Here is a 60,999-nt window from a genome sequence, read left to right as displayed (position 1 = left end):
GAAGTGGGGATATTAAAATTGATAAGAAATGCCTCGTGTCATTGGACCTAACTTGAGCATAGCCAATCGAATTCTAGCAGAGTAGGCAATTTGGATTAGAGATAGTATCAGTACTTACGGTCATATGTCAATTTTCAATTTATATATATAAAGAAGCCAAGCTTTGATGAATTATTTCATCTTTACATGAGCTGCTTTACTGCTTTTGAGTTTTGGCTTCTCAATGGATGGTGGAGCAGCCGTCATTTTAGCCCCTTGAATTTCATCGTTCGGCCACTTCAAACATTAACCAAGCCCCAGATGAGAAAAACATGAAAGCCTCGCCATAACAAACTAAAATGCTGTAGGCAATGAAAGGCAGCAACACTCTACAAAATGTTAAAGCTTATGAAAGGATTACAACGTCACTCCAAATCCAAGACCCAACAATTTCCCCTAATACATTATTACAATGGCCAATGACCCACAAATTTGCAGGGTAATTTCGTTTGGAAGCTCCTTCAGTGTCCATTTGAAGGCCTAAATACTGCGTAGCCATTGCTACCGCAAGCCAAATTTGGATACTCTGGACTGAAATATGGAGAACCATCACCCTCTGTATTCCGCATGCCTACTAGAGAAAGATCAGTGCCAGACACCTGCCATTGGTTCGTAATCAATCCATCAACGTGCCCATTTGCATATGGTAATGGATTAGCTTGTGGAATAAATTCCCTTATTGTTTCGAAATGGGTGCCAAAAGAGCTGTAACTCCGCTGAAACCCACCATCACGATGACTCCTAGCACGCTCAAATCTGCAAGAGCTGCTGGCTGAAGAAGCCAATTCACCTGATATGCCCACATCACCTGGAAAAGAGCATTGCCGATTTAAGAAGTGTGGGCCATTGTTAAGAGACTGGAAGACACTGCTTGCCTCAGCTACCTTCCCAATGCAATGTTCATCATCAAGCAGTTCATTGATGATATCAATATGTGGGAACTCATCTGTTACCACACCTTGTGAGCTCTCCATCCGCTGGGGTCCATTCTGTAAGACATCCTGAGTAACCATCCCAAGAGGAAAGCCAGATTGACGAGAGTTCAGGTCCACCCTATCAGAGCTCTGGGGCAAAAACATTGGTGCAGATACCAAAGCAGGTGGCTGTGCATGCGCCGATGGCAGGTTAACTCCCAAACTAGCAGAATTGGCATGAGTAAAACCCCCTGAACTTGTGCCAACAGGATTGCCTACAATGGCATTTCGATAGGACAAAGGAGCATAATTGTGATTTATTGGTGAAGGATCAGGACCCAGCCAACCCGTTGCACTAACAGAACGAGCAAGTAATGGGGATGCTTGAACCATTGAAACTACAGGAGCAGCTGGACGGGGACCAGGAATTAGAGGAGCACTGCAAGGCCTTGACATCACAGGCACTTGCTGTAGCATTGGCTTCTCAGATAGTTTTGAAGTCGAAGTATTCTGGGTCTCAGGTTTTGACATGCCTATATTTTGAAGGGATATCATTGGAGGGACTGCTTTATCCACCTGCTGTGCACAATTTGAAGATGCTTTCTTACTTTGAACAGAAGGGTCTATGGCAGTTGAACTCCTGTTTTCCGACTTCAATAGAACAGTGGATTGGAGATTTTTGGGAGGACTTCGAGGAGGGCTTCTGGAAGATGGGATAGTTGCCATTTCTTTGAAAGATCTTTCAACATCAACCAAGTCTTTAGTGCTCAATTTCTTTTGGGGTATAACTTCTTCCACAACCTACCTCGTAGAAAGGAAAGCTCATCAAGATAGACTGACAATATAAAAGAAATTTAAAGGAGAGAATAAATAGCTAGAAAGTCAGACCTTTCAAAAGTGTACTTTCAATTTCAAAATTTGGTATTGAAGACTTTCTATAATGCATTGGTTAACAGTTCCCAACACCCACACAAAAAAAAAAAAAGGATAATAGTCCGCATAAAATGGATTTAGATATTCAATGCTTATCCAGCCATAAAAGCCTAAATATAATCAAACAAGTAAAACCCAGAATTCTGAGCTACAAAGATATGACAACTTCACCTTCTTAACTACATGCTGCTCAGTCCACATGATTCTGTCTTGTGAGCCATGAACGATAGCTTCAGGCTCGCATTCAACAGCCTTGCTACTTCCAGTAACCTCATTGAGATCCCCAGCATCCACTGGAGGTGCAGAAAGGTGATTATCCATCTCAGTTGTCCAACTCCCATCACTTGTCCCCTTACCTTGCAGGTGCTTCCCTCTACAAATAATAAGCACAGAACAATAAATATCCATCCTAGCATTGGAGAAGGATATATAGGCAATATGTTTACCATTTTACCTGCTAGGTGATTTGACACATTGGTAGCTCGAATAAGAGTTCCCCGTGTAGGAGCCATTATTTACAACTGATGGGACTGAATCTGTAGAGCAAGTTGACGAGCTGTCATCCATAGCAGATGTGCTCCTTTTCTCAACTGTTCCATTTGGAATAGATGATAATCCACTAACTCCGCTGCTGCTGGCTTCTGTGGGAGGATGAACTTCTGAGGTATCAGTATCCCAATTGACAGGACTTGCATCTCTGTCTTCCGAATCAAGCTGGAGTACTTCAGCAGCACCATCCGCCGAATCAGACACATCAGACACATCTTCCAGAATATCAGGCTTGTCAACAACAGGTTTCATCTCTACCACAATTGAATCCTTTTTCACATTGCTTGGATTTTCCTCTCGGATCTTGTCAAATACTTCTGCATTGGATCTTTCATCCCTTCCTTTATGCCTCCCTTTGCGATTATTCCGTTTTTGTTTTGCCTGTAGATTATAAGCATCGGTATTCCAGTAAATAAATATGTAATTTATTTATTTTAACTTTGAATGTAACTTCTGACCAACCATCTGCCAACTTGTTCACTAAAATGCAAAATTTCTACGCATAATGAATCATAGACGTGTTATATAATATCCAACAAAGAACCAAGAAATAATGATAAAGAATCAAGTAGCTTCAGTAAATCAATTTTCAGAAATCAGAAGTTTCAAAAATCTGCTTATATTTCTGGAAAAAAAATCTCCTTTCTTCATAACCATAGACTCCCAAATTCAGTAAGAGGCATGAAGTTTAATTTGTATGAAGAATATAGGAAGATTTGACACCTGCTTTTTCTTTGATTTCTTTTCCTTCTCAGCTCCTCCACGTTTAGCCTTCTGCTCGCTTTCAGCTAGCCATGCTGCCTCTTCTTCACGGATTAGCTCTTCTTGTCTCTTCAAAGCAACAGCTTCCTGGTAAGCAACCTCAATTTTGTGGCTACACATAAAGGAGACAAAAATGGGACATATATGAATAAATCTGAGCAAGTAATTTATAATCATCAAACCACAAAACACATAGAATAACACCAAGATCCCATATATAGCTTGTTCAAGTTAAAAAAATCATTGATCTGTCACAATTATTAACTAACTTGGTTACACATAACTTATCAGGAAATTGTAACCAGGAAAAAACATACCATCAACCTTTCACAATGGAATGCCAATTGTCCAAGAACATATTGACTTAACAAGTTAAATTGACACAACTAGTGAGAGAATACTACCCTCTCTATTTGTAACATGCACATGCCAAGAAGAATCCATGAGCAACAAAGGAATTTGCGAAATACCAATCCCCAGGATGAGTCCATAACTCCATATCCAAAACAGGAAGCATCGCCACCAACATCAAATGCTTTCGCAAACTTAAGGCCATCATTTCACTCTAATCATGATAATTCATTCTTAACTGAAATTCCACTATAGGAAATGCTAAACCACCCCTTTAGAATTAAAGCTTTTAACAGAGGCTCCACAGCAAATAGAATGCCACATGTTTAACAAAGATTCTAAAATAACTCATAAACCATTTTGTTCACATTCTTTCAATGCCATTCAAACTCTTAACAAGTTGCAAGTAGTAACCATTCAGCATCAATGTAAAGACAAATAGCAAGCAAATTATAATAATTATAATAATTACAAATTATAATAATTAGCAAAGGACTTTCAGAAACAGCGGAAAACTTCCAAATAGACCAATTAAATATGAGTGCAGGCATCTGAAGCATGGCACCATCAATGATCATAAACTGGAGAAGCAATTGGCCTCCACTAGCTTGTAAAACCATAAGAGATATAGAAAAACAGTTACAATATCAGATAATTACTTGAAAATATGAGCAAGGACAAATATTTCCACTGTCCTACGACCCAATTCTGTAAGCCTTTTTTCATCACGCTCAATGGAATCCTTGTTAAAGTCCTCACCAGAATTTCCATCCTGCTTAAAAGCATAAATAGTATTTGACACATTAGATGTAATACTCAAAAAATAGAGACCACTAGGAATCCAAGAGATTAGAATGCTTTAAGGTAAGAGCATGCATTTTAATTTTCCTTCAACTAAACAGCAAAGTAAATACTAAAATACATAGATCTATACAGTCATCTTGTCATCCTTAGATTGATTCAAACTACCCAATAACCAACGCTAAAAGATATTAACAAAAGTTGAAACAACGTATTACAATAAGATCAAAATTCCTATTCCATAAATATATATATTTCATTCATTCTAGTAGCAATAAGATGTAAAAATCATTTACATTGTTATTACATTTAATTCACTTAAATCAAGAGGGAAATAGAATTGCTATTCGTATGTATGCATTTTTGGCTCTATATAATAAATTATAATTCAAACACATGGGCAAGTATGATTCACTTCAGTTACCAGGATCCATACACTAATACAGGAATGCAAAGACTATAACGCACCACTCCTTAATAACATCCCCATGCCACTACTTGGGCTGCTGTGATGACCCCAAAAGTAGCACCACAACGCTAGAACCATCAATACAAGCACAGTGGGGGAGAAACCCCCTTATGCAACTAGTGGAATAAAATACATACCAATGCGTATGCCTTACATTTTGTTCTCATTGAATATTTAACAGGAGCTCCTATACCACAATTTTAACTTACAGTATTGAAGCTTAAGCCTTATAAAAAAAGCCAAATGTTATTGATACAGATTTTATACACGACACACTCCATGAACCAATTTGTGAAATAGCTAACAAGTCATTCTACTGGAACTGCAACATAAAAGTAAATACAGCCTAGTAATTGTTATGACAAACTCCAACAAGGATTAAATTGCATCAAACAACTTGAACCCAATATATAATCATATCATTCCACTAACCACCAGTGTATATAACTAGAATCAATCACAAAGAGTTCAGCATAAATACTGGTGTTCTAAACCCAACCTACCTTTGTACGATTCTGTGGGCCCTTTTCATCTTTTGGAGGTAATGGTTCCATGGCAGCCCTCTCAAGTAGCAGCAGAACATCATCCACCAATACAAACATATCTTTCTCCACAAGAACAATTGGAGCTGGCATTTCTTCGGTGTCCAACAATTTTGCCCTCCCCTTCTTGCTCTTAGTTTGGCCTTCAAGAGCCTTCAATCCACTATACAAGGAATCCATTACCAAAGTTGATGTGACTTCCTTCTCTATAAAGAAATGCTTTACAACCACTTTCAGAATTACATCAGTTCTCTCCCTAGACATGCGCCGCCGAGCATTTTGATCTATTCCCAACCAGAAAGCACAAAAGCTGCAAAATTTGAAATTCTGTTTGTTACCTAGTTATACTATATGCTGACCAGAATAACAAGTAACAGCCTCATAAGCACAGCTAAATTTTCCAACACAATCAAATAGAGTAGAAGACAATATCATAAGACAACCATAGAAAAACAACAATTTCGCCATATGGCATATAGAATTGTTGGAACTAATAATCAACGTTCAAATGTTTGAATAAATTCAAATACACAATACCTTGACCATCTATTTTTGTCTTCTATTAACCTCCCAAGCTTGCCTCGTCTCTCTTCCACAAAACGCCGACAAATCTGCTCTACATTTGTCAAATAAATCCTAACAAGTTCTCTCCTATACTGACAATCAAGGCAACGAAAAGGCCGATCTGCTTTCTCCCTAAAGACGGAAAAATGGAAAATTAAAATTTTCTTATCACAATGTAAAAATAGTCAACAATACTAGCAAGCTTGCCTTGTGGCATTTTCACATAAAAATGTTTATTCACCAATGACCATACACAATCATATAAAAAACATACTGGTTAATCACATAAAGAACCTATCATACGTAAACTTTTTGACAGGACTATGTTACAGACTTTTATTTCAAAGTCTGCCAACATTTCAAACAGTTGAAACCCACTCAATCACAACTCTTTGAACACAAAAATTCAAATAGTTGAATGGAACTATGTTACGAACTTCTATTTCTTTCAAAGTCTGCCAACATTACATATGTAAACTCCACCTGCGCACACCACAGTTCTGACTAGGCATTATAATAACAACAATAACAAATTAAAATTAAAGGCCAATCAGTTTTCTCAATTTTTACCATGCACCACTTTCCAGAAAGGAACATATCATTCACAATACAGGTAACCCGAGAAATGACCATAACAAACAGTCAAACATGATATAAGAAAGCAAAATTAAACCAAAACAGGTGTGAATATCTTGTATAAAATTTGACGCCAGATATTAAACTGACTTCCAGTTTACGGAAGATTACATTATGGGACATTTCAAACATAAAAAAAAAAAAGAAGGAAGCGTACACTTGTCAGAATAAAATTTATAACAAAGCAAAAGGATTCTAATAAGAGCAAGTTCTTCAAGAGGTGTCTTGGCTGCACAAATGCACTGAATTTATTAACTGCAAACAGATCAAAATGACCCATCTTGTTGGCATGCTGAGGAAGTGAAAGAGGAAGGTAGGGGAAGGGGTCTGGAGGGAGGAAGAAGAAGTTCATGGACACCTAATTACTAAGACAACTTTAGTTTGGAAAAGAAATTGGCATATTTACAATCATCATCACTCACCACGCAATAGCCTTGGCTCTATATTTTTTTTTTTTTGGTTGAACAAAACACCAGAACAAGAAGGAAGATGCCATGACACAGTCAACAAATGACACCACTATTTTAAAAAAAAAAAAATAAATAAATAAGAAAAAACTCTGGAGGATTTAAGTTATTATAAAAACTAAGCAGCAAATGACATAACTAACAAAATGTCAGTGCAATGTGTGGCACAAAACACTAAAGAACAAGAAAAAATATATAAATTATCAAATACCTGATGACTTGCACTTGAGCCTTTATAATTAGAGTGTCAGCAGCATCTAAAAACCCATCTGACACTTTTGATAATTCCATGAATTTTTTCCATCCCCAGTCATGCTCTTTCTTCCAGAACCGGTGTAATGTATCTGTAGATTTTGCATTTATTCAATAACATATCAACAACTCCTTCTTCAATAACATATCAACAACTCCATTAAGTAATTAGGACATCATTCAGCCAAACAACCTGAATATTTCGATTTTTTTGGATCTTTATTAACCACAGCTATTGTAAACTGTGCAAAATGACTCCAACCTGGTTCACAGTCAAAACAGAAAAGTATATAAATACATCACAAAGAAGAAAGAGATGCAATTTCCAAATTCATTATTAATATCAAACCTGGAAGAAGTTTGTCATGGTTGGCAACACAAAGAAACAAAGAGAGATGATTGCAAACATCACAGCCTTGGGGATATATTAATATGTACCTGTCATCCAAGGCAAAATGCTTAAACACAAGGCAACATTTTCATGTAATAGTGACTTTCAGCAAGTAAGGTGCATAATGTGGACAAAATAAACAGAGACAAAACAAGCACATGGAAAGCCATACCATTTGTAGCCGCCAACCTCAAATTCATCACTACGAAGTTCTCTTTTGTTAATCTGTGAAAATTTTTCTATTTTCCATGTGTATTTTCCATACAACTCAGAAGGTTTTGGCCCTGCAATCAAGAAAATTTAGTTTGCAAAAAATTAAATAAATATCAGTTTGTATAATTGGGGAAAGAAACAGAGGAAGTAATCACAAAATTAGGGGCAGTCAAGCATATATTCTGCAACAGAAAGGAGCAAAGTAGGGTCCACTAGTCAGCATCTTCAATTTTATCATGTTATATTGCAAGTTTGCAACTATTTATACTACAAGTGTTACAGGTTACACATTTTGGATGTAGAACTACACAACTTAACTAAAAATTAATCCCAAAATCAAATATAGGAGTAAACCCAGTGTTGTTAAAGGAGAGTTGAAGCGCCAGGAGAGGTGAGCCCTTGCCTCTCCTGGCTGAGGCGAGTTGGCATAGCAAGACGCAAGAGACTGAGACTTCAAGGCAAGAGGCAAGGGGCAAGAAAGGCATTGCCTCTGTAAAATAACATTAACTTTTCCCTTTTCTATTTTTTCTTTTAAACAGCAAAAAAAGGGGGGGAAAAAAACCTAGGCCCTGTTGTCTTTATTTCACGCCAGCAGCAATTTGGACAAGACCCAATGCCTAACCAGGTATTTCTCTCTCTCTCCTCTTCTTCTTCTTCTTTCTTATCTCTCCTCTCCTCTTCTGTTATTCTCTTCTCTCCTCCTTCTTCTCTTCTTCTCTCATCTGAGTCACACCATCTTTTACAGCAGCATTCTTTTTAGTTTTTTCTTCTCTTCTCTCCTCCTTCTTCTCTCTTCTTCTCTTATTCTCAGTCACACAGCACTTTAAATTTTTTTTTTTGGTTAGATTTTAATTTTTTTATTAGATCTTTTTATTTTAATTTGTTGTTTCAATTTTTGTTAGATGGATATTGTGAAATGTTTTTTCTATGCATGGGTATTGTGATAGTGTTTGACATTTAAATTATTCTGCTTGAGATGTGTATGCCAAAGCATGGTTGATTGCTTTGACATAAGTTCAAATCGATTCTTAGCTTTTCCAGTTATCCCCTGCATATAAGGTTTAGGGTGGTTCATCGACTTCATATTTTATGTTTTAAAACTTATTTTTTGATGTTGCTTTCTAGGATCATCATTGCCGTTGGCCTGACAAGCAAATACTGCTTTCATATGGTCTTTTAAAGGCTAAGTTTAGAAACATCATAATTTGTGTATTAAGTTGAAAATGTAGGTATGCACTTCTTTTATATTACATTAGACATAGTGCAAATAATATATTTTTTTTCTTTTTAACATGCTTTTTTACTTATTAAAATAGTTAAAAATATGATATTTTTAAGTTAAAAACAATATATATATATATATATTTAAGCAATTTAGGCTATGGCACTTTAATTCAAAAAGGCCCTCACTTCGCCTCTTTCTAAGGCAATAGGATATCTTGTCAACTTAATATCGCTTCTCACCTTAATAACACTATATAGAACAAATAGAAAACACAACCAAATCTACTTGGTCCTTGGTGCACCAATTATAAGATCTCACAAACGGTTCAACCATTGCTCACTAAAATTCCCTAAAATGTATGGGTTGTTGATCCTAATGCATGGGGATCTCAAAAAAGGAAAGGAGAAAAAAAAAAGAGTAAAAAGGGAAAAAAAAGTTGTGCGTTAACCATTTCAGTGAATGCAGCTCAAAAATTAAAAATAAGAAGGCAAAAAAAGTTGCATGCTAACCCATTTCAATAAATGCACCTCTCTTTGTAAGAATGGTGCATACCCAAGTTTGAAAATGGAAGAGAATGAATTTAATTGTTAGGATTTTTTGAGGACGTTTGGCTTAACTTATGAAAATCAGCTTATAAGTATAGTTTTAAATCGCAGTCACGATCAGAGTCAAAACCATGGTAATGATCACGGTCATGAGTAATGGAAACGAGCTTGTAACGACCATAACGTAACGACAACGACCCATCGCTATGCAAATTTTTTTGAAAATTTTGTAAAGTTTATGAAATAAATAAACATTCAAAAATATAATTAAAACTAAGATATACAACTAAATGATAAACACAAATATATCAAATAAAGATATTAAATCCACCATTCTTATACATCATAAGTATTAATCACTTTAAAACCAAAATAACTAGGAAGATAGTAAATAAATAGCCTTATTACCACCAAAGTGAATGTCTAGGAGATTCTTGATTATCTTAACTTTAATCCCAAGGCTAGGACTGAAAGTTTTGATCATTAACTTAGGTTAAAAACTTACTATGTAATTAGGTTGTAAACTTACTATTTAACATATGAAAATTAACTTCAAGAGTTAATTTCATAATCATTTATTTTTCTTAAATTTTATCTTACCAAAACCTAAATTTATATTTAGCAAATATTATTAGAGCCTAAAACTTTCTTTGATATCATTTTCTAATTATTTATGTATTTACTTAATAATGATTCAAAAATAGCTAAATATTAGAAAAAGATAAACAATAATGCACCCTTTAATCTCCTTCACTTCAAAACTACCTTGTCTATTCGATGATCTATGCTCTTGAGCTCAAAGATTTGTAGAGAAATGAAGGTTTTCACTTAACTTGGTAGTAGAGAAGATTGAGAGAGAGTTGAGAAAAAATGACTTAGTTGCCTAAAGAGAAAATGAAATGGAGCTGAAATGAATGAGACAAGAATTTTTTTTTGCCAAAAAAAAGGTTACCTCAACTGCATTTCACATCAAAGAAGTTAAAAAAAAAAGCCCAAAATTCTTAGCTAGAAAAGTAATGGCCATTACCGTTAAATAACGGCCATCGTTACCTTTAAATAATGGCAGTAATGGCCTTTACAATTACAAATTTAAAAATCCGTTAAATAACGGTAATAACGATAACGTTAAGCCAAAAAAACCTCTAAATAATGGCCATTATTATTTAAAACCATGCTTATAAACTAATTTGAAATTATAAGCATTTAAAATTTTAAGCAATTATGTGTTTGGTTAAAGTGTTAATAAGTAACTGATAAGCAATTAATGCATTTGGTAAAAAATAGCTTAAAAATGACATTAAATGAGATTTATGATGAAATTTTAAAAATTAAATGAAGATAATATAGTAAAATACTTAGTCAAATTAGCTTATAAGTACCTAGTTTTTAAGCACAAAAAAAAAAAGCTGGGTCCCCAGCTTATTTTTTTAGCTTATAAGTTCAAAAAATATTATAAACAAACAGGTCAACCTAAATTTAAAGCTTGTAAGCTAAGACAAACACCCTCTCAATATGATCACTTTTTAATTTTTTACATGTTCAATAAGTAATAAGAAAAAGAGGCTCGATTTTTATCATCCTGGCATCTCCACTCCACTGCAATTGGATTTAACTATCAAGGTTGGTATCACCCTCTTTTCCTTACATCTCCAACTTTTCTCACACCCTTCTAGCTTTCATCCTTAAAGATGACATTAATTTCCAAGAGCCTCATGATCCTCATTGATTGCAAAGAACATATTCATTGAAAAAGAAAACCAAAATCAGTAAAGGGGGAAAATAAAAAGAGCATACCTCCATCATCATCGTCCTCAGTTTCCCAATAAGGGGGCGAAGTTGATGGGGTTCCATTTTCCACCTGCTCAGATGACCGCCATTCTGCCAGTGCTTCACCTGATTGGCAGCGCTGACCACTAGAAATCCCCTCTGTGGACCTTCCAGCTTCCTCGCTCGCAATCCCAGCCATTTCCCACTCCAAAACTCCTTCCTCCACAATCCTTCCAACTCCACTCACTGCATAACAAGAAGCGCTCATAAGAAATAAACAAAATTAGCCCTCGTGTCTTGATTTATATGGCATGAAACATTTTACTAATTTCACAAACATAACCGTTCAGTAAAAAATTAGCTCTTGAAACTGAATATGAATGACAATAAACATTGAGCATTTTAGAGGATTATTTTTACCTATTTATTGCAAAACACGAATAAATCCTCAAATCAAAACATATTTTACCAAACTGCTTCAAGTGTCAATCCACTATACACCACATTTTAAAAACCATCTGTTTCGATGCTGAAAATTTAGGGAGCTCAAAGAAGAATAAATTATGCATTTCTCAATCTTCCACCACTGGTAATACATAAAACAAGAAACCTCCACTTCACCAAATTTTAAACAACCATTCGGCTCAAAGTCTTAAATTCCCAAACCCCAAAACAACATCGGATGCATTCATGTCAACTCTTTAATTCTCAAACCCTCGATTTACCAAGCAAAAAAAGAAAACCCAGCATACACAATCGTCAAATTCAAAAACCCACATCCAAAAACCAATTTGCAATAAACCCTAATCTCTTACTAAAATTTAAAAAAAAAAAAAAAAAAAACTCAAGCTAAAAAAATCAACTGATTAAGATAAAAAGAATAAAAAGCGCTTGCAAAAACAGACATCGCATATACCCTATTGCATTAAACGCACGCTAATTAAAAACCCTTCACAATCTGGGACAAGAAACTTAAGATCGAATTCACAAAAAAATCCCAAAAACCCCGATCAAAACCAAGCCCCAAAACACCGGAAAAGAAAACAACGTACGAAAAATTAAAACTATATATATACAGAGACAGAAATCGAGACAAAAAGAAGAATTGGAAACGACAGCGTACAGATCGAATGGAGATACAAACCTGAGCTTTGTGAAATGGGTTATGGGCAAGCTCTGAGACTCTAGAGAGAGAAAGAGACGATTGATAGAGAAAGAGGTCCAAGGAGCAGCAAAAGAAAGAAAGAAGAGACCCAAAAAAGGAAATTTTGTTTTTTTTATGTTATTTAGGTTTTAATTGATTGATTAATCGATGCGTATTTTTAATTAAAAAAATTAATTTTTATTTATGTGAAGATACAGCGCGAGCGAGGAACAGATACGGGGAGAAAGAGAGAGAAGAGAGGTGGCTACAGGCTTGTTTGCTTGCTCTTCCTCCTCTCCTCTAATCTCTAAAAAAAAATTAATAATAAAAATAGATATAGGAAAATAAGAAAATAAATAGAACGATAAAATAGTGGAGGGTGTGTTATGGTGTAGTGAGGCACAGGGTCGGACAGATGTGGGAGAGCAGAACAAAATGGAGAGGTGACACTCTACTTGGGTCATTTTTGGGTTTTTGATTGGTTAATCACTTTTATATATTTTACGAGTTTTAGGTTGGTTAGGGTCTGTGCCCTAATTGGCTACGGCCGATGGATGTGGGTGGTGACAAGAAAGGCCTTCTTTTTCTTTGGGCTGATTGTCTTTGGGCCTCATGAGCATATTTTGGGTGTCAATCAAATTTTATTCACTGCCAATAAAGCTTTTGTTTGTACTTGTAATAAATTTAATTAAAAATCTTAATCCAATATCTGTTTCCACCCTATATACTGTGTAAATGTTGGTCTTTTTCCCATTTTTTAATCATTTAATTAAAAAAAATAGCAGAATTTTGGACCGAGTTATTATGTATACATAAATATAACAAGTCTATGCGAGCTCATGGAATCAAAGTGCAAGTTATGATTCATCGGCATGATACAAAAAGCTTTTATTAGTTGAATTGTAAAGCATAATTATCTTATTTAACTTGATCAGCTCGTTATTATTCTGTTTCCTATGAATTCTCTCTTTTAGAATTATGTTTAGTTTATATTTGAGCAGCAAAATCATCTGTAGCAACTAATGATATTATGACCATCTTGCTAAATACTAACGTCTTCCTGCCAGCTCTGGTGATGGTGGTCTTACCATGGTAAATAGGCTTGTGTTGGCCTTCCTGGTCTTTTCCTTCTCAATCAAGGGTGATAAAATTGATATGACTTGTATATTCTACTTGAAAATATTGAAATTGGTTTCTGGTAATGTTATTGGTAACACAAGAACAGATTTTGTTTCTTTTCCTAATTGTGTTCTATTGATGAATCTATGTTCTGGTGCTCAGGATTACGTTGGATCAATATCAGAATCACGAACATGTCGTCACTGCTATCATACTCTTTTTTTTTTTGGTAAGTACGCTTGTTAGATTGGTGCCATGCGATAATTTTTTTTTTTTTTTTTTTAAGAAAAACCAATGTTCCCTTGTGATGATGGGTATCTGACAATTGATGGAAGCTGTGCTGTTTACCACGACACAATGTATGATATTTGATTTGCGAGCCTTATTTGATTTGCTTGGCGTCTTTTTAGTGTCCTGTTGGGAAAAGATTGGGGTGCTGATTAGAGCTTGATGGATGCAACTTGATTCATCACAAATGTACAAGTCTTGGACAATGTTCTTGAGAACAGTTGTATATTCATCAAAGAAGTGGACTGCATCGGTCACTTCCCATGAATGGTTGATATTTTCTCCTCCGGCCGCTACTGGCTTTTCCAAAATTTCCCATTGATTGCAAGCAAGAGGTGGAACAGCTGAAGTTTGCCAATTTCGTGGGAAATTTGAACCACAAACTTGTAAAGCGCAAACTCTAGAAAATGATTATGGAAACATTTAATCCCTCGTTGGAACTTTGATACTAATAGTGATATTCAAGTGTTCCTTTCCTTGGTGTAAGAATGTGAGTGCAAATTACAATCTGTAACTGATTATATCATTTAGCTAAGAAAAACTGGGCAACGCAGCTAGCTGACATTTGGAGAACTAAAAAAACAGCATGCTGAGTAGCAGTTTAGTGTGTTTGCAGGCTGAGAAAATGCTCACTCTTCGTTGGATCCATGCATGTATGATTATTACTCGGGCTGAGAGACAATATGATTATAAATAAATTTTGTTTATAAAATAAATTATTCACCAAAATTAAAAAGATTAACAATTTTTATAAATAATGAATGTTTGATGCAGTGGTACAATCTAAATATGCCAATAAAATAGAAATAAAAAAATATCTTAGTAAATAAAAAAAAGGCAAATTACCAAAAAAAACCCTCAACTTTTGCTCATTTTTATAATTCTATCCATCATTTTTTTTAAATAATTTCACCTCAACTTTTGACACGCAATTTAATTATACTCTATCACAAAATCAATTATTAAACTTAATAGTAATATCACGTTATCATGTCTAATAAATGTTATAATATATAATTAACTACTAACTTTATCCCTAAATTACTCTAATAATTTATACATTGAAAAGAACAAGAAGAATAGCCAAAGTAAAAGAGTGAGCTCATTTGGTTCATTATTCTTGTGCTTGTTCTTTGCAATTTAGGGGTTATTAGGATAATTTAAGGATAGAGTTAGTGACTAATTAGATATAATAATGCTTGTTAAATATGATAACATAATATCACTGTTAAGTTTAACAATTGATTTTGTTAGTACGGTATAATTAAATCTAGTGTAAAAAGTTGAGGTGAAATTACTATAAAAAAAAAGAATTTTAAAAATTACCAAAAATTGAAAATTTTTTTTTTATGATTTCCCCTAAAGTCAATAATAAATTGTGCAAATTTTTTTTTAATACTGATTAGGGGTGAGTATTCGGTTCAAACTGAACTGAACTGAATTAAATTATAAAAACTGAATTACATATTTTAGAAACCGAACCAAACCGAAATGGATGAAAAATCGAATCAAACCAAACCGCTATATTTTGATTCAGTTTGGTTCAAACCTACTGGTTTTGATTTTTCATTGAATTTTTAGTTTAGACTTGATTTTCAAGTTATTTGATCTAATTTTGACTTTGATTTAAAACTAATAACCATTAATCAATGAAATTAAATAATTTATATATATATAATTAAATATAATTCATAAATTCTCCATAAAAATAAATCAATTCAAAAATCAATTCGATTTGATTTAAATATATAAAATTACTATTCGATTCGGTTCGGTTTAACTGATTTTTTTTCTCTTCAAAACCGATCAGAAACTGAAATAATCAAAATTTTTATAATATAAAACCAAATTAAACCGATTGAATTTTAAAATCAAATAAATTAAACCGAATTGATTAGATTCATTTCAATTTTTTGGCTTGAACCGAAATCTACTAACCTCTAATACTGATGAGTTATGAGAGAGAGGGGGGCCTAGGCGTGGCCTCTCCCCACTTTATATATTTTTTTAGTATATATATGTAACACCCCTATTTGTATAGCCTGGTATATTTCACTGTTCCAGTGACCGGTGTCGGTCCAAACAATTAATGGGATTAGGGCTACACTTAAGACAACTTGAGAAGCCATAAACACAAATAATTAGTAATGTTTAATTAGTTAACTATAAATAAGAAAAACAGAACATAAGAGGTTAAACGAGCCGAGAGTCACAGCGATGAGTGACCTTCTGAACGCATCGCAAGTCGTTTTAAACTCAAATTTCGAACCGTAAAATGTGACGCTGCGGTCCTTAGGACCATTATGAACACAGTGGAAAAGAGAAAATCACAAAAATGAACTGTTAAGCCAGTCAAATAATTAGGTCAGGGAGCCGGAAGAAATATGGAATTATTTGCAAACCGGGATGAACCGGCGAGGGGCAATTTGGTCAATTGACCCCAAGAGCTGACTCCTGACCTAACTGTCAAATAAAATCAGAGAAAAGAAAACTTCGGGATCAATAATTAAATTAAAGAACTAATAGAAAAAAATAAATAAAAAAAAAGAAAAGAAGAAGATGGAAAAGTCAAAGGTGATGACATCATGAATGATGTTATAAAGAAATTAATTAAGTTACTTATTAATTTGGAATTTTTGGTCTTCTTTAAGCCAACATTAGATAAAAGAAAATAAAGAAAAAAAAAATTCATTTTAGTCTTCTCCCTACCCAACTTGCCGCCCCACTTCCTTCCCTAAATCCCCCATGGAAGCTCTTTCTTTAAGCTTACACTAAGCTTAATTTCTCCTTACTCAACCTTAATAACCCTCATAAAAACTTCACTAGAGCTTGTTATTGCAACTTAGGAAGAAGAATTACAAGAAGAAAAAGAGTTAAAGTTAGGGTTTGGAGGATTTAAGAAAGGTTAGTGTGCTAACTTTCAATTTTACTTCTTTAATTGCATAATTAGTTGTGAAAGTGAGCTTAGAACTTGATTAAATAAAACAAATATGGGGGAAGGACAAACTGAATTTTCGGCCAGCTTGAAGGGAGTATGAATTGCATGAATTTAATGGGTTTGAATGAGTTTAGAAACCTTGCTTAGTTGAATGATTAGCATTAAAACCATTAAATGTGATTAATTGCAACAAAGTAGTGAGATTAGGGTTTTGAGGCAAATTTTAGAGAAATGCATAAATTATGACTTTGGTCTATTGTGAGATGAAAAATGGTCAATAATGACCAAAAGAGATATGTGGAAATTGTGAGAATGGAAGTTAAATTCGTAGGTCAAATGGTCATGCTGCTGGCAGCATGACCAAACCAACTTTGAAGGACCAAAACGGAAATTTTACAAGTCCAATTGATATGCCACCAATTGAAGATGAAAATAGACCTAAAATAGCACAATTTTCATTAAGGAACTATGGCAAAAAACTGACTAAAACTTGGTGAACCAATTGACCAAAGTGAAATGAGAGCAGTCGCCATCACCAAATCGACCAAATGAACAGTAACTGTTCATTTGGTCATAATTCGAGCTAGACAGGTCAAATTGACCTGAAATTTTACCAGAAATTAGATAAGATATAGATCTAAAACTTTCATGAAGAACACTAATCCAAATTATGCCATTAACCCATTCAAATTATTGAGCAAAGTTGAGTTACTGTACCTGCAAAACTGCAGGATTGCCATTTGAGCAGTAATGTTTGAATGGCTATAACTCTCCCTAGAAAACTCTGATTTGGGTGATTCTTAAACCGATGGAAACCTAAGACATAGTAGAACAATTCATATGAAGAAAGTTAGACCAAATTATGAACTTAACTTGATCAAATTACTGAACAAAGTTGGATCAAAACCGCGGAACCATAGTTGCGGTATGAGCGATTGCGTGAGCGAGAAATGTATTTTGGCTATAACTTGAGCTACAAAACTCCGATTGGGGTGATCTAAAAATGAGAATACACTTAAGACAATAAGGAACATTTTCTATGAAGGAAGTTTTGCCAAATTCCAACAGTAGATTGACCAATGGAACAGTGCAACTTCGGAGCACCAAAACCGAAAATTGGCAATTTTGCCAAAATGACCTAAGTTTTGAGAAAATGACCAAAACCAACAATTTTAGTGACCAAAATGTGGTATGTGGGTGAAGTTGGAATTCCCATACCTATTAAGCCTTAGAAAGTCAACTATTTGACTTGAATAGTGCAGTGAATAGTAACCCGAAACACAAAATTTAAAGAACGTCGAATTTAGCACGTTAGAGCTAGGTAATTGTGAAGCTAAATTTATTTTGGATTTATGTTAAGTTTTAGTACTGAAACATTGTAAAATTGTGTGTTTCAGTTGAAAAGAATATCGGGAAGGAACCCGAGGAACCGAGTCGAGGCTAAGGGACGACTCGCTTGAGGTTTGTGCACAATAAACCCTATTTAAGCATTTTATCCTTGAAAAATTGATTTAGTACGCATTATGAATTTATGAACTTTTGTGTTGCCACCTTGTGACCAAATTGTAACTTTGGAAATTGATTTGATTTTTGTATGCAATATTTGAATGAAATGTTTGAAATGGATTTTTTATTCACACTTAGAATGACAGTTACTTATTATTCCTCCTCCATTTATGGGGTTGAGATCGTTTATTTTCCTCCCTCTGTGGCTTGCCAGTTGAGGTTGTAGATCGAATGAGTACTCATTAGCTAGCTAGCCACCTTCCTCATTGATTTTCATTAATGGGGTTGAGATTGCTTTGTCGTGGTGTACAACGCGGCATTGATCGGAAATTTTGTGTCATGGCTTAAGTTGTATATGACTTTGGCAACACTGTGTTTATGAAATTGTTTGACTAAACTGTGTTTAATATATTATTTGACAAAATGGTGTTATTAGGAAATTTGATAATTGTTGAAATGTGTTTGAGAAACATTTGAATTGTGTTTGGCAATGAATGATTTAATTATTGCATTTTAAATTTTTATTGTGCACCACTGAGTATTTTTATACTCAGCGATAGCTTATTTTGCTGCCGCAGATAAGAGCAAGGAAAGCAAAGCGAGTGAGTCTTTGTTGAATCAAGGACTACTCTGACCATTTTGTACGGGTATTATTTTATACCCTTGTAGATAATCTTAATGTAAATATAGAAATATTATTTGTATCAATGTAAGTTGAGCAGTTGTAAATAAATTGTAACAATATTATTTTGGATTCTCTTCTGTAAATTTAATATTTGTTCATATGAATTTTCTGCTTTATGCTTTGTGAATGGAAATATTAAATATTTTGAGATGATTGAGTCATTGAAGGTTGGGAGTTGTGAAATATTTTTGAAAGTGCTTTTTACAGGTCTTTGAAGAACTGGTTTCTCAAAATACAGAGGGAACTCTGTCAAAATTTTTATAAAATTTGCGGCAAAATTTAAAATGGATAAAAAATTTTATTAGTATTTAAACTTGAATAAATGATTTTAAATTCTTATCAAAATGCTCACCACTTCCAAAATATAAGAAAATTGTTTTAAAATCCCTTGTAGGGTACTTAATGAGTTATCGGTAGGTGAAGTTCAGTAGTTCATTAAGTATTCTACGGGATCATGTTATGCCTTACAGAGGGGTAAAGTGTGACATCATGTTATGCCTTACAGAGGGGTAAGGTGTGACAATATATAAATAATATTTAATTAAAGCGTAGACAAATAAGACTAGGGGTAGTTTTAGCTCTCTCAATTATTTTAAAAGATTTTTAATAAATATATTTTATTTTTTTTAATTAATTGATTTCCCAAATTTCTTTTTTTTTTATAAATCTCTCTTTGTATTTATAAAAAAAAATTCTTAAATATGCATAATAAATTTTATTTTTTATCAATTGCCTCCTTAAATTTTCTATTGAACCCTAATAATTTAAATTTATATATTGTGATTTAAATTGAAAATTTAAAATTATTTGATTGTGTTAAATAAATATAAAAGTTCAATAATTATTCTAACTTTTACATTTATAAATTAAAATTTGATTAATAGTTGTTATTAAAAATTAAATTCAACCTAATTTAATAACTTACCATTACATAATCTAAAATCATATTAGATTTTTCAAATTTTCTTTTAGTTTTGCTCTCCCCCTTATTTTATGGGTACATATATATTTTTTTTTCTTTATGTTCCCTCTCATTTAATTTTTTTATCATTTATTTCATTTAAATTAAAAAATTATTTTATTTGTATAAATTAAATTAGTACTCCCAATTTTTATACATATTTTTAAACGATCAATTTAAATATATATTTAATTTTAAATAATATATTTATTTTATTTTTTTTAAAATAATATGTATTATATTTTTTAATTCATATAGTAATTATGTGAGATTTATATTTATTTTTCAATATAGCATAAATTATATATATATATATAACCGATGTACTATAGTTGGTAAAAAGAGTTTTTTGACTCCGCCCATGTAAGTTATTATTAACAATTATAATTGGAAGGAATTTAAATAAATAATATTAATTAGACTATCCAATTAGAATTTAGCAGCCCAGCCCAGCCCATCCAAAAAATTGTTAAATCGCCATTCCACTCATCGCTGCGCTTTGAATTTCTTTTGCCACTCTCATTCCCGATATAACATTTCAAACTACAATTTTCCCGCCTCTCTGTCTGTCTGTCTGTCTCTCTCTCTCTCTCTCTCTCAACCATGGAACCTCCATATCTGAAGTTACTAATGGTGCAGGGCCCTAGAGAGGGCGAGACGTTGGAATTCCGACCCGGATCCACCATCCGAATAGGCCGGGTAGTCCGCGGCAACAACCTCCCTGTCAAGGATGCCGGCATCTCCTCTAAACACCTCCTTATCGGATCCGAATCGGGTAAATGGATTGTCCAAGACCTCGATTCCTCCAACGGAACCACTCTCAACTCCTCCAAGCTCCCTCCCTTCCAATCCTTCGATCTTCGTGATGGCGACTCCCTCAAGCTCGGTGAGTACACATCCATCCTCGTTCAGTTCAGCGGCAGCGAGCCGTCTCAGTTAAGATGCAATCCGAGGAGAAAAGTCAATGAATTTGATAAAACAGGATCGATTGCAAAGAACCGTGGCGGGAGGCCAGAGGTGATAAAATCTGAAGAGAATATTGAATTGGAGAGAGAACATGTTGAGAATTTGGAGGAAATTAAGCCAGTTCAGAGAAGAGGTAGACCGCGAAAAGCTAGGGTCTTGGATAAGGTCGCGGAGGCTGATAAAGAATCGGGAAATTTGGGCTCCACGGCAGAGAAAGTGGAGACGCAGGGACTGAATTTTAGGGTTACTCGAAGTAGAAAGAATGGGGATTGCATGATTTTGAATAATTTGGGCGCTGAATGTAGTAAAATGGCGCCAGGGGGCAGGGGAAGGAGAAAGAAGTTACCGGATTTGCCGCTGGAGAATTCTCAAGTTGGTGTTCTAGAAAACAAGGAGACTATAGATTTAGTATCGAATTTGAGAGAAGAGGCGCAAGAGAAGGTTAATGAAGTTGGTGTTAGGGGAGAAAATGGAATAAAATGCGAGATTGTAGAAGGAAAGAAGGGAGAGGGATTGGATGCTGAAACGAATTGTAAAGATGCTGGGAATGCGGGTGGTCTCAAAGAGAGTAGTGGTAAGGCACAAATTAAGACGAGTGAGAATTTGGGTAAAGGGCAGGAAACAGTGGATTTGGAGGAGATGACGTTGGGGCAGTGGTTTGATTATATGGAGGCGCATTTGCCGAAGCAGATAATTGAAGCTAGCGAAGAGATGATCGAAGGAATGAGACGGAAAGCAGAACAGGTTCGAGAGTATATGATAGAACAGAAGAAAGCTAAGGCTGTTCCTTCTGTGGGTTAGAGGAGGAGAGGCTTGACTCACAAGGTAATAACTATTTTAATTTCTGTGTTTTATGTCCTGTCTTACAGTCTAACTGAGACTTACATATATGCCTTTTTGTGTTGCATATTGTCAGTATTTCTCCATAAGAGCTTAGCTGCGTTTTTAAAGGTTAGTGTTTGCGATGCAAGCAGCCAAGAGACTAAACAGTGTTTTTAGAGCTTAACATTTTGACACCAGCTTGAACATAACAGATGCTTATTTACTCTGAGGTAGCTCAGTCATTATAAAGTTGCAGCAAGGTAGTTCGAAAATTTTTCGTTAGGCTAGACTTGATAAGTGGCTGTTTATGCAATAATCTAGTAGTCTGTTATAGAACTCATGTCTAGTCTGTCATAGAACTCATGTCTAGTTAGCATGATTATATCTATTTGTTTAAGATTGGTTATGAAAAATGAACTATTTTATTCATTTCTAGTTTGTTGGTGATGGTTTGTCTTTGACTTTTGGAGAATGAGATAAATGTCTGGGATGTGCTCATCTATTAGCTGCTTGGTAGTTTATTGATCCAGTGAAGCAGAAAGTTCGTGTTTTTATATCTTGTAAACGGGAATAAAGGATCAGGCTTTTTCGTGCTTGTCTGTGTCTTGGTCATCTTGGATTGAATATATTGTCGGATTCATCTTAAAATTTGCAGGGTTTTGGGAGATCCATGGTATAAGTTTGGATGCAATATCTCGTGGGCGGAGTTGCTAGAATGTTCATCTCTGGAACTTGGAAAGACATGTTTAGACAAGTTTTCCTCGCAATCTACCGGGCAACGGTGAATTGCCCAGTCATTGAAGGAGTGCTATTTAGGGAAGATGATGGACGTGTTTCATTTTCTGTAAGACTCTTAACTCTGTCCTTTACCTTCTTCTATCTAGGATCCATAGCTCTTTAGTTCTCGTTATCAATACTCTGAGCAGTTGAGAGATGTAATTGAAGTACTAGATTAATTGGAATTTAAATCCAATGAATTTGGATTTAATTTCCTTTTGTGCGAAGCTGTAATTATGTATTGAAAACCAAATGCACTATCATTTTCATGCCCAAACCAGAAGATACAAGAAGCTGAAGGCCTCGCCAATTCTCATAATTGAGCCGCCATCTGTCACTCTCTATTCGATTCAATTCATATTCATAAAAAAAAAAAGCAATTGAAATTCACATGCATTGTCTCCCTCCTAAAGATGTCACCGCTGTGACTATTTTCTTTCCTTTTCAGACCTCACAAGAAAACCACCTGTAATACCTGCTTCCTTCTTTTCCCAATCTTCTTCAACAAAACCCACATCCCATTGTGAACGAAAGCTTACAAAGCCCAATTCAAGTACAACAACAATTCTACAAAAACGCATTCAAGATTGAGGTATACCTAGCTTCATGGCTCAAGAACAAGACCAAGAACCAAAAAGGCTTCAGTACCCGTTAGACTCGAGATCCTGCGAAATCTTGGACGAGATTGGCGTTGGTGTTAGTGCCATAGTTTACAAAGCAATATGTATCCCCAAGAACTCTACTGTGGTTGCCATCAAATCCATCTAACTCAATCTCGAGCCGATTTTGACTACGTTAGATGGGAAACCAAGATCATGTCCCTTCTTTCACACTCAAATATCCTCAAAACCCTTTGCTCCTTTACTGTTGGTCGCCGCCTTTGGGTCCTTATGCCTTTCATGTCTACTGGTTCTCTCCAATCCATAATCTCCTCTTCTTTCCCCGATGGCCTATCAGAGCATTGCTGTAGGTCTCAAAGAAACTCTAAACGCACTGTCGTATCTTCACAACCAAGGCCATTTGCATAGAGATATCAAGGCAAGTAACATTCTTATAGACTCGATTAGGCGCGTTAAGCTCGCAGACTTTGGCGTATCAGCCTCGATTTGCGTGTCGAATGCAGCACGAGGCTGGGCCTCATTGACATGCTTATCGAGGTTGATGCTCACAGATGTTGCAGGCACCCCATATGGGATGGCACCTGAGGTTATACACTCCCACACAGGGTATAGTTTTAAGGCCGATATATGGTCTTTTGGTATCACTGCTTGGGAATTAGCCCATGGTCGACCTCCTTTGTCTCACCTTCCTCTTTCCAAGTCTCTGATTATGAAGATAACAGAGCGGTTTCGCTTCTCTGACTATGAGAAGCACAAGAAGGATAAGAGTAAGAAGTTCTTTAAAGCTTTTAAAGATATGGTTGGTTCTTGTCTTCATCCAAGACCCATCAGAAAGGCCCTCTGCTGAGAAGCTTTTAAAGCATCCTTTTTTCAAGAACTGTAGGGGCTTGGATTTTTTGGTAAAGAATGTCTTGCCTGGGTTGCCCAGCATCGAAGAAAGATTCAAAGAAAGCAAGGCGTTACACGGAATGAGTACAGGTAGTGAAAATGGAGAAGAGGAGGGCATTGAGGGGGACACGGGGAGTGAAATTGTAAAGATAAGGAAGATTAGTGGCTGGAATTTCAACAGGGAGGGATTCGAGCTTGACCCAAAATTCCCTAACGAGTCAAAAGACGATTCAATTGTGAAACAGGTTCGTTTCGGAGGTGAAACCATCATTCAGGATATGAAAATTGAGCTGATCAGTTGATTCAGGAGAATCAAGTCGGAGGATTTCACCTAGCCGCATGGCAGACGAGGCGAAGGTGAATTCTCAAGGAGAAGATGGCCACGGTGACAAAGGAATTGATAAGGAGAGAATGGTAGGGGGCTTAATGGTGTTAAAGAGGACTTTGGACGAGCAAAGACAGAAGGTAGCGAACCTAATTGGTCTGTTAGGAGGGGAAGTGTCAGAACAGGAACAATTAGTGCAAGTGGATGAAAGGCTAAGGATGGAATTGGAAAGTGAGAAACAAAAGAACTTTGATTTGGTGATGGAATTAGAATTTCACAAGCAGCTAATTTCTGGTGCATATGATGGATGTGGCACTGAATCATGGTTTTTCTCGTTCGTGTTTGATTTGCACAGCTTGGTTAATGATTGTTTTTGTGGTTGACAATAAAGCGGCAAATTTGACCCATATGTATTTAGTCGCACGAATGCACACATTATTATTATTATTACCATTATTATTAAAAACAGTGATTACGGGTAAATAAATGAATAATTAGATATATTAAAATAAATTAACCTAAAATATATTCAAGTGTATTACTATTATCTTTCACATTGATCCAGCAAGTGAATTTAAAATCCCTGGCATGTGTATAGTACAATTTTTAGATAGAGGCTGGGCTTGAATTTTTAGTAGGCCCGGCAACAAAAGGCCGTGGACTGCCTGGTGCAAGCCTTCGCAACCCTTTCAATTTCATCTGTTGGATTTCTGAAATTCCCAGAAGAAAAGCTCTGCGATCTGTGACGCTCACAATCCACAGAATTATCATCCAATCCATATGAGTCGCTCCTATTTCTACAGTGTTTGACTCTGCGTGATTTGAATGCACTTTTCAACTAGAAAAATCTAGTTATCAAGGTGATAAGACAGCAATGAAAATTTCTCCTCCAATTTTGATTCCCAGCGAGAAGCAAGCAAAACCCCCATTAGCTGATCAAAGCAAAGCTCAGATTTTAAGGCCATTGAATTGTTTTATTATGGTGCCTTAATCCAATGTTAAAAAGTTGATGAGACAGGTTTAATTTTGATTCCCGTCAATATTTAGAACCCATTCATTTAGTAATACGCTTGTTTCTTTCTTCTGTGTCTGTTTTGTCATAGGTAAACATGGTAATTAATTAATCCATCAGATTTGAATAAGATTTTGGGGGTTCAAATATCTCTTTCTTCTTTCAATCTACAATTATGAGTGGAAGCGACGGCAACATGCTACACTGTGGGTAAACCCTGCAATTTCGGCTAAAGAACCTTATAAAATCACAACTATATATAGCATGGCATGGACTCTCCTTATTGGCCGCTAGTCTTTCAACAAATCTAAGCCAAATGTGGTAGGATCTTTTGTCTATAATGGTTCTCTGCTAAAACTTGCTCTCTTTCTCACTTGAAAATGGCAACAAAATCTGGGTGCACTCAGATTACCAGTCCTTGAAATTAGACAAATTTGTCCAATCAGATGGGAGAAAAACAAACAGTTGATATCAGCCGTCTATAAATTAAACTAATAAACACCATTTTAACCTCTATTTGCTATAATTTATTTCTATAAAACACGATTATATCTCCTTTTATATTGACAAAATAATTACAATTAAGGGACCTCCCAAATAGATTCATGATTTGGGTATGGTGAAGTTTTGTACCGGGCGGCTCTCCAAGGTTGCCATTTGCCTACCGTTTCAAATTAATTAGGAAAAAACATCTGGAATGTTAACGAGCTTGAGTAAACAGGGATCATATGGTTCATTTTTGTGTCCTCCTTCGTTTGCTGTTTCGCCGTGTTTTGGAATAAGTTCTTGGACATTTGAGCTCTACAAGGGCCCAAACCATGATAGTAATTACAAGGTCTCGCTGTCTAGCGCCTGAATTCAATGACAGTGGTTAATTATGATGGCAAATTAAGGTCAATCTAGTGGAATTAACTAGTTTATATATATATATATATATATATATATATATATATATATATATATATATATTTTAACGTAGGAGAATTGAAAAAGTGGGACATGAATCTGACTCCACAAAGTAAGTGATATATCATTGCTTACTGAATTAGTTTAGGACATATTAATCTATATCATATATCCTGTAACCTGTTGTATTATAATTATTAATTAATTAATTAATTAAGTATGTTATTATATCCATTGAGTTTTATTGGACTGATGATGAAAGCTAAACTATCGGATTAGATAGTTTGTGGGATGCATATGCAATCAATTAGCTTTTAAGAGTCCATATTTGATCTGCCCTTTTAATTGATTGAATAAGAAAACCTAGCCTCTACGGTATATGGGAAAATTGCCAAATTCTAGAAATCTAATTTGAGCTTCTTTACCTCTAGCTAAATAATGCATTAAGTTATTTCATTCGGAACCATAATAAATAAACTCTTTATTAAGAACATATACCATGGCAACTTTTGTAGAGCTATTAACTAGATTTTTTTTTTAAATGAGATTAGGGAATGAGAATTTAAATTAGAACCTGTTAGGTAAGTGATATGTTTTCCATCACTAAAGACAGGCTAAACTACTATTAACTAGAAATTAAAAAAGCATTTTCAACTTAATTAAGAAATTTATTTCGTGCATGTTAATTAATTAGTTTTAGATGCGATATTAATTAAGAATTTTCTTTAAATTTTTCTTATTCAGATCTAATCTATTTGAAACTCAAGATATAAAATAGAAAATATAAAATATAAAATGAAACTCACTTATCAAATACATGAATTTCAAGTGTAAACCAAGTTGTGAATAATAACTTGCATTATTATTTAAAAAAAAATTGCATTACCAAATTAATTAGGCTTTGATAAAGATTAAAAAAAAGAGAAAAAAAAAAAAGCTTTGGTGACCCATAAACCCTGTGGGACATTGATTCTTACCTCATGTCAGCTTGATTTAATGGCAAGAACAGATTGGCTGAAAATCAAATCCTAAAATTTCAACAACTATACCTACACAAGTTATCAACCTGAGTGTGGCTGTCTACTCATCATCACTCTAGTTTCTCTACAATTGTTACACAAACATGATAGTACTTGGAAACAATTTAAAGGGAAGTGAAAATATATCCAATAGAGTCCGCTATATTTGGCAAAAAGGCATGGCTGGCAGGCCGAGGTTCTACTTTTAGCAAGTGGTGACTAAAACATATGGGCTATTTTTGCCGAGGTAGCCTCCAATGGGATTTTTCAGCTTCTGTTTCAGAATTTGATGGACCTTCTGCAACTTTATTTATCAGTACTACTCTCTTTTAAGAACCAAAAGGCCACTCTATATCATCGTCATACTTCTCTGGTATGGTCAGTTTTATTTCAACTTCTCTCACTTTTATCGCTTTCTTTTCTAGTATCAAAACTCTCAAATTTTCAGAGATTGTTTCTCTTACTATTCCCTGATTTCTTTATAAATTACATAATGAGTTAGGCTTTGTTGTCTTTTTTATCTTGCTAGGTCTCACTGAACCAGAAAGAATCCATGGACAGGAACATTTTGAGCAACAGCTTGAAAGACCATAGCATTGGCAGCAGAGCCAGTAGCAGCAACAACAACATACAAAACAATAACAACAAGCTTAAATTTTCATGGAACTATAACAGCCAGAGCTGCGGAGAAGATTGTCTTAGTGGGTTTTCATGGCCCCCAAGATCTTACACTTGTAGCTTCTGCAAAAGGGAATTCAGATCTGCTCAGGCTCTTGGCGGCCACATGAATGTTCATCGGAGAGACAGAGCCAGGTTGAGACAGTCGCCTCCTAGGGATGGTCCTATTCTGAACCTTAACGTTAACCCTAACCCTAATCCTGGTTTATCTCCTCCATTCACTTGCACATTACTTTCCTCGGCTGCTGCTACTCCCACTCCACCTCTTTCTGTATTATCGTCACCTTCTTTTGCTTCTTCTATCGAAACCAAGAAATGGGCTATCGATGATAGCCCATCTCATGACCTATTAAGTCCCAAAGGCTCGGGTTTAAATGGTTTCAAGCGAGAAGATGGGTGCAAGTTCTTGAAGAAAGCTGAGATTTTAAGGTTAGATTTGGAGATTGGTCTTCTTAGTGGCTCCAAAGAGGATTTGGACTTGGAACTTCGATTGGGATACTCTTAGATGAAGTTTATTACAGCATTGTGGGCACCTGCTAACACGTATGTACGTATTTCTAAAGTTGGAAGCCTCTTTTTGAGCTGTTGCACCAATTCGTGATCGCTATAAGCGGCATTTATGCTTAGAAATCAGTTTAATGTTGAAGACCAATATCTATAGATAACTAGGAAGTTCTTTTCAGATTTTGGATCCAAAGATGTTCGCGATCTAATCTCTCTCGAACCCCCTTATTTGGATTACATTTGGCATGTAATTTTCTGTTATCCACTTTCCATTGCCCAGCATTATACATATATCATCATGTATGTTTGTCTGAATTTCTTCTTCTGAGAGAGAGAGAGAGAGAGATTTCATCCAGGGAAAGGATGCCTTTGTTTCTTCCTTCTATTTGTTCTTGTTTTTTTTTTTTGCAATTTCTTCATAGCTCTAGTTAAGTTCTTGGTAGGTTAACTGTAACTTAACAACATCAAAAACACTTCTTGGTTTAAATAAAAAAAAATGGAAAAAGTAAAAGAGATTGCAGCTCACCCATTACCTGTTTCTGCTCTAATTAATAAATTTATTTTGCTTGAAGAAAAAAAGCAAAAGAGATAGGACGTGCTCTATTTTTTTTTGGGCAACCAAGATCTTTTTGTTTAGTGCTTAACGTAAGAGGTCAAACAAACGTAGGGGGTTGATGAACATGAATAAAATAACATAACAAGGTCTTCGTGTTCTAGGCCTAGCCAGCAAGCAGCCTAAAAATAAGAGAGAGATAACTTGCTGGTTATTTACCAACATATCTTAAACATTAGATATTCTATAATATTAGAAGTGAGATTGCATGATTAATTAGCACCAATTATTTTATATTAAAGAAAAAGATTATGTCAAACCTATATACTAAACTCATTTACTCCTGGAGCTTGATTTGATGTAGTTTGATAAATGTATGATGAGCAAGAATCAAATCATGACCATTTGACCTCCTAATAAATTTTTTAAAAAATGATCTCACACTTTCTACATCATATCTGTATTTTTTTTTTCTTTGATCTTCTGGCTTAATTTCCAATTTAATCAGACAATACACAATTCCATTAAACAAGAAACCTCAATATGCATTATTTCAAGCACGGGAAGTGATTTGAAAATAATAGGGGGAAAGGTTGCACTGCTTAGGTTATGTACGAGTTCAAGAAATCACCGATCTTTTGTTTGGACCACCGAAACCTACAGCCATACAAGATGAAGGAAATTGACTTCCCAGGCTTTTTGGGAAGTCCTGTTCCACACATTCAGCTAATGTTATATATATGCATTATTTCAATCATGATGGCATATCATTATTGGAACCAAGTTCCAACACATACACTTCATAAGTGAAATCTGAGGAAAGCAATGATGCCCTTTTCTTTTTTCTTCAAATAATAATAAAAGAAACAGAATATTAACAAATGTGAGTATTTACAATCAAGGGGTCTGATTCTCATAGACCAAGACACAAGGGTTATCCATTTATCATCAATAAAATCTCATATAGACATTTTATAGGAGACTTCCAAGAAATATCTCTTACGAATATATAATCCTAATCAACAAAATAAATAGTAAATGGATTTGTCAATTAATTAAACCAACCTTTAACAGTATAAATATATCTAGCTACTTTATGCTCTTGACAACTTGCTATATATAAACCAATTGGTAATTAATTACAATGTTTAGTCACTTGAAAGGAAAGCCAAATAAGAAGGAAAGTGAAAATAATGATTCTATACCTTCACAACAAAAATAAGAGTGGTATAGATTTTACAGATCTAAAGTTGCATAATTATAGTAGCCCATTGAGAGGGAGTACAATAATGAAAAGGACAGGTTAGATTAGCTAGTATACCCCATGAGATGTTATGATCGATATACAGTGATAGGTGAGTTTTGTTTGTTTATCGGGGAGAGTCCCTGGATGCTTTCCTCAAAATCTGATGGTTTGCATGTTCCCGACAATGTCTGGTTGTCAAATGGTATGATGGCTTTTCCTTAAACAGAATATGAGGTTTTGGTCATTTCAAAGCATTTCAGACTACTGAGAGACCAAAACTCTTTCCTAACATGGTACTTAGTCAAGGGCAGACACACGCATACTTACAAGCCACTACCACCCCCCCCCAAACATCCTCCTGTCCTTGCTTATACCATTTAGTACTTTTTCATATCACCTCATCTGTCATGGGAAAACCTGTTCTTGATTTTTAAGCCACTCACCATCCACCTTCTCTGCTTTATTGTTTAAACCCTAATTTATTTAATTTATTTCTATATAGAATGAATAACTCAAAACTAATTACTAACTTACATATGGTATGATTATCATTCATATGTAGAGTTTGAATTTATAACTTCATATTTCTAAAAAATGATTTTAATATCGGTAAATTAAATTAATTTTTTGATATAATTTTATTTATTGAAGTTTTAAGTGTTTTAATGGCTTGTGAGAGAATAGAAAAATGAAGAGAATAGGAAGGGAAGCACAATGCTGAAGAATGCTTCTAATAAGTCATGCAACCATGTACAATTAACTCTACATCAGTTAAGTCAGACACTGAAATGTGATCAAGTATAATCCTCAAGAGGGCAGGACTCCCACGTACGTCATGTTCTTATCATTACATGTACAAATACAGGGTTTTTACATTCAGACTTTGCCTAATCGAAAAAGAAAATAAAAACTCTCTCTCTCTCTCTCTCTCTCTATATATATATATATAACCGTACTGGGTTCAAATTTTTGCTTGAGAATAAATTCTTGGCATCGTAGAGCCATCGACTATACCTTCTGATCAACCTGACTTCAGGTCAGTTGCCTTGACCATAAGGATTGTAGTATATGTTTAACAGAGCCAGGACACGTTTTTGTACACAAACAAGCGCCCGGGCTAGGACAAAGCTACACTAGTACTGCTACATATTGGGTTCAGTTCCGTTTTGTGGAGATTCAGGTGATGGCATGCAAATTATATTTTAACCAATTTTGGAGAATTAATAACTCCATTATTTATTTTAGCTAATTGCAGTCAATGTGATGAATTAAAAAAAAAAATCTCACAGCTGATATGTATGGAACTCCAACATGCAGATGAAGCATTTCCACATTTTCAATCCTTAGTATAGCACCTAAAAGAAAACTTGAAGGGGTTATTTGCAAAGGGTCCCCACAATTGGATGGTGAAAGCAGAGAGAAAAGAAGTAGACAATTTGAATTGAGAAGAAGCGACCAAGTGCTTATTTTAGTAAAAGTGAAGAGAGAAAGGCATGGCATAAAGCTTACTTATGACTTCAATCGTGCTTTTGTCTCTCCGTTTCTTTGTGCATTGCTTTCAACAACAATATATTTATCCATCTCTCTGGGATTAAAAAGAAACTTAGGCGTCGATCATAGGCCATACAACAACAGTAGTAAAACTTTCATTATATTAATAAATAATAGATTTCAATTTTGAGATTCAATAAATCGAATATAATCTATCTTAAAAAAAAAATTAAGAAAGAGAATTATCTAAATTTTTATAAGAAATATATTATTTATATACTTAATCGATGTGGGTACTTAGCATCATCCTTTATATTCTTAAAAAATATGAGAAATGAATCCATTTTAATTTAATAATTAAAATTTGTGCCTGATTTGCTAGTCTAACATGCATGGCATATATGGTGGGCTAGAAGCAGCATGGATTAGATTGAAAGATAGAAAGGAAGAATATAATTGGAGTCCACAAATGGTTAATAAGGTAGTTTAAAAAGTGTACCATGTGACAACAGTTGAGATTAATGATTAATAAAGCACATGCATGATCATTAGTGCCGTAAATGAGTAATGAAAAAATAGACCCAATGGAGTCAGTGGGTAGAGAACTCATCCCCATCACTAGCTTTATCCCCTTCTCAGTTATCACTTGGATTGTCCACTGATTTTGTTCTCGCATTGCCCTTGCTTATTTGTTATTATTATTTCTCAGTTAATCCCCCTCCATGACAAGAAAAGTAAAATGTAAGTGACGGACATAATTACACAATATTATAATAATAATAATAATAATATTTACGTGATTTGATTATAAAATATAAATTTACAGGTAAAACGAGAGAAAAAGATTTCTTATGATAAAAAATAATACCAAATAATCATTTAAAACTCTCAAACTCTAATTTCAGTATATTTTTTTAGCATCTCACAAATTTATCACAAAAAATAAAATATTATAACATTTATGCTTGTGCTATCGGCTCATATCTTCTATTATCATCATAGATCTCACTTTTTATTTTAATCGAATCACAATGTAAAATTTTTGAGTTAGTTCACAATTTAATTATATGAAAATATACCCAAAATTCAATCTAAAATAAAGTGGAATATTTAAGATTGTAACATGTTGCTTCTTAATTATGATTTTTCTTAGAAAAAAAAAAAAAGAAACTATGGAGCTGCGCATGTGCAACCAATGGCAGCTTTTCACCATTCCATAATTTATTTTCTAAACATATTTACATGACAACCATATTCTTGATGTAACACCCCAAAATTTTAAATTTTATGAGCATTTTTGGTATTTTAATTTTATTTAAATTATAGGAATTTTTTTGAGATTTTTCGGATTTTAAAAATCGGGGTCGATTTTCCGAAAATATAAACTTCGATGATTTTTAAAAATTAATTTAAAGACCACGTGGTAAAACTAAAAATATATTTGGAGTCTACGTATTTTTTTGAGTTTTCTGAAATTTTTTCGGAATTTTTGGACCTCGTTTTCGGTCCCGAGGCAGAGTAAAAATTCAAAATTTTATATTTCGAATCGAACCGGCCGAATCGAACCGGACACGATCGGACCGATCGAATCGGACCGGCTCCCTTCCCTTTTTCTTCCTCCCGCGCGCGTCCCTTCCCCCTTCTCTCTTCCTCCCATTTTCTCTCTCCTCCTGCCCCTGCTGCAGGCCAGCCACCTCCCCTGCCACCCCAGCCGACCGGCGCCGCCACCCAGCCTCCCCAGCCAGCCGGCCGCCGCCCCAAACGGTCGGAAACCGCGCGCAAATCCCCTCCCTCGCGCGCGCGGCGTTTCGGCTTCCCCGGCCAAAATTCGGTCGATCCGGCCACCAATTGGACCGGGTCTTGTGTCTAAAATCATCTACTCGACGAGAGCTTTCCATAGACACCAAGAACACCGAAATCCATCGAGCGGTTTGTCCAATTTTTGCCCGGGAAGTTTTAGCCCATTTTGACTTTCGGGCTAGATTTCTCACAAACCGTGAATCCCACGAGAAAACCGAGAGTACCAGAGCGCTCCACTCGTCGAGAGCTTCGCGGCGACATAAATTTCAAAATTTTCCGACACCGTTTTTCGGTGGGTCCCACGGAACTTCGCAGTGTCTTTTCGAGCATTAAATGAGCTTAGAAAATTCTGAAAAATTTATGTACTAACCCCCGTGTTGTGGGCTTCGTGTAGGTATCCTCAATTCCCGGAAATTCGGCTGATGTGGTTTGCAAATTTCGCCGCATGCACTGCACGGAAAAGTCTCCGAATTGGACCAAGGTTTTGGCTACCCCCCCCATTGTCAGACGTCCCGAGCGCGTCCTCGAAGTCGGAATCGGCAAAAGTAAACCCGAACCTTGTTTTTTCATAATTTTCTAGTGCTTAACTAGGATTAAAAATCCGTAAAATATTCGTGGTAGTTCAGAAAATTATGATTCTTTTTGCAATAGCCTAGTAATATTGCTAAGGACCGCGGGGGCAAAGTTTTAGAATTTTTAGAGCTTATTTGGGCAGTTTTTGCAAAAATGGTCAATTATAGGGACTAAATTGAAATTTTACATGTTGTGATGGATGATTGATTTGGTGGGCCCAGGAGGGGCTGTGTGATGTGATTGAGTTGTGGACATATGGATTGTGAATATAGAAATGTGTTTTGAGCCCTTTTGCAGGTTGGGTAGGTCCTAGGTATAGGGGAGACATTGCCGGATTTTCGGCACGACTTAGGACGTATTGGTCTTTTTCTTTGTTTGTATTGAGTCTAATTTATTAAATGATTATAATAAAATTGTCAGGTGAGCTGGGACAGCCTTCTTCCTCCGCCCAGCCGCCTCAGTGACCATCGTCAAGTCTGTGAGTAAAATATTAAATTTTAATTGTAATTTCACTATTATTATATGTTCAAGTATGTCCATGCATCACTTATATGCATATATTTATGTAGTTAAACTCTAGGCACGATTTATATTGCATTGATAACTGTTAAAGTGCCATGGATGTTGTTGTGGTAATTTGGAGCAGTGTGCGTGCGTTGGCGTGCGTATGATGTGGTGTGGACTATGGATAGGACGGGTAGTCACGGCTTGAGTTCTTCGCTGGGACCTGATCCTTCGAGGGGTAGTCACGGCTTGAGTTCTTCGCTGGGACCCTCGATTTGGTTTATTAAGCGAAAGTCCGGCTTGAGTTCTTCAGGCACCAAAGTTGGATTTAAGAGAGTCAGATAGGATCAGCTCCCATATATTATGACTGATACTACAGGGTGTGTGAGTGCTCCAAATTACCTTTTTGATGTTATGATGTGAAAATATTGTTGATGTTGCATTTCACTCTACAGGGTGCATTAGTTTTAGATAGTTATAGAGATTATGGTTAAAATTGATATTTTACTCTCTGAGTCGAACGCTCACTCCTGTTCAATATTTTTTCAGGCCACAGGAGGATATTTTTGAGATTAACCTGCTTTCTTCCTCGCATGTCGATTATTAATGTTTGTATAAACTTGTTAAATCTTAGAATTTCCGCATGTGTTAGAAATGTTTATTTGATTTGGGTCTGTAAACTAAATTATTATTTTGGACCTGTAAACTTATATTCTATGCATGTTGATGGATTGGATGTGGGAGCTGAGCCCCTATTTATTTTTATGCTGATGAGTATGTGAAGGGTGAGCTGAGCTCCCCAATTGATGATATATTTTGTTTACAAATCGGGTGAGCCAAAAACTCCCCGTTGAAAGGTCCACTTTATGGCCGGACTCCGTCCAATTGATTTCTTGATATTGGGCCCAAATGGGCCTTAGAGTTGGATTAATGAATAATTAGGCTTACTACGGGCCTCGGGGCCTTTAGGTTAGCCCAGGTCCTAGTGCCGATCCGGCCCATAGGTTGGGTCGTGACAAATGTGGTATCAGAGCTTAGGCTCCAGATTCTTAGGGAAAAATTGTCTAAGTGTTGGGAAGAGTCTACTAGGAGTCACATGCGGAAAAATAGGGTCCATATTCGTCTTGCATTGTCATCTTTGCTTATAGTTTCTGCTTTATATATTGTGTGTAAACATGAGTCTATAGAGCTGTGTAATGAGCAGTTTTGAATTTTTGTGGGCTAATGCTGCTGAATTTCAGGAAAATGCGTAGAAGCAGGAGAGCTGCCACTGCACCAGAACCAGATGTGCCCGACGAGATGTCGGCACAGGATTAGGCGCCTGCCCCGAGGAGACGGGGTAGGAGGCCTAGAACTGCTTAAGTAGAGGAGCAGCCACTCCCAGTACAGGATCAGTCCTTTATGGCACAGGGTCCCATGGATCCCATGGCAGCTACTCTAGCTGGGTTGCAGAGGACCATCGACATGATGGCGCAGTATATGGTCCACCCTCCACAGCAGCAGCAGTCCACCGCACCAAGAGGGGAACCTTATAAACAGATAATTAATTTCAAGAAATTGGTGCCTGGTACTTATGATGTGTCAGACGATGCATATCGGTTTTTGGATTCCTGCAGACAGGCAGGAACAGAATTACAGTTGACTGATAGAAGACTGATAGAGTGTATGCAGCATGTCATGGGGCCTATGCCTAGACAATGGATGAATGACTACGTGTTACTCCGGATGGAGGGTTTGACATGGGTTCAGTTTGTGGAACCTTTTATCAATCGGTTTGTGCCAGAAAGCTTCAGGGATCAAAAGCAGTGGGCCTTTGAGGCCTTAAGACGAATGGCGTGTCCAGAGATGAGTATGCTCACGAATTTGTAGAAGCGAGGTGTATGCCCCTACAGCAGTAGCTACAGAAACTATGAAGGTGAAGAGATTCCTAAAGGGGCTGGACAGGAAGTATGCAAACCTGGCCATGATGTCTAATCAGTCTTTTGATGTGGTAGTTGATCGAGCTAGACAGATAGAGATTAGCTATGCTGTGGATGACAGCGGAAGGGCAAAGAAAAACAGAGCAAAGGGTTCCTCATGTGTTCCTTCCATGGGTACTCTGGACAGTGGTGGCCAGAGTAATTACAGAGGAAAAAGTAGGAACAAGAAGAGTGGTTTTAGACACAAACCTCGAGGATTCAGACCAGGGTACGGATCCAGCAGTGGTCACAGTTCAGGGTACAGCAGTTCTGGGTCTGGTTCAGGATCCTCCTTGGCACCTTGTGCACAGTGTGGAAGAGGACATTCAGGACCTTGTTTGATGGGATCAGGAGTATGCTTCAGGTGTGGCCAACCAGGTGACTTTGCTAGAGAATGCCCCGTTTTCAGTGAGCCACAGATGGGGTCACAGGGTTCTGTTGCAAATGTTCCTCGCCAGTTGTATCCGAGTGCTTCCAACATGGCAGCAATCGATCAGTACAGGCCGAGGACAAGGGGACGTGGATTTGGAGGCGATCAGAGGTAGAAGTCGATCGTGGTTACGCCACTCAGGGTAGGGGTCAAGCTCGGGTTTTCACCCTGACCCACCAGGATGCTCAAGCTTCAAATGCAGTTGTGGCAGGTATTCTTCTGGTCTGTTCCTATGAGGCTCATGTTTTAATAGATCCGGGTGCTACGCACTCATTTGTCTCTCCTGTGTTTGCCATGAGGTTGGGTAGAAACCCTACAACTTTAGAATGCCCTTTGTCGGTAGCTACCCCACTTAGTGACAACATAGATGTAGATATGGTTTTTCCGGGTAGCCCAGTGGTAGTGGATGGAAGGATCCTCCTAGCAGACTTGGTTCCTCTACCAGTAATGGATTTTGATGTAATTTTGGGGATGGACTGGTTGGCAACTCATTATGCCACTATAGACTGCAGGAACAAAAAGGTGCATTTTCACATATCCGGTGTGGAAGAGTTTAGCTTTGATGGTGACAGGAGCGTGGCTCCATATAATTTGGTGTCAGCAATTAGTGCTAGAAAAATGTTGAGGCGTGGATGCCAAGGGTATTTGGCATTGGTGAGAGATACATCTGTAGAAGGTGTCAGCATGGAAAATGTTCCTGTTGTCAGAGAATTTATGGATGTCTTCCCAGAGGAGCTTCCAGGGTTGCCACCAGGAAGGGAAATAGAGTTTTGTATTGATGTTGTGCCGGGTACAAACCCCATATCCATGCCACCTTACAGGATGGCACCAGCAGAATTGAAAGAGCTGAAGGAGCAACTACAGGAGCTTTTGGACAAGGGTTTCATACGTCCGAGCACTTCACCCTGGGGTGCTCATATTCTATTTATTAGAAAGAAGGATGGGTCATTGAGGTTGTGCATTGACTACAGACAGCTGAACAAGGTGACTGTGAAGAACAAGTATCCACTTCCTCGGATCGATGATCTGTTTGATCAGCTCCAAGGGGCTAGATTCTTTTCCAAGATAGACCTGCGATCAGGCTACCATCAGTTGAGAATCAGGGATGAGGACGTGTCCAAAACGGCATTCAGGATAAGATATGGTCATTATGAGTTCTTGGTGATGTCTTTTGGACTCACTAATGCACCAGCAGCCTTCATGGACTTGATGAACAGGGTGTTCAAGCCATTTTTGGACCGTTTTGTCATCGTATTCATAGATGACATTCTGGTATACTCTCGGACCGAGGAAGAACACGTGTGGCACTTGAGAATGGTGTTGCAGACGTTGAGGGAGCACCAGCTATATGCCAAATTTTCAAAATGTGAATTTTGGCTAGAAAGCATCTCATTCTTGGGACACGTGGTTTCTAGGGACGGCATTCAAGTAGATCCCAAGAAAATTGAAGTTGTAACTGATTGGCTTAGGCCTACAACAAATCCGAGGTGCGAAGTTTTCTAGGTTTAGTGGCTACTATAGGCGTTTTGTACAAGATTTCTCCAGATAGCGGCTCCTAACTAAGTTGACCAGAAGAATGTTCCATTCATTTGGACAGATGACGTGAGGTGAGTTTCCGAAGCTTAAGGAGTGTCTAACCACCGCTCGTGTTGACACTACCTGTGAGTGGTGAAGGATACACCGTGTATTGTGACGCCTCCAGAGTTGGCCTAGGGTGTGTTTTGATGCAGAGTGGAAAAGTAGTGGCTTATGCTTCAAGACAGCTGAAGAGGCATGAGCAGAACTACCCCACCCATGATTTGGAAATGGCGGCTGTAATCTTTGCACTAAAAGTCTGGAGACACTACCTGTATGGTGAAGTGTGCGAGATATACACCGACCACAAGAGTTTGAAGTACATCTTCCAACAAAGGGATTTAAACTTGAGACAGAGGAGATGGATGGAGCTTTTAAAAGACTATGATTGCACCATCTAGTACCACCCTGGGAAGGCCAATGTTGTGGCAGATGCTTTGAGCAGGAAATCTTCTGGCAGTTTGGCGCACATTTCAGGAGAGAAGAGACCGTTGATTCAGGAAGTACATGAGTTGATGGATCAAGGTTTAATCCTAGATCTTTCAGATGAGGGGGTATTGTTGGCTCATTTTTCAGTGAGGCCAGACTTGAGGGACAGAGTTAGAGTTTCCCAGCACAGAGACCAACAATTGATGAAGATCATAGAAAGAGTACAGCAAGGTGAAGGTGGTGAGTTTGGATTTGCCAATGATGGCGCCCTAGTGCAAGGTTCTAGGATATGTGTGCCCGATGTGGACAATCTCAGGAATGAAATCATGCGAGAGGCACACTATACACTGTACAATGTCCACCCAGGCTCCACCAAGATGTACCATGATGTGAAAGATAGCTATTGGTGGAATGGCATGAAGAGAGATATAGCAGACTTTGTGTCCAAGTGCTTGACTTGTCAGAAGGTGAAGTTTGAACATCAAAGACCATCAGGGAAGCTGCAAGAGCTCCCTATCCCAGAATGGAAGTGGGAAATGATCACTATGGATTTTGTGACTGGGTTGCCTCGTACCACGCGAGGATATGATTCGATATGGGTAATTGTAGACCGCTTGACCAAATCAGCTCACTTCTTACCTGTGAAGACTACATATTCTGTGGCACAGTACGCCCGGCTCTACATTCGAGAAATAGTCAGATTGCATGGAGTTCCAGCTTCCATAATATCGGCGAGAGGCCCGATTCACTTCTCGATTTTGGAGAAAGTTGCGGGAGGCACTTGGCACCGCAGTTGAACTTGATGCGGCTTTCCACCCTCGCAGACAGACAAATCAGAAAGGACAATCCAAACATCGAAGACATGCTTCGCATGAGTGTTTTGGATTTTGGAGGTCAATGGGATGAGCGACTAGCTTTGGTGGAGTTTGCCTACAACAACGATTATCACTCCGGCATAGGGATGGCACCCTATGAGGAACTATATCGAAGAAAGTGTAGGTCTCCTATGTTTTGGACAGAAATGGGGGAAGCGAAGGTGCATCATGTAGACCTAGTGCAGTATACTTGAGGTAGTTCCTTTAATCGAGAACGATCAAGACACTTTCGATGAAGCAGAAGAGTTATGCAGACCCCAGACGGAGGGATGTGGAGTTTGCAGTAGGCGACTATGTATTTTTGAAGGTTTCTCCAATGAAGGGAGTCATGAGATTTGGAAAGAAGGGCAAGTTGGCACCTCGGTATATTGGACCTTTTGAGGTTACTGATAGAGTTGGAGCAGTTGCCTCAGGTTGGAGCTACCACCCAACCTCTCTCACGTTCATCCGTGTTTCACATCTCCATGCTCAGAAATACATTCCCGATCCTTCTCATGTACCTTTGATAGGATGTGATAGAGCTAAAAGAGAACTTGACATTTGAGGAGCAGCCTGTAGCCATAGTGGACTACCAAGTGAGACAGCTGAGATCAAAACAGATCCCTATGGTTAAGGTTTTGTGGAGGAGTCAGTCAGTGGAAGAGTGCACCTGGGAGTCAGAACGGGACATGCGTAGCAAGTACCCTTATTTGTTCAATGTATAATCATGTGCTTTATTCTGCCTTGTGTAAAAATTCGAGGACGAATTTTCTGTAAGAGGGGAAGAATGTAACACCCCAAAATTTTAAATTTTATGAGCATTTTTGGTATTTTAATTTTATTTAAATTATAGAAATTTTTTTGAGATTTTTCGGATTTTAAAAATCGGGTTCGATTTTCCAAAAATATAAACTTTGATGATTTTTAAAAATTAATTTAAAGACCACGTGGCAAAACTAAAAATATATTTGGAGTCTACGTATTTTTCTGAGTTTTCTGAAATTTTTTCGGAATTTTTGGACCTCGTTTTCAGTCCCGAGGCAGAGTAAAAATTCAAAATTTTGTATTTCGAATTGAACCGGACCCGATCGGACCGGTCGAATCAGACCGGCTCCCTTCCCTTTTTCTTCCTCCCGCGCGCGTCCCTTCCCCCTTCTCTCTTCCTCCCGTTTTCTCTCTCCTCCTGCCCCTGCCGCCGGCCAGTCACCTCTCCTGCCACCCCGGTAGGCCGCGCCGCCACCCGACCTCCCGGCCCGGTAGCGCGACCCCAAGCGGTGGAATCGCGAATTCCCTACCTCACGCGGGCGGCGTTTCGGCTTCCCCGACCAAAATTCAGCCGATCCGGCCACCAATTGGACCGGGTCTTGTGTCTAAAATCATCTACTCAACGAGAGCTTTCCATAGACACCAAGAACACCGAAATCCATCGAGCGGTTTGTCCAATTTTTGCCCGGGAAGTTTTAGCCCATTTTGACTTTCGAGCTAGATTTCTCACAAACCGTGAATCCCATGAGAAAACCGAGAGTACCAGAGCGCTCCACTCGTCGAGAGCTTCGCGGCGACATAAATTTCAAAATTTTCCGACACCATTTTTCGGTGGGTCCCACGGAACTTCACAGTGTCTTTTCGAGCATTAAATGAGCTTAGAAAATTCTGAAAAATTTATGTACTAACCCCCGTGTTGTGGGCTTCGTGTAGGTATCCTCAATTCCCGGAAATTCGACAGTTGACCGGGTCTGCAAATTTCGGGCCAGACAGACCCGTTACCGGAAAAGTCTCCGAATTGGACCAAGGTTTTGGCTACCCCCCCATTGTCAGACGTCCCGAGCGCGTCCCCAAAGTCGGAATCGGCAAAGGTAAACCCGAACCTTGTTTTTTCGTAATTTTCTAGTGCTTAACTAGGATTAAAAATCCATAAAATATTCGTGGTAGTTCAGAAAATTATGATTCTTTTTACAATAGCCTAGTAATATTGCTAAGGACCGCGGGGGCAAAGTTTTAGAATTTTTAGAGCTTATTTGGGCAGTTTTTGCAAAAATGGTCAATTATAGGGACTAAATTGAAATTTTACATGTTGTGATGGATGATTGATTTGGTGGGCCCAGGAGGGGCTGTGTGATGTGATTGAGTTGTGGACATATGGATTGTGAATATAGAAATGTGTTTTGAGCCCTTTTGCAGGTTGGGTTGGTCCTAGGTATAGGGGAGACACTGCCGGATTTTCGGCACGACTTAGGACGTATTGGTCTTTTTCTTTGTTTGTATTGAGTCTAATTTATTAAATGATTGTAATAAAATTGTCAGGTGAGCCGGGACAGCCTTCTTCCTCCGCCCAGCCGCCTCAGTGACCATCGTCAAGTCTGTGAGTAAAATATTAAATTTTAATTGTAATTTCACTATTATTATATGTTCAAGTATGCCCATGCATCACTTATATGCATATATTTATGTAGTTAAACTCTAGGCACGATTTATGTTGCATTGATAACTGTTAAAGTGCCATGGATGTTGTTGTGGTAATTTGGAGCAGTGTGCGTGCGTTGGCGTGCGTATGATGTGGTGTGGACTATGGATAGGACGGGTAGTCACGGCTTGAGTTCTTCGCTGGGACCCTCGATTTGGTTTATTAAGCGAAAGTCCGGCTTGAGTTCTTCGCTGGCACCAGGTTGGATTTAAGAGAGCTGTATAGGGATCGGCTCCATATATTATGACCGATACTACGAGTGTGTGAGTGCTCCAAATTACCTTTTTGATGTTATGATGTGAAAATGTTGTTGATGTTGCATTTCACTCTACAGGGTGCATTAGTTTTAGATAGTTATAGAGATTATGGTTAAAATTGATATTTTACTCTCTGAGTCGAACGCTCACTCCTGTTCAATATTTTTTCAGGCCACTGGAGGATATTTTTGAGATTAATCTGCTTTCTTCCTCGCATGTCGATTATTAATGTTTGTATAAACTTGTTAAATCTTAGAATTTCCGCATGTGTTAGAAATGTTTATTTTATTTGAGTCTGTAAACTAAATTATTATTTTGGACCTGTAAACTTGTATTCTATGCATATTGATGGATTGGATGAGGGAGCTGAGCCCCTATTTATTTTTATGCTGATGAGTATGTGGAGGGTGAGCTGAGCTCTCCAATTGATGATATATTTTGTTTACAGGTCGGGTGAGCCAAAAACTCCCCGTTGAAAGGTCCACTTTATGGTCGGACTCCTTCCGGTTGATTTCTTGATATTGGGCCCAAATGGGCCTTAGAGTTGGATTAATGAATAGTTAGGCTTACTACCGGTCTCGGGGGCTTTAGGCTGGCCCAGGTCCTAGTGCCGATCCGGCCCATAGGTTGGGTCGTGACACTTGATTAACACAAATTACATACAAATCCATTTGATGTATGAATTTTTTATGCATATATTTTGGAAATTTTTAAATAAAAAAGGGGTGCATACACTAAAAAATAAATATATAATAAGATATACTAACGATAAATTATTAACGATAAATTATTAAATATACTCGATATATATACACATTTATTTATAAAATAATAAATTTCACCCTTTTAATTTTATAATATAACTATTTTTATATAAGTACTCGCTGAAGGTACCTAATAATTTGCCCTAACTCAATGCTTGTGTTAATATAATTCTCGAGTCAGAAATAAATCCAGCCGATTTGTGATGGGTTAAAACGTTTATATTTCCATCCAGCCTAGAAGACTAAGTGAGAAATGAAGGGAGCGTTTACAAAGTTTAAGCCCAACTGTATCATGGGCTGGGTCCAATTAAACTTCCATTACACACAACTGCATAAATTATACTTTTTATTTTAGTATTAATCGAGATTTCCAAATCATCGTAACATGACTATTGACATGGTGTAAATGATTCAGAAGGTTAATAGCCAGACGTCCAAATTAAAAATTTATAGCCAAATATATATATATATATATATATATATATATATATATATATATATATATATATATATATATATATATATATAATGGGGTAAAACGTAAAGGGTATTTTAGCATTTGGCATTGATGGAATAAATTTGTCGAAGGAGCTCAATTCGAGATTAAATAGGCCAGCACAATACAGTACAATTAGTGATGCTTATAATTCATAAAAAATTGAGATTAAATTTCGAAAATTTCGCCAAAAGTTTTTCAAATGGGCTAGCTCAGTTTTGACCAGAGTCAGCCAATAACTTAACACACATTGCAATTCCAAGCTGGCCAGCTAAAAAGTTTAAAGCGGAATTTATCTACATGTTCAGTTGATTGTCAAGAACATTTAACTCTAAATTCGATCATCAATGGCATCTTTTTCTAAGCGAAGGAATTATTAAATAATCAAGACCTGTACATCTATTTAACGTTTGGACTAATTCAGTTCTATGGCTTGACCCATTGCACAAACTCACATTTGAAGCCGACGACTATGATTAATTCCATCAAGGAAATAGTTGTGATTTTACAGATGGGTTTTGTTGGACAATGAAGCATATAATATCAAGAAACATAATCACAAACCTGAAAAGGAAGCCTATTCAAGGACAGGGTCAAAGGTTGTAAGTACTGTAAACGCGTTGTTTGGCCGTCTCAAATTATGTCCAAAAAGAAGCAGAAACCAGCTAACCAAGTACCACACTAAATGACAAATGGTATGTTAGAGAGTTGCATTAAAATTAAGCAATAATTAAGTTGCATCAAATTAATAATTATTCCTTTTGAGCTGCTCCTTCTTTTCCCATTCCTCATTGCTCATTAGATTGTACAGGTTAGGGTAAGTTGTTTAGCTGAAGCTATAGCTAGAATTAAATGAACGAGAATAAGGCATGTGGATAGGATGAAATTAGCACTTATGTCACATGATGGGTATATTAATTACCCACTGTTCGCATGATATATATCTCTCTTTCCCTCCAACAAGTTAACAACAAGTTGATTGATTTGTAACTTAAAGAATCATTTCTAAGTGTACAACAATTTTGTGTGACTTACAATTGCAGCCCATCATCCCTTAAGGGAACATCAATTTTCCCAAGAGAACTGAACGCGGTTTCGTAACAGTTGTTTTCATGCCTACATTTTGCTGCAATTGCATGCTTACCCATTAGCATCAACATCTCATCTTTCATTGCAACATTTGTGTTGTGTTCACATTATATGGATGCTTAAAAAGGATATTATGATGTCATGCATAAGGTTGGTTTCACACTGGTAAATGCAAAGATCCCACTATGAGTAATGAGCATTAAGACCATTAGGAAATTATTTTCTTTTCCTTTATTTCTGTTTTTTAGAAAACAGCTAGGGGGCTAGCCACCCAAAAATGAAAATTATATGTGAAAGCCACATTCTAGCCAATCTGCATTGGAATAGAGGCTAAACACAAGCTTGGAGGTGATCAAGAATATGCAATCCCAAAACCAAATTGATAACAGAGTTATATAGACAATGGTTAATGGTTAAAGGAAGCTATATTTTTTTCTCCATTCATTGCTATTAGAAGCAAAGAGAGTATTTTATTTAAACCTAATTTCTACCTATTTATAAATATATTCACCGTATAATTATATTTTTTATTCTACAATAAATCAAATTTAGATAAGAATTTTTCTAATAACTAAATATGTTAATAAAAAATCAAATGTTGGGAATTTGAGTTGGTCAATTATATTTTAATTGGAAATTTCCATGATAAGTTTTTCTTATTATTTTAATAAAATAATTTTGGCTTATTTAAAAAAAATGGTGTGATGGAAACAGAATTCGCATTAAGAAAAGATCTTGATGGATGAAAGCTACATGAGCTCAAATCGGGTGTGTGAGTGTGTGTGTGAGAGAGAGAGAGAGAGAGAGATTTATTAGATGTATGTATCTATCGTAGAGCCGACCAAGAGGAAAGAGTCCTATAGCAAACGCCAAAACAGTGTTTCTACAAGTACAAATACGCAAGTAACAATGAGAATGCCAATGTCTTCTAATTGTCTCTTTTCCACTGACACCCACCTTTTCTTCTCAGTAGACTGTCTTCTTAATTTCTTCCCCTTCTCTCTTTTTTTCCAATCATCACTTTCACCAAATTCACCTCCACTTCCAAACCCTTAACTTGCCCTGTTAATTATAAGCTACAATTGCTTATCAAAAAAAATATTACAAGCTAGAATTATTGATTAACCTTGTTACTATTGATCACAAGAAATTAAGTCTTATCTCTCAATATGGGATCAGGGAAACAAGGAACCTCGGAGACTTCAAGCGAAGAAAATGATCGGCAAGAGCAAGTCCAAGAAGGTGCGACCATTACCACCACTAGTAGTATTAGCTCTAAACGGTCTTATGAATGCACTTTCTGCAAGAGAGGCTTCACCAATGCTCAAGCCTTAGGGGGGCACATGAATATACATCGCAAAGATCGAGCCAAGACCAAGCCAGTCACAGCAGGTTCTTCAATTTCAGGCACAACAAATGAGAAGTACATGAACCCTAATCATATGGGACCAATTTCATATGAAACCATGAACTACTATCCGGTTTTGGAGGCTCAAAGGAATTATCCCATGAATTTTCATCCATCTGGGTCGTCTATCCCTAGACTGACACACTGTTATTACCATGGAAATGATTTGCATGTCCCACCAAGGCATCAGTCTCTGAGCATGAATGAAGAACTTTGGGGTGCAAATTTGAGCTTGCAAATCGATTCCAATCATTTAGAAGACAAAGAACTGAATAGGGAAGTTTCAAAACAAGATGAAGTGGATTTGGAGCTTCGACTTGGTCATGATCGGTAATAGATCACACATATGCCCATTAACCTAAGAGCAAAATATCAAGAAAAACATGCATTTTGTACAGGAGAGGGTATAATTTACATGTACGATACTTGACAGAGGGCAAAACAGATTGCAAGAACTTGATGGTGTATATTACTCTTCCATCTATGTAAGTATTACATATTGAAGTGAGACTTCGTAGGCAGACACTGCTAAAGCATGGAAGGAGAAAAATAATTCTTGGTTCAAAATTGCAATACGATGAAAGATATGAATCAGCAAATGAAGTCCTATATTCAGTTGCTTAATTGAGGTAATTAATTAATTAAGTATATATATTGTATGGTGTGTTTTAATTAATTAAGCACAAAGAAAATTCTTACTAGACCGCACTACTTTATATTCCATTTTGGTTTTCTACACTAGGATAATGTCTTCAATTCAAGCTTATAGCCTCATATTTTGTTCTATTAAGCAAGGATGTGCATTCGTCATTGTGAAAAACTCCAGTTTTCTCAAATGGTTAATCAATTAAGGTCACATTTTTATGATTTTGATCATCGCTTATTATTTTTGTTCGTATATGTCATCTTGAATTGTCTTTTTATACAGAAATATGAGTTATATTGAGTTATTATTTTTGTTCATATATGATTTTTTATCAGCTCCTATTGCTTGTAACAACGTGCAGAAAAATATTAATTTTTGGTTTTCACTTACTTTTCATAGCTCGAACTGCTTCTTATTGACATGATTTTCTTTTTGAATTAGGAATCACTCAAACAGTAAACAAGTAGGTTAAGAGCATTATATATTTGGCATATATAGAATCATTAATGGCAAGAAAACAACTTTACAATGATGAATCAAGAACCATGCAAAATTATTATAATAGGATGCCACATGAGGTTGCAAAAACTGTAGATTGTAGGCATCAAGAAAAGGTTAATTTATGTCATTGTTTTCAAGATCAACTTCTTGAAAAGATCTTCTCTTTTAATCTGAAAGTACCTACCACCTTGATCGCCTAAATATCATTCTATGAGATACTGCCACAAATGATTCAAATTGGTAGCATATATATCCTTGAGATTTGTTTGTAGATGTCCACGAACGCAAAGTGAAATGTGAAGCCTTTTCCTTTCATTCATCTCTTTCTTAAGGAATGCACGCATGAAATAAAAATTCTCTGTGTGTTATTAGTACTTCAGATCTCTTACTTGATCATATATACCAATTTTGAGAAATGTCATGCATTAGAGATATAAGTTATTATTGGACTAATTGCACAATTTTGACCTAGATCAATTAGGAGTTCACTAGAGCTGCGTTCTGTTTAAGAATTGACACGAGAATGAAATTGAAAATTAAATTCAGTGGTAGAGATAGGATCTATAATTTATCTCTAAGAGATATCCAACCATATATTATATGCTATGTGTTTATGTATATCGTCATATACAAAATATCAGCAATCTTAGAGGAGGCTTGGAGGGCTCTTGGGGGGTCGCAGCAAGGTAGACCCGGCCACCGGCCGGTTCGGGTTTGGAACCTGAATCATGAATTTTCATAGATTTCGGTTTTGGTCTCAGTTCGATATGGTTTAAATTTAAACGTATTCAAAATTTTCAGTTCTATTTTTTTTTAATTTTGTAAATGAAAAAAAGTGATTTAGCTCGAAATTGAACTGGACAATTTCGGTTCAATTCTAATCTGATTCATTTATGTTTCAAATCAAAAACGAGTTTGATCAGTTCTAACTGGTTTTGGTTCTGAAGTGGCCATGGCCGAGTCTACGGCAAGGGATTTGAGATGAAAGCACTAAGCCTTGCCTTCATTGCATGTGGGATAGAATTTGGAAATTAGAGGACTAACCGCGGTCCTCGTGATTTTCTTGCAGCTCAATTGATTACCAAGTTGAAAAACCTGTGACTAGCTAATGTGTGTTACGCACCATGGAATTATATTATTTGACTCAAGGGGTGATTTTGCCAGAGTTAATGGCTGTACATTAGATGCTAGATAGGGATTGCTTATTGCCTCATGATCTTCGGTAGTTTGAATCTGCAATATGCTTTGGCATCGGGAATTGATGTTTGCAGTCTTTGTGCTGATATGCTTTTGGTTCTGGTTTTGCTAATTATCTTGTGGCTTCTGAATTTCTTATTGTTGTGTTTGATTGTAACTCGGTTGTATTCAGTTGCAGTTGGCTTAATTGGTAGTTTGTTTTTTTTCTTTATTTTTTCACTTAGCAGTCCATGTCTTTATTTATCTATTTTAATAAAATACTTGCTCGTACCAAAAGAAAAAAAAAAAAAAAGATATTTGCCTGATGATCATACATGAGAATTTGCCCAGAAATTGTTCTAGGCTTCCTGCCATACCTCAACGATTCTCGATTTTGAAGGTGTGAAGCTTGCTATAAGGAAGCATTAGAATAAATAAAAGAACAAAAAGACAAAATATGTTAACTCAGGCTTGTTAATTCAACATGGGCCGGAATGGTCTGGCACACAACAACATCAACTTGTAAGCCAGTAAAAATCAGATGTGAGTGGGCTAGTCTGCATCACCCCCCCTCATCAATTATATGCGGCACATTGGCTCAATTGGGCCCAACAAAAAGCCCACAAGAGGCTTGCTTTTTTTTTTTTTTAGACGGGAAGCTGGCTGGTTTTGCACGTCTGCAAAATGCCGAAGAACATGAGAAACAGATGTTAAACAACGACTACTAATTGATTGGCTAGAGAAGGAGAAAGGATGGTTTGTTAGGTCAGAAGCATTATACAGAGTGACTTCCCATAAAATGGATGAACTTTGGCAAGATTTTCTTAAAAAACATGGCTGGCTTCCCTGCCAAGGAAGTATAACAATAGTCCCACAACAAAATAACAATTACCCATCAAATTTCGGGGACCATTGTATTCGGGTCACTCCTCACTTCTACTATTTGCTTCGTTTGTGGAAAGCCTCCTCTTCAGCATAACGTGCCCTTTTAGAGTAAAGTGTAAGGGTAAGGGAGACAACGTTCTGTGGTAAATAAGACAATCCCTGATGAATCAAAATAAAAATTTCTCTCTCAAATTCTTTTCAAACAAAATAGAACAATACAGTTCCAACTTTAGAATGGTAGAACCTAAGAAACTGGTGGTCGTAAGATCAAACAAGCCTCAGGGGACCAGAAGCCTGTAAGACATGAAAATTATCAGTATCTGATCCCATTGGAATTCTTACAATCCAACTTAAAATTTTATTTAAAGTGAGATGGATACATTGCAAATATTGAAAGTGCTAAATTTCCCTTGAAGGCAAGGATATGACCCCTTTGTGCTTTTGACACACGGGGTGTATCCATAAATAGATGTGGATTTATAGTTAGAGCATGTGGTTATGTGCCGAGCACCCCTCCAAAAGTGGACCTCTCCGCCCCGTTTGCTTCGCATGTAGCCTCTACAGTAGAGCACATGGAAGGAAATAGGAGTGGTCTCTTGTGCAATATATATTGACTTTCGGAACCCCAATTATGCTTTGTGTCCCCTCAGTTTGAAGCACTTTGCCATCCCCCATACTTGTTTCAGTGGGTCGGATGCAGAAATTTCAAGCATCCCTCTCACTCTCTCTCTCTGATTATCAATACTCCTACATTGGACTCGAATAAAGGCTGAACATAATCATGTCCATTTCCTTGCTTCTGCCTCCGTCTCTTGCGCTTTCCAATGATCGTAATTTTTTCTCTTTTTTCTTTTCATTTTTCATAAAAAAACGTTTCTCTTTCTCAATCTACATATAAAATATTATTAGATAATTCAGAGCTAAAATTTATTTTTCTAAAAAAATATATTTTAAATATTATTGGAAAAACAATGTTTGAAAATATCTATTTTATTATTTTAAAAATTTTATAATTAAAATATAAAATTTAATTTTAATATTCTCTAGTAAATATTACCAATTCCAATTCCTATGTACATGACCAACAATTAAGTTGGGGGGATAAAGAAATGGAAAGGGTAATTAATTTCATAGGATTTGATGTTCATGAACCTTCTTCTCTTCATAACTTTATCATTAAAGCAGAATTAAAATATCTTGTTAACAGTTTCTGATAGAACTTAACTTTCATTTCCATCCACTACTTGTTACTACTGAAAAGAAAGTGATTTTGTTGAGTATCAAAAGGAATAGATTTTTCTTACTCCATATAAAGTCCACATTCACCTCCCCACTCCATTTCCACTGTAACACAGAATTTCTACACAGAATCTTTTTATCTTACCCCACATTTTCATCACCTTCCTTTCTATCTGGATTCTTTTCTAATCCAATCTTGATTCTTCTTCACTTGACTAACTGTTTAGATTTAATAGATTTTTTTTTTTTAATTTTACAAATTTAAAATTTTAATTATAAAATATTTGACAAAGAAATTGGATGTGTGATAAAACGATGACTCTTCACCGCATTAGCTAGAATTGGATTGAACAAGTAGAAATTGAAGGCCAACACCACCACCCCCATGTGAAATTGCTTGGATAAGGGAATGCAAATCCTTTCTTTCAAGCTACTTGATTAAATTTATTTGTAGCCAACGAATATGTCCATATTGGATGGACAGGTGACAAATTAAAATTGGTTTCCAGTGGACATGACAAGCCATCAATCTAGATGAGTGATTTGAAATAATTAAGTCAATTGGGTCTTTAATTTTAAAGCCTGTTATAATTGGATTCTTGATATTCCAAAATGTGTGACCCTATCCTCTTTAAACCTCCACAGTTTTCAGACAAATGGAGCTTCTCCAACCAGATGTTCGCTTGCTTGATGAATTCATTATTTATTAAATTATAATTTAAAATAAATGATAAATGATAATTGAAATTAATTTGACTATGAAAACAAATTTTATAATTTAAAAAAGTTGTACTATTTGAGGCTTTGTCAAATTACAATCTCCACACAAAATATGATTAATTTGGACAATTTATAAATATAGAAAATTAAAAAAAATAAAAATTATATGATGGTTTGATTGGTATTTTGCCATATAAAAGAAGGACAAAAACAAAGCTACCAAATAATGGAATTTTTCCTCCCCACAAAAGTACACCATGATGGCTTTCAAAAGTGGAATGATTTTAAGAATTAAGATCCAATGCACTGACCATAGTCAAAAACAATGGGTACACATAAGCAGTCCCCAGTTTTGAGAGACATAGGAAAATTTTCTCAATGCTATACATGGAAAGTACATGTAATTAATGACAGTAATCTAATTAATAATACTGTTTCATTGTCTGTCCATCATTTTGCTGCATTATCTTTTATTAAAATATATTACTACATTATCAAATTAATAATTAAATATATCTTACATATATGCTTTTGATTTCTCATCTTATTTCCCAACTCAGATGGCTTTCAAAAGAAAATTCCAATGGTTAAGTATTTAACTTTTTAAAAAATATAATTTTTATATATTTATATTTTAAATTAATGATATGATAAAAGAAACATATTGTAAGTATAATTCAAAAATTTTATGGTTTGCAGTAGTCATCAATTGACGAAAAATAGTGCATTTGAAAATATTTTGGATTGACCAATAACGGCATGTTTTCCAAAACCTTATTGATTATTTAATTTTGAATTTAATTAATAAATAAAAAGATATTTTATGTTTGAGAGAGTGACTAATCAATAAAAGCGTATTGAAAAATTTTATTTTTACAGTGGGGGGTGGGTCCTCTCCTCCTCTGCCACCAATACCCATTTTCTTTCGCTTTCGGTGGAATTTTTTTTTTAATTTTTAAATAATAATTAATAAATTACACAATATAATAAAAAAAGCTAATCATATTATTATTAATTAATTAAATTTACTCAAATTCTATTAAATAATTTATAATTTTAATACTATTCAATTATGTAAATATAATTAATTAAAAATATTGAAATATAAGAAGTATAATAAGCAATCCAAAAGGCGGGAAGTTTTGGGAAAGTTAAAAGGTAAATTGAATCGCTATCGCGTAATAAAAACTCCCACGGAAGGGAATAAAGGATTTGAGGGATGCGTCGAGAGACCATTAAAACTTTGTCTTACTTGGAATTGCATGTGTGCCGTGAAGAAGAAAAAAGCAATGGTCCCCTTCTGTGAACACCACCACCTGTTTATAAATTTCAACGTCCATCACTAAATGTATTTCAACTTGGACTACGCTACACCACTCCCTCCTTTTCTTTGTTCATTTTATAATCACAATCTCATCGCTTCCCATTTTTCACTTTGATATATTGTCTCATTTTTCTACCTTAATTGGATTTCTTTAACATACGCATGTGTTTCTCATCCTACTAGCATAATAATATTATTTTTACAATTTTCATAATATAATTAATAAATTTTATAATAATTGTTTAAGGATATTTAATCTTGCAATTTCTATTTTTATGTTTTAATTGGCCTATTATTTTAAAAATTAAATTTGATGGATAGCTATTATTTTTTAAGGCTTATTTGTATATATTTTTTATTGTTTTATATATTATTCTAATGAAATTATGGAGTAATGTATTTTTATAATTTCCTCCTTTTCTGTTTTTATTAAATTAAATTAAAAAAAATAGATAGATAGGATTACCCAAAAATAAAAAGATCGATGGAACATCAATCGCTAGTCTAGCGCGTGCTATGGACATTGGCTTAGCAAGCATGTGCAAGTCACGTTACTTGTTTTTGCATAGGCGGGCGGAAGCCAATAAAGCGTCGCTGAGCGCCCACATCAACCTGTTGCTTCTCCCCCTCAGTTAATTTAAAAAACTCATTACTCCTTTTTATTAAAATAAAAATTTATTATTCATAAATAAAATAATATTTTTCTTTCATATATTTATTTTTTATCATTTTCTCATATTTATATTCAATTTAACTTTTATATTTATAAAAAAATTTAATTTAACTCTTTTTAATTTTTTATCTAAATTAATTTAGAAATTTAAATTTAAATTAAATTTAATTTAAAAATTAAAATGTATGCATAAAATTTTTTGAATTTTTTATTTAAATAAAAATTTAAGAAGTTTAATTTTTTAATTTTGAGATTAAATTTCTTGATTTAAAATCAAGAAATTTAATTTCTTTTTTTTTAATTTTTGAGTTAAATTAAACTTAATTTAAAATTTATGAGTTAAATTAAATAAAAAATTAAAAAATAAATTAAAATAAACTTCTCAAATAAATATAAGAATATAATTGAACTATAAACTATAAAATAAAGAACAAATATATAATAAAATAACAAGAGTTATAAAATATATACAGATATTTATGACATCAATAATAAAAAAAAATAGTATTATAAATTGTAAGCATATTTTTTAAGATCATTTTTATTACTTTAAAAATTGACGGTAAATTTTGTAATAATAAATTTATCCTTTTAATATTTTAAAAAATTAGTTCAATAGATATAGATTTGACCTAATTAATTGAATAAAAGTATACATTTTATGTTCATCTTAGACGAAAATTTTATTAAAGAAAAAAATTATTATTTAATTAACAAAACTAATTATTTAGCCATAAATTTTATACTTTTTGTTTTATATATTTTTAATTTATTAAACTGTTTAATCATTCTGTTAAATTTGTTATTAATTAATAAATTTTAATATAATTAAATTATTATTTAATCACTTTTATTTTAATAAAAATAATTATTTAAATCTTATAATTTAAAAATATTATTATTTAATTTTTATAATTAAATTTCATTAATTATTTAATTTTTTATATATTTAAATTATTCTAATAATCTCCTTCTTATTTTTCTTTTAATAGAAATGGTAAAGGAGTGAGTTAAGGGTAAGAAATGCTCCCAAATCCCTACCATAGAATTGGAGAGTTCAAGTGCGAGTAAAGACATCTCAATTGGAGAGTGAAACGAGTTTTTCCTTAGTGAATTTTATTTTTATTTTTTTATTTTAATTTATTATTATGTAATATAAATTTATTAGTTAAAAAATAAAATATAAGTTTTAATATAACTTTACTAGTATATTTATATTTTTTATTAAAATTATAATATTTAAATATATGAATATATAAAAATAATTTATTATTTAATAAATAATAATAATTTATTATCATTGAGGTAAGGAGAAGGTCTCTCTGTCTTATATAATATTAAAAAAGTTAATTAATTTTTCTAAACTTTCAAATAATCAAAGCGATAACTAAGAAAAAATATTTCCTAATAAATAAACCAAAACACCGATGCTAAAAAATTGAATAAAAATACTGAAATAATTAAAAAGAAAAATTGGATTTAATCTTTATAAAGAAAGATTTCTATTGTGATTTAGTAATATATATTTTTAGAATATTATATTTTTAAAATAAATATATTAATTAATTAATTTTATTAAAATAAAAAATTAAATAGTATTATTTTTCTTAAAATATATAAATTAATTAATTAATTTTATTAAATTAAAGACTCTAAATAATAATTTAATTGATATTAAAATTTATTAATTAATAAAAAATTTAATAAAAGAACTGATGAGTTTATAAAAATAAAATATATAAATTAAAAATTATAATTTTTTATATAAAAATTAAATAATTAATTTTATTAAAATATATTGAGTAAATATTAATTAAAAAAAGGGTAAGTAACGAATACTGAAACAACAGGTAAGGAAACAAAGCCGAGGGACGTTGACTACAAAGCTGAGGAACGTTGATTACAAATAGTTTGCTTACACTAAATAATTACTCTGTGAAGACCGATGAATCACGATAACCAATCCAAGGCGCGTGTTACGTAAAGCTTTTGTTTAGGTGCTTAAGCCATGCTTGATTTGTGTGAACAAGAATGATTTTTCCAATGTTATGGAGTCTTCTTAGATTCGTTTTTACTATTCCTACACCAATCATCTAGCGATCCGATCATCAAGTAGATTTGGTTTTGCTACATACACAAAGTACATACGTGTACGGAACATTATTTTTAAAATCTTTTATTTAATCAATTATTCGTATTATTATTTTTATTATTATCACTAACTCGCCTACCATTAATCTATAATTATTATTGCTTCATCAATGTTAGTTTATATAAAAAGAAAGAGGGACAAAATAGATTATCATTTGTTTCACATGAATTCTTAATTCTGTAACTATTAAACAGGTATAATCGTTAAAATAATTTAAATTTTTAAAATTTTTGTAATTCTATTTAAATTTTAAAAATTATCTGTTAAATTATAAATTTTAATTATTTTTGCAATTAAATTATACTGTTTACCTTATTATTAAAAGGGTTAATAAAATATTACGTCAGACGTCAGTTAAACGTCACATAAAATATTATCTCAATGTCACGTTACTAAAATAAAACTTAAATTGAATTTACATATGATGTAATGCTTAACTAGCGTAGCATTCCGTTAATTCCTTTAATAACATAATACTATTGTAACAATAGTCAAAATTTATAATTTAATTGATAATTTTTAAAATTTAAAATAAATTATAAAAATTTAGAAAGTTCATATTTCTTTTAACAATTATCTTCTAATAACTAAGGAAATTAATGGCTAAAGTTAGTTCAAATATATACATATATATACATATGTATAGCTAAAATAAATATATTTTATTCATGTGTTTATATTTATATATATTTTTTTTTAATATTTATAATTTATATTTATTCATATATATTTTTTTCAATATGTATTATTCTCCTATTCTTCTACATTAATAAGATGTATTTAGAATAATTATGAAACACTCTCGATGAAATTAAACCCTTATTCATAAAAATTTTACAAATTATTAAATTTATATACTTTATTTGAATTATTTTATTATTATTAATTAATTTTTGGATAATAGAGATTAATTAATAGATGATATATTATAAAAATAAATAAATTTTATAATAATAAAATATATTTTTAAAAAATTGAGATGAAACCAAGAGGATAACTTAAATTTGCCCTCCCTCTCGTGCTTATATTTCAAGGGATAAAAAATCTTGTTAAAGGCATGGTTGATATTATTATTAAATTTATTATTGAAAAAATGATTTTTTTAAATATATTATTTAGAGGGTATTAAAAATTAATTAAAAATTAATTTTAATAAATATTAATTATAAAAATATTAAAATAATAAAATAATTTTTTAAAATTATTTTTGTAAAGAATATTTAAAATTATATTTTTATTTAAAAAAATAATTTTGGGCTGTGAAATTTAATGCCAGACAAAAATTAATGCTCGTGTTGTCAGCAGTGGGTAAAGTAGAAGAAAATACTAGCAAAGGGTAAGAGGTTGGACAGACGCTCTGAGCATTGAAAGTGGGAGAAGAGGAAGGGTTGATCTAACTGCCACGCGGCTGACATAATTAATTTCCGGATTAGAGAAACAAAGCATAACGGAGACTGATTTGGAAAGGTAAAAGAAATAAGGAAAATAATATTAAAAAAAATGGAAAGAAAGAAAGAAAGAAAAAAAAGGAAAGGAAAGAAAGAAACGTCCGATAGAGAGAGAGAAAAATAAAACAAATCTTTTTGGGTGTGAGGAGGACGTCTTGGTTTCAAAAGCGTCTAAGTTCTCTTCATGTATCCTCGCTCTCTTCCCATGGGGGCCCCACTCTTTGTCCTCTCTCTTTCCCTTTCTTGCAAAACAACGGCGCGGACATGAAGACCCAACGCGTTTTTAGTTTTCCCTACCACCCCCCTCTCTCTTCTGCATCCATTGCACTTTTCCTTTTCCTTTTCCTTTTCCCTGTTTCAATTTTTATTAACATAGACAGAAGTTTTTATTAACATAGAGAGAAGGTGCATGCTTTCATCCCTCCCTTTCTTTTCTTTCTATTTCTTTCTTTGCTTTTAACTCACAACCCTTCCTTTCACATCTTTGGATGTTGTTGTTTTGTTGCTTCTTCCTCTTGTTTTTGCTTTCGGTAAAACCAGTTGGTGGTTTTAGGTCTATTATTACCTGTCATTCTGTCTTCTTATTTTTTTTTTTTTTAAAGAACTTTTTTCAATATAAATCTTGGTGTTTGGTAAGAGGTGTTTGGTTCCGTGGAGCTATTAAGTACGAGGAGGGGTTGTACCTGGATCGTTACTTTCTGATGAAAATGTGTTACTGAAGAGAATTCAGCTCAGCTCTCTGTGTATGAGCTATATATTACTCTGCATGTTAGAGAGTAAAGAAGATCTGTAGGTGGCCTTGATTTCTAACTGGGTTTTGCAGGTATGGTTTTTCTATACTTGGCCTGCATTTCTTATTTTTATTGGTCTTTTCTAGACCGGAAAGTTGGTGGCTTTTACAGTTCCACTCTTGATTTTCTTGTTTCCTGGTTAAGACTATTTTTCGTTTTTATTAAAAGAGTGGTCTTTTGCCTTGTGGGCTTGTTATCTTTTACCTTCTTTTTATTTTTTAGGTTTATTTTATTTTTGATGGAGGAAAATGTCATGTTCCAAGCTACTGTATCATTTTTTAATTTAATAATATGTACAAAGATATCTGTTAATGAAAAGAAAAACCGAAGAAGAAGAAGTAGAAGCAGAATGCTTGCTAAAAGTTTTTAGTACTTGTAATTGAGGATTTATGCGGACTTAGTTTTAGATCCCCAATTTACTGATAGTTAATTTCTTACAAACATTTAATGGAATTTTACTTTTGTTGAGCTTTTTCTTTTTTCACCTCCTCACAGGTGATGGGAATGGAAGATGAGGATGTTTAGTTTTTAGATGAAGGCAGCTGGTCTGAATCTTCAGTGAAAGATTTAAACTTCAACCCACAAATGGATTGAAATAGAGGTTGCAGCCCATTTTGGCCGCAATGTTAAAACCTTTAGTTCCTGGGCTGCTGTTGCTTTCTTTATTCCTAATATCAGTATCTGCAAACGACAATGGCTTTTCCCGGTGTAATTGTGATGATGAGGCCAGTTTATGGAGCATAGAGAACATTCTAGATTGCCAAAAAGTAAGCGATTTCTTGATTGCTGTGGCCTATTTTTCGATCCCTATTGAGCTGCTATACTTTGTTAGCTGCTCAAATGTCCCGTTCAAATGGGTCCTCTTTGAGTTCATTGCCTTCATTGTCCTTTGTGGATTGACTCATTTGCTCAATGGCTGGACTTATGGCCCTCATCCATTTCAGCTCATGCTTGCCCTTACTGTCTTTAAGATTTTAACAGCCTTGGTCTCATGTGCCACTGCTATTACACTCTTCACCCTCATTCCTCTGCTTCTTAAAGTGAAGGTAAGAGAATTCATGTTGAAGAAAAAGGCATGGGATCTTGGCCGTGAAGTTGGGATTATAATGAAGCAGAAAGAAGCCGGATTGCATGTTCGTATGCTTACTCAAGAGATTCGGAAATCACTTGATAGGCATACTATTCTCTATACAACCCTTGTTGAACTATCTGAGACACTGGGGTTGCAGAATTGTGCAGTGTGGATGCCTAATGAGGTTAGAACGGAGATGAATTTGACCCATCAGTTGAATGTGCGTAATTATTCAAATTCAATACCAATTACTGATCCTGATGTTGCTAGGATTAAAGGAAGTGATGGGGTGAACATACTTAGGCCTGAGTCAGCACTTGCTGCTGCAAGCAGTGGAGAATCTGGTGAGCCAGGGCCTATTGCTGCAATTCGAATGCCAATGCTTCGTGTTTGCAATTTCAAAGGGGGAACTCCAGAGATGATTCAGGCTTGTTATGCAATATTGGTACTGGTTCTTCCAGGGTCACAGCCTAGATCTTGGACCAACCAAGAATTAGAGATAATTAAAGTGGTAGCTGATCAGGTGGCTGTGGCTCTCTCCCATGCTGCAGTTCTTGAAGAGTCCCAGCTTATGAGGGAGAAGTTGGAGGAGCAAAACCGAGCCTTGCAACAGGCAAAAATGAACGCAATGATGGCAAGCCAGGCTAGGACAGCATTTCAGAAGGTAATGAGTGATGGTATGAAGAGACCTATGCACTCCATTTTAGGCTTGATTTCGATGATGCAGGACGGTAATCTGAGTACTGAGCAACAGATACTTGTTGATGCGATGATGAAAACGAGCAATGTCCTATCAACATTGATAAATGATGTGATGGAAATTTCAACAAAGGATAGTGGCAGGTTTCCATTGGAGATGAGATCTTTCAGGTTACATGCCACTATCAAAGAAGCGGCTTGCCTTGCCAAGTGCTTATGTGTTTATAGGGGCTTTGGTTTTTCAATTGAGGTTGACAAATGCTTGCCTGATCATGTCTTGGGTGATGAGAGGAGGGTTTTTCAAGTGATTTTGCATATGGTTGGTAACCTGCTGGATGGCACTAACAGGAGAGGGTCTGTGGTACTTAGGTTTTTCTTGGAGAATGGAAGTCAGGAAAGGAGTGATCATAAATGGCCAGCCTGGAGACACAGCACGTCTGATGGTGATGTATATATCAGATTTGAAATCACAATGAACAATGATGGTTCTGAATCAGAGGGTTCAAGTTCGGTCATGCAAGTTGGTGGCAGGAGGTATGCCAGTGATGGAATTGACGAGCGCTTGAGCTTCAGTATTTGCAAAAAGCTGGTCCAGGTAAGAATCCAAATTGTGCATGTTGCATTAATGCACAACTATTGACGTATTGCTGCAGATTTTTCATTTCTTTTTCTAAATGGGCTGTGTACCCGTGATGATAATGATAAGATACTCATTGGTATCAGTTACTAATATTTAACATGGTCTTTATCTCCAATCAAGCATATTATTCTTCATTCACTCTATTTGTATATTGTTTAGTGCAGTACCTTTTTTGCCACTGCATGATTGTTAGTGAAGTCGCGTGGAGATTTCTGGATCCTTAGAAGCAGCATATTTATTAGATACATGAAAAGTTTACTGTTAGGCTTGGATATTAACTAGCTGGTGTTAATCAATATCCCGACTGTGCATTGAACTCGAGTACATCTTCTTTGGGTACAGTCTTAATTTCCTTTATATAGAATGAAAACCTGTGATTTTCTTGCACCACAGTAATATTGAATCTAGATATTAGGCCTTTTAGAAATGCTGCTTATGTTAGCTAATTCACAATTTAACCTGCATAGCAAGAGTTATTCGGCATGATAATTGTGAATTTTGGAATTGCCAACCTGTACTCAACAAATTATGCAACAAATATTATTAGTATTTTTGTTTTGATTG

The 60,999-nt window shown here is 35.2% G+C and overlaps 5 protein-coding genes and 1 pseudogene across 10 annotated transcripts in view; 5 read left to right on the top strand and 1 right to left on the bottom strand.

Moving 5' to 3' along the window:
* Positions 1-326: 326 nt before the first annotated feature.
* Positions 327-12,884, bottom strand: LOC110638526 (TNF receptor-associated factor homolog 1a). 2 transcript variants are annotated; one of them, XM_021789119.2, is made up of 13 exons: positions 12,565-12,883; positions 11,448-11,666; positions 7,843-7,954; positions 7,629-7,717; positions 7,473-7,541; positions 7,239-7,371; positions 5,898-6,056; positions 5,322-5,670; positions 4,208-4,320; positions 3,159-3,309; positions 2,341-2,816; positions 2,058-2,259; positions 327-1,754 (listed from the first exon to the last, which is right to left on the bottom strand). In XM_021789119.2, exons 2-13 carry the CDS (start codon positions 11,617-11,619, stop codon positions 501-503), a joined length of 3,279 nt encoding a protein of 1,092 aa, XP_021644811.2. In that variant the 5' UTR covers positions 11,620-11,666; positions 12,565-12,883; the 3' UTR covers positions 327-500. The 2 variants fall into 2 exon arrangements, with proteins under 2 accessions (XP_021644811.2, XP_021644812.2); XM_021789120.2 differs by lacking the exon at positions 5,898-6,056 and having other exon boundaries at positions 12,565-12,884.
* Positions 12,885-20,578: 7,694 nt separating this feature from the next.
* Positions 20,579-22,945, top strand: LOC110638521 (FHA domain-containing protein At4g14490). 2 transcript variants are annotated; one of them, XR_009144297.1, is made up of 3 exons: positions 20,579-21,852; positions 21,944-21,978; positions 22,505-22,945. XR_009144297.1 is itself a non-coding variant. In XM_058136885.1 (2 exons), the coding sequence occupies exon 1, from the start codon at positions 20,665-20,667 to the stop codon at positions 21,826-21,828; it is 1,164 nt and encodes a 387-aa protein (XP_057992868.1). In that variant the 5' UTR covers positions 20,579-20,664; the 3' UTR covers positions 21,829-21,852; positions 22,505-22,945. The 2 variants fall into 2 exon arrangements, 1 of the variants encoding a protein (XP_057992868.1); XM_058136885.1 differs by lacking the exon at positions 21,944-21,978.
* A 149-nt stretch (positions 22,946-23,094) lies between these two features.
* LOC110638511 (serine/threonine-protein kinase BLUS1-like) lies at positions 23,095-24,857 on the top strand (annotated as a pseudogene).
* A 2,530-nt stretch (positions 24,858-27,387) lies between these two features.
* On the top strand, positions 27,388-28,895 carry LOC110638529 (transcriptional regulator SUPERMAN-like). The gene is made up of 2 exons (XM_021789122.2): positions 27,388-27,769; positions 27,926-28,895. Exons 1-2 carry the CDS (start codon positions 27,686-27,688, stop codon positions 28,577-28,579), a joined length of 738 nt encoding a protein of 245 aa, XP_021644814.2. The 5' UTR covers positions 27,388-27,685; the 3' UTR covers positions 28,580-28,895.
* Positions 28,896-46,230: 17,335 nt separating this feature from the next.
* On the top strand, positions 46,231-46,803 carry LOC110638513 (zinc finger protein 10-like). The gene has a single exon (XM_021789097.2). It carries the CDS (start codon positions 46,231-46,233, stop codon positions 46,801-46,803), a length of 573 nt encoding a protein of 190 aa, XP_021644789.2.
* A 10,546-nt stretch (positions 46,804-57,349) lies between these two features.
* Positions 57,350-60,999, top strand: part of LOC110638510 (ethylene receptor 2) — a 5,227-nt gene continuing 1,577 nt past the window's right edge. For all 4 annotated transcript variants that reach the window (XM_058137129.1, XM_021789093.2, XM_021789092.2 and 1 more), the window contains exons 1-2: positions 57,350-58,056; positions 58,520-60,390. In XM_058137129.1, coding sequence (XP_057993112.1) covers positions 58,648-60,390 — 1,743 coding nt within the window. In that variant the 5' untranslated portion in view covers positions 57,350-58,056; positions 58,520-58,647. The remainder of the gene's footprint in view (positions 58,057-58,519; positions 60,391-60,999) is intronic.

The sequence above is a fragment of the Hevea brasiliensis genome, chromosome 15 (assembly GCF_030052815.1).
Source record: "Hevea brasiliensis isolate MT/VB/25A 57/8 chromosome 15, ASM3005281v1, whole genome shotgun sequence".
NCBI classification, from domain to species: Eukaryota; Viridiplantae; Streptophyta; class Magnoliopsida; order Malpighiales; family Euphorbiaceae; genus Hevea; species Hevea brasiliensis.
This window is presented reverse-complemented; position numbering and strand designations above follow the sequence as displayed.

What these genes read in the sequence shown, in the direction of transcription:
- LOC110638526 (XM_021789119.2), bottom strand. Translation starts at nt 11,619, where the DNA reads ATGGCTGGGATTGCGAGCGAGGAAGCTGGAAGGTCCACAGAGGGGATT. An exon ending in GCCCACAGAATCGTACAAAG is followed by an intron (nt 4,321 to 5,321) that starts GTAGGTTGGGTT and finishes GCTTTTAAGCAG; the next exon opens with GATGGAAATTCTGGTGAGGA. An exon ending in AGAAATCAAAGAAAAAGCAG is followed by an intron (nt 2,817 to 3,158) that starts GTGTCAAATCTT and finishes TATAATCTACAG; the next exon opens with GCAAAACAAAAACGGAATAA.
- LOC110638529 (XM_021789122.2), top strand. Translation starts at nt 27,686, where the DNA reads ATGGACCTTCTGCAACTTTATTTATCAGTACTACTCTCTTTTAAGAAC. An exon ending in ATCATCGTCATACTTCTCTG is followed by an intron (nt 27,770 to 27,925) that starts GTATGGTCAGTT and finishes TTATCTTGCTAG; the next exon opens with GTCTCACTGAACCAGAAAGA.
- LOC110638513 (XM_021789097.2), top strand. Translation starts at nt 46,231, where the DNA reads ATGGGATCAGGGAAACAAGGAACCTCGGAGACTTCAAGCGAAGAAAAT.
- LOC110638521 (XM_058136885.1), top strand. Translation starts at nt 20,665, where the DNA reads ATGGAACCTCCATATCTGAAGTTACTAATGGTGCAGGGCCCTAGAGAG.